Source organism: Calliphora vicina, chromosome 5, assembly GCF_958450345.1.
Source record: "Calliphora vicina chromosome 5, idCalVici1.1, whole genome shotgun sequence".
NCBI lineage: Eukaryota > Metazoa > Arthropoda > Insecta > Diptera > Calliphoridae > Calliphora > Calliphora vicina.
In genome coordinates this window covers 38,593,938-38,666,026 of record NC_088784.1, presented here as the reverse complement: position 1 = coordinate 38,666,026, position 72,089 = coordinate 38,593,938, and the positions used below count along the sequence as shown (strand labels likewise).

The 72,089-nt window shown below is 29.6% G+C and overlaps 2 protein-coding genes and 3 non-coding genes across 5 annotated transcripts; 2 read left to right on the top strand and 3 right to left on the bottom strand.

Moving 5' to 3' along the window:
* Nucleotides 1-23,567: 23,567 nt before the first annotated feature.
* Nucleotides 23,568-23,641, bottom strand: TRNAI-AAU (transfer RNA isoleucine (anticodon AAU)). Its single transcript has one exon. It is a non-coding gene; the product is annotated as a tRNA-Ile (tRNA).
* Nucleotides 23,642-29,316: 5,675 nt separating this feature from the next.
* On the bottom strand, nucleotides 29,317-29,390 carry TRNAI-AAU (transfer RNA isoleucine (anticodon AAU)). The gene has a single exon. It is a non-coding gene; the product is annotated as a tRNA-Ile (tRNA).
* An 806-nt stretch (nucleotides 29,391-30,196) lies between these two features.
* LOC135962252 (larval/pupal cuticle protein H1C-like) lies at nucleotides 30,197-30,763 on the bottom strand. The gene is made up of 2 exons (XM_065514075.1): nucleotides 30,649-30,763; nucleotides 30,197-30,577 (listed from the first exon to the last, which is right to left on the bottom strand). The coding sequence occupies exons 1-2, from the start codon at nucleotides 30,652-30,654 to the stop codon at nucleotides 30,215-30,217; spliced, it is 369 nt and encodes a 122-aa protein (XP_065370147.1). The 5' UTR covers nucleotides 30,655-30,763; the 3' UTR covers nucleotides 30,197-30,214.
* A 5,729-nt stretch (nucleotides 30,764-36,492) lies between these two features.
* Nucleotides 36,493-37,173, top strand: LOC135961915 (larval/pupal cuticle protein H1C-like). The gene is made up of 2 exons (XM_065513563.1): nucleotides 36,493-36,609; nucleotides 36,681-37,173. Exons 1-2 carry the CDS (start codon nucleotides 36,604-36,606, stop codon nucleotides 37,041-37,043), a joined length of 369 nt encoding a protein of 122 aa, XP_065369635.1. The 5' UTR covers nucleotides 36,493-36,603; the 3' UTR covers nucleotides 37,044-37,173.
* Nucleotides 37,174-40,920: 3,747 nt separating this feature from the next.
* On the top strand, nucleotides 40,921-40,993 carry TRNAV-AAC (transfer RNA valine (anticodon AAC)). The gene has a single exon. It is a non-coding gene; the product is annotated as a tRNA-Val (tRNA).
* Nucleotides 40,994-72,089: the final 31,096 nt, after the last annotated feature.

The following is a 72,089-nucleotide window of genomic DNA, read 5'->3' as shown; positions in this document are numbered from 1 at the left end:
TTCAATTATTCGGGTTTCTGGTTTAATCGGATAAATAAATTAAATATGTTAGTTGTTATACTCACTATACATAGCACTTGGGGTCCAAATGACCCTCAACTTTTAAAATCACGAAAAACACATTCATTTTGACCCCAAGTTCTCTTAAGGGTTAATTTCCATTTTTGTACTGTTATTGTGAATACTAGACTTCATTTTATATTTTTCTTAAGTTTCATCAAAACCGGCCCAAAAACATATAATATTTCGCTATCTTTCCATGAGAATTTCCAAATATTGAAAAAATTTACTTTTGACCTTCACGATTTAAGGGTTAAAGTTTTCCGATTTTAGTAAAACTTTCAGACTATATTTAAAATTACCTGGACTATATTATTCTGAATAGCTTTTACTTAAAAATCATTACAGTAATGAAATTCTGGTCATTCCCCAAAATATGGCCAAAAAATTAGTTTTTCTCGAAAATCGCAAAATTTATATCGCATGTACGGAAAAACTATAGGAGGTATTGACATACTTTTTTCACATTTTTATTCCCTATTATGTTGTCAATAAATCCCCATGTGATGATCAAAAAATTCTGAAAGTTGTTTAACAAAATTTTTAAAAATTTGAAATTGGAGTCTTGAAACTGCCGTTAAAAAAATTTAATTTTTTTGGTCATACCTGCGAATAGGTTAACGGTATCCTACGAGGACAAAAACTCATATACAAGTAAATATGGATATATTTTAAGTAAAAATAAGCTTTTATTTTAATATTTCTCAAAATATGTTAATTTTGTTCATAAATTTCTTGTTCTAGTGGCCTGAGACACGTTAATGGCCTGGCGATTTTTTAATAACTTTAAAATTTTTTCACCAATTTTTGTCTTTTATATCTTATTATAACGACAATTACGTACACATTTCGATTCTTTTAAATTCAATTGTAAAAGTCATTATTTAATGGCAACATTTTTACAAAAACTGAAAAAATTGCATATTTTCCCCCTTGTAAATGCACCTCAAAACTTCAGCGTCGTTGCGCCACCAGTTAACGTTATTCTATCATCCTAATATTTTACACAACGTGTTTCTACAATACATAGAACAATTCTAGAGGGGGGGACGGCCTGTACCTAGAAAGTTTTTTTCGTCCATACAATCTTGGAGCACTCTACTGCTCCATGTTCGAGTTATTTTATTGTAAGTTAACAATAGTTTTAACATCAACATATAAATGAATATGATATGAACAAAAAAATTAATGGCTTTGACAGGGGGCGAACCACTAACCTCACGTTTTCCAGTCAAACACACTAGATAGCTGTGCTAAATGCAAAAGTTCATTACCAGCCTGTATAAAAATAAGTACTTATTCTAGTAAATAAAATAATGTGCTGGGTAACCACCACTCCTTACAAAAGAATGCATGAAATAACTAGTTGTCATTACAAAAATTCACAAAATTTTTGCTGGGAGATGACAAGAAATTAGTATAAAGTGAAATCTGAAAAAGACACGAAACACTCAAATCGAGTGTGTACAAACAAAAAGAGACGTCGAAAAAGCAACTTTGTAAAAATCATCATGTAAACGCAATATTAAAGTGCAAAAAAAAGGAAATTTCGGTTAATCGGTTAATCGAGACAAATTAATCGGTTTATTTGTTATTTGAAAATCTTCAATTTTGAATTATTCGAACAGATAACCGGCCAAAATTAATACCCTAATGGGCATACAGGTGACTATGTTGATGATTACTCTACTACAACTTGTAAATTATGAAACTTAAGTACTTATATACGATATTTTAATATAACAATGTATCACATGTGAACAAAGCCCATATTAATAGTTACTGTATGGGTCGGATTATAATTGTTCTACCACTATATAATACCTTTTCCGAAATTCTTATTAACGATGAAATAAATCTTGAGCATTAAGTATCAAAATAAACCTCAACACAAATACATTTTTATTATAATTTCATTAAAAATTTAATTTAACAGTAGTATGTGGTAAATTGGTTTATTTTCCATTGGTTCTATTGTTCACTAAATTAAATTTCGCGCGACTTCTTTAAACATTAATAAAACATAAAATAAATAAACAGAAAGCAAAGAATTTTAATAGCTCCCCCAATTATCTAATAATGTATTGTTGTTTTTAATGAAAATTTACAAAAATATTCGCAAAATTTATTTGTTTTAATTTACGTGTTTTGCATATTTTATTATTTAAGCCTACTGAAATTTTAAATTATGGCCAAGTTTCAACTCTCTGCTCTACATAATTTTGTTTTTTGTTTTACTCACTTTTAGAATTTAACGCAAATAAATTTGTATGTATGGCTTGTGTGCGTGTGTGTGCGATCCGTGCAACATTTTGAATTTTTGAATTAAATAACAGCTGTTTTATTTGGTCGGTCATGCAAAAAACTGTTAATAACATCATGTTTTGGTTGGTTGTTGTGTTGTGTGTTTCTGTTTTTTAGTTAGTAAGTGCAATTTTTTAATTGTGTCACGTAAATCTTTAGTTTAGTTCTATTTTTATTTTGTTCTTGCCGTTCTTGTTGTTTTTCTATTCTATTATTTTGTATGCACTCATAACGTTGAAACGCATTCAATGAGTTCGTGAATAGTTTTTCTATACAATACATAACTACAAATAACAAAATACACGCACACTTACTCACTTATTAGACCCGCTCACGAAAAATGTTTAACCTGAAAATAATGTTTGGTTTCTTATAGGAAATCTCCATTTTTGAATAGCACCAAATTTTCAATAAACAAGCTGAATAACATTTTGAGAGAGTGACTGCAATTTTTATTTTATGAAGGTCGAGTGGATCTAATGTTTATATCAGCATGCACACATTCATAGTGTTAATATAAGTCCATACAAAATAAATAAATATTGTTCAATTAAAATTGGAAGGTACTAAGTATTAGGCCATTAAATCCGATCACAGAATCAATGAGTTTTTCTGCATAATTCAAATGTCATTCGTTAGTATTTGCAACAGTTGAGAAAGGCTGGGCCGATTTGGACAATTTTCTTTTAAATTGTTCGTCATACTCAAACTTAGATTTTTACGGAATTAAGAATTGACCACGCTCACTTTTTTCGATTTATCTAAAATCGGAAAACGGCTGCATCGTTTAAGTTTAAGTTTTTACTGAATGAAAAATTGTCTACGCACACTAATACGTCCACTTATATATACTCCCAATTTTATTAAATCGTCGGGTAATTTTATCGGTTATATGGTTCCGCATTCGCCACTACTCTCCAAAACATTCAAAGCCGTGAATTCGATCAAATACATCTGCAAATATGTGACCAAAGGCAGTGAAATGGCTGTGATTGGAGTTAGTGTGGGGAATTCCAACGATGAAGTCATGAAAGTGGTCGAAGAGTGTACTTTAATGAGAAGAATGTATTACAACGATTTGATCGACCGCCATGGCGCGCCATCTACAACATTGACCAGATATTTTAAATGTGCCGAAAGGATGAATTGGCCCAAACGCTGCTATATTCCGAAATGCAAAGATACTCAATGAAATATCAACGGCGGACATGTGCTTGATGATGTCGAATAAGGAATTATCTGAGTTAGGCATGACAGCACCCAATCGTCCAATGCACGACGCATTTAATCAAGAGTTGCGACTCGAAAAACAATATGATTGCGATGCCTTAAAGGAATCAGAAGTATTTTCCATTAAATTTTCCGTCGTTTTCTACCAGTTCACCGAATCAAAATCTGAACTCTCCCAAAAGGTGTTTCCAAACATTGCACAAAATTAAAAAAATCATGATTGATTGAGCGAACGTGCTACATTGGCTCCGAAAAATATTGATGTCGACGAATTGAATTTTAAGATTCACGTACATATCGGTGGATTCCGTTACTTCCCAAGCTTATATCGTCAACTATCCAATCGAGTTTTTAAACTCGCTGGAATTACCCCGATTACCGCCTCACAGTCTCCAAATGAAAGTCGGATCGGTAATCGCTACTTGTGGTAAAAAACCTGATAAATAACGTCATCGAAGCAACAATACTTAAAGGAAAGTACAAAGGAGAAGGCGCTTTGATGCCATGACCAACATGCCATTCGATTTTAAACGCTTGCAGTTTCCGGAACGGCTTACACTCGCAATGACAATTAACAAATCTCAACGGAAGTCATTGCATGTTGCGGTATTAACCTTGAAAATTCATGCTTCTCACATGGTCGTGTATCATAAAGAATATCAATGAACAAAATTATGATATCACAGCAAAGCAATCGAAAAAAGTATTTCTTTATTTTAATTGGTTACCTGAACATCGATCTTTCAATCATAATGTAACTAGAACACTATAAGATTCATTATGCATATTTTCAAATCAAATGTAAATCAACCATACCCCAAACCAACATACATATATGAATAAAAATTTTAATTCTCTTTTTAACTATTTTTACACATTCCAAACCATTTCTCAAAAATCGAACACAATTTTGTTTTCTAATTTGGACATAAGGATGAAGTTGGAGGGCTCTTCACGTCTTTCGAGATGTCAACATATCTATCTTAAGGGATGCCCAAAGGACACATCTCTACATGAGGATGTAATGACAATTGAGAGATCACTGGAATTTAAACAATATACGGGCTCTAGCCGATCTAAAATCGATCGTTCACAAACACTACATCGTCTTTCCTCATTCTCATAACCTATTTTCCTAGTTCCAGCATAAATGCTTTCCCCTGAGTGATGGTCCAAGAAAAAAATATATACTGACTAGTTTGGTATTACAGGTGCGTTACACACTAGTCCTTTCAAGGTTCTAAACACTATTCTGCACCTAAAAATCTGCCTCTGAATCTCCAGCTGAGAGATCTACTTTAGTTAGAAATTTTTATTGGTATAGCCATATAGGATCTTCCAATAGAGATTTCCGAACTTTGACAGATAATAGCGGCCATATTGTTGAAGCTACATCTGTCGAATTGGCTATCATTTATTCTGTTTGTTATGCCAAATCGCCATGGACGGTTATAGTGTTCAACAACATGCAAATTATAAAATTGTTTTATTGAAATTGGGGTTCTGTTCGGGCAATGTTCCGCGTCTCATTCTATGCGATTATGCCCATTTTTGGATGAATGTGTACGTAATGGACACGATATTAGATCCTAATGGTCCTGATTAATATTTGCTAATTTTTTTATTTTATTGTAACAAAGTAGCAGGTTAAATGCTAATATTGTACAAATCCCAAATATTACCAATATTAGATGAACAATGTTAATATTTAAATACGTTTGCATACTGTTTCAGAGTTGAGTATTCACTAGGGTGATCTATACGGTTTTTTGGACCGGTTAAATGCCGATTTATCGTATATCGAATACAGTGTTTTTTTGTTCAGTAAATCCAGTTTAGATAGATAAAATAAATTTAAATATTCTCTTCAGAATAAACGAAGAAATTTTCATATCGATGTCATCCAATCGGGATGAAATTTGCACTAAGATTAGTCCTATTATAGATAGTAATTAAGATTTTTTAACAAGATCGGTCAAGAACTCTCTGAGTTAGAGGGGGCCAAAATTCACATTTTGGCCAAACAGGGGTTTTTTTCATTCATGTAACTTCTTCTTAGCAAAATGTGTCCGGAATAGTTTAGATAGCTATTTCTTCAATCTTTCGAAAAATAAAAAAATTCTTTCTTTATTTTTTTTTTTAAATCGGCGTTTTTTTCTCAAAAGAAAGCTTTGGTCTTTCCTTTTAAAACGTTTTTGTCTCTGATTGGGATCTTCCTATGCCGAGAGCCGAAGTGTTTATCTCGTTGAATTCACCATTAGAAACTTCGCTTATTAACCAACATATCCCAAAGATCCAAGACAGCTCTGTGGTAAAGATTTCAAAGGAAGCAGACCTTTGAAGAGCCTGGATATACTAAGCATATCCCGTCTGGAAACAAAAACTGCATCACAATACAGAAAAAAGTTAGTATTCCTTTATTTTTTTGAAGAAGCTAAATGAGTTTTTAATTTCACCTATTAAATGAACAATTCCTAAACCGGGTTTTGGAAAAAATCGAACAATCCATCACCCTAGTGTTCACTCACTACATTTTTTTCTGTTTATAGTGAAAAATTCAAATGGCTTTTTTCCTCAGCATACATGTAGGCGTTCGTAGCTGTAAATATTTTTCCATGCAAAAAGGCCGACGACACCACCACTTTGTTGCTGGCGTTGCACGATGGGTTGATAGGCTGACAATGACAAATTAACTTTGGATTTTTTAAAATCTCCGGGTGCATTATTGTGTGATGTAGAACTCTCATGTTGAAAATTCGAGCCATACGCATTTGAGGTCAAAGTTTAAATTTAGGAAAATTCAATACAATAATATTTTTTTTGTGGAGTTTTAATTGAAAAACTTGATTTTCACAGAAATAGTTTCTGTATTGTTAATACTTTCATGGTAATACTGAAATATGTCTAAACAATTTTGATAAGATGATTGACCCTTTGTGTTTTAAGTAAAACTAGAGTTTTTCTATTTGTCTTCTTTTAAATCAGTCCCACTGTGTGATACTGTTCTTGCTGTTATTGTATGTATGTACGAATATTTGTTGTTATTTTTTATATTTTTATTGCAGTTGGTTGTTAAACTGTATGTTGTTGTACATGTACAACATTGTTGATATTGTTGTTGTTGTTTAATGTTGTTAGCAATTTAATTTTTAAAAAGCATACAAATGTTTTTGAAATGCATTTATATGCAGGGAAGCGCGATCAGAAGTTCTCTGTCCTCATTCCCCTCCATCATCTACATACATACATATGTGTAGTTATACATTCTCAAACGAAATATAAAAAATATTTAATTTAGCTGCAAAGTGCAGAACATAAATTTTAAACGAATTGAACAAAAAATATAAAAAATTCACACATACACAACATCGTATGTAAAAAAAAAATTAGTTTTTCATTTATATTATCTGAAGTTTTTAGTCGTATTTAAGCCTTTTAATATGTAAATTCCAAATTAATGTTAATTTGTTTGGATATTGGAAGGAATTAAATCAAATTCAAAGTATATAATGGACGTGCAAAGAATTTAGTCTGAATTTAATGTAAAAAATACCAACTGAAATATTGTAGTTAATGTGATTAATATTAGAAAGGCTCATATTTTAACAAGGAAACCTACGAGTTTTTGGTCGGTATTAGGAAAAACATAATATATATGATCTCATCATTTGATTGGAAATAAATTCTGTAGCCACAACAAATCTGTTTTATTTATGTAGTTTCTAAATTATGAATTAATTCTTTCAAAAAACCTAAAAACAACAATATTAAAAAAGAATTTGAAAAATTGTTAAAGAAAGTTAAACTTTTAATTACATTTTCTTTTCTTGTTTTTAGAGCTTAGAGTCCATTTATCGCCAACGTTGAAAAAATAAAGTTATAATTAAAATGTAATTTTCAATTATTGCAGTTGTTTTTTTTTTGCTCTGTGGGATTTTCTTGTCGCCAACTCGTTAATATCCTTGTTGTTATTATTTCTTTATTGTACATAGTTGTCTAATTACCCAGCAATTCTAGGAGACTGTCCTTAGCCTGAGCTGTCCTGAGCTATTTATGATTTGGGGTGAGCTATTTATCATTTGGAGTCACATAACTAGCTACGTGACTTGTTATTTTTACACGTGTATGTCCATGACCTTTTGGATTACAATGAGACCATCCGATAGCTGCTCCTAAGTAGTCAACGCATTGGATTCACATACTGGTTACATAGATACAATTACATTACTAGCTACCTAACTGGTTACTTTATCAGCTACATAACTAGTTATTTTAACATATACGGGTGCTAATTGATCTCAAGTAATCAGTTAAAAATACATCTCCTAGACAGTCCAATAACCGACTGCTTGTAAACAAATCTTCCTTCCATAACTCTCCAATAGATTAATTCTGGTGTGTAAAATAACTACTTTCTAAAATGCAGTACAAAATAAACGTTTAAAATTTAAAGTGACTACTCTCTAGATTACTTAGAGACACTTAAGCGACAATTGTATTCTAATGTAACCAAAATATATAAATTGGAGTCATCCAAGTGATCAGACAATTACCGTTTTTAAGGGATACATTGACTACTTGCTTAACTGTTGGGTATTCACCACATTTTGAAGTTCCAAACATACAATCACTTACACCCATTTACATAATACATAGATACACACACAGAGAAAACTGTTTTAGTTGCGATAACCGAATTTGTAGCTAATCGAAGCAGTCAGTCAAAATAACAGAATTTTTCGGTTGTGGCTGACAACTTTATTCCATTCCGAAATTTAACTCTTTTTCAACTGAATTTATTTAGCTAGAACCAAAATAAATCTCTGAATATAAATGAATCATTCGATTGGATACAAAAATAGAAAACAATTTCGTTGTGGCAATCGAATAATTCAGTCTTCATGACCGAATTTTCCATTTCTGCCTGCAAAATTTTATATTTTTATAATATTATAAGGAAAAAATTATTTCAAAATCGATACCAAGTCAAAAGTTATGTGCACTTAAATTAAAACATTTTGAAAAAGTAATTTTTTCCAAATTTTTTTTCGAAAAAAAGTACTTATATTAATCTTTAGTTATACAGAAAATAAAAACAAAATAAATAATGCGATTATATTTTTCTCAACGGTAAGATTTTGGGAAGTACTATAGAAGAAAATTATTTCAATATTTGTATAAGTGCGTGGTCAGAGCTATCCGATGTAGACCTATTTTTATACCCTTCACCTTCGTGAGAAGGGTATATATAAGTTTGTCATTCCGTTTGTAATTTCTACATTTTTCATTTCCGACCCTATAAAGTATATATATTCTGGATCCTTATATATAGCGGAGTCGATTAAGCCATGTCCGTCTGTCTGTCTGTCTGTTGAAATCAATTTTCTGAAGACCCCAGATATCTTCGGGATCCTCGATTTTTTACCTATTTTTGACCTATATCTGGATTACTAAGACATTAATATAGACAATATGGATATCTAATGATAGATATTTCAAAGACATTTGCAACGACGTATATAAGACCATTGTAAGTTGGACCTACAATGGGTCAAAATCGGAAAAAAAAATTTTCAACCCGATTTTTTTTTTTCACAAAAATAAAATTGAAAAAACAAAAAAAAAAAAATTTTTAAAATTTAAAAAACAAAAATTTTAAAATTTAAAAAAAAAAATTTAAATTTAAAAAAAAATTAAAAAATTTAAAATAACAATCGAAAATTTTTTTTCCAAAAAATTAAAAAAAAACAACGGAAAAAAAATTAAATTTTGTTTGCCTAAAAATATTTAAAATTTTGAAGTATAATTTGGTGAAGGGTATATAAGATTCGGCACAGCCGAATATATCACTCTTACTTGCTTTATTTAAATTTATGCCAAATTTATAAAATGTTAGTATATTTAAACAAAAATATAAAACACGAAAGGAAAATTTTCGCGTTAAAAATGGGAAGCTCGGTTTTGATTTTAGAGTCATGATTTCTTCGCCAAACATTCTTAGAATTCATCGTAGATTACGATTTTGATAACCGCTTGTTGCATTTTTTTGACTCCATACAAATTGACCCACTCTAATGAACACATACAACTGACAAAAAATTCGGTTGCCACAACAAATCTATTTTCTCTGTGTACACAAAAATTCGCATCGTTCACAAATATTTTCATTCGAATAAAATAAAAAAATAAACAAATTAACGAAACTGTTTTTGGTGTGTCACACACAAATATTTTAAATTGACCGACCTAAAAGATTTTTGTGAGAGCAACTTTTTAATCGTAACGAAACGATGTTTGTGGTTGTTGTTTTTATTAAATGATGACACAATCTAATTGACTATTTAAGTTATTAAAAGTCTTAAGTATGATTATTTAAACAAAGATAAAAATAAAATAAAAAATAACAGATTAATAAATAAGAAATATGTAGTATATTATGGCAAAAGAGTCTCATAGAAATTATACACAGAATGTTCTTTTGAAAGTAAAAGTCTCAAATATGACTGTGCCGAATGGTATACATTAAGGTGGCTCCGATTGTATGGAGGAAAAATAGGGTGTCGATGTTCCCAACTAAAATGAAAGTTTAGCTTGTTTGATTTTGAGAAATGGTCTTCATTTCTGTATCAAAGGAATAAAAGAACTTTTTAAGGCTTTTAAGATTATATTATCGTTTCTGCATAAAAAAAATTAATTTCATAAAATATAACTAAACATTCCTAAGCGCTAGAAATATCAAAATATATCTTACTCTCTGTTTAGCCTCTATTTCCACTACGACATATCAAAAAAAAAATTTTTGAGGCTCCCAAATTTCAGAAAAATCGAAAAAATTATATAATAAAAAACTTTAAAGTAAAAGGTAATATATAAAAAAAATTAAATCAGCCGATTTTTTTTATTACCTACTAAAAAAAATTTGGTCGCCTCGAAAAAGATTTTTTTGATATGTCGTAGAGGAAATTTGTTCCCTCGTGCCAAAAGCTATCGAAAAATCGATAGCTAAACACAATTTAAAAAAAAAAAAAATTTTAATTTTTTAACCCAAAAATTGTATGTCTTGAGTCATAGAGAACATCTTGAGTTACAAAATATTTATATTGACATATATGGCACTAGCATCCCACTAAGAGACCAAAAAACACTTAATCGAATAGACCTAAGCTTTCTTTTGAGCAAAAATAACAAAAAAAGGTTCATTTTGATAAAAAGGCAAAAAGGTTTTTGAATCAAAATATGTATGTCTTCAGTTACAAAACATTTATTTTGATAGATATCCCACTCGCATCCCAATAAGCGACCAAAAAGATATTCACTAGTTTTTGGTTTAATTTAGTATTAAAAAATTCCAGGGAATTCCCGGAATTGATAAGATTTTTTAATTTCCTCCCGGGAAAGGAAAAAGTCCGGGAAATTAAGAACCCTAATATGGAGGTAAAAATATATTTTGGGAATTAATAGGACAATAAATATACGCAATTGTTCTATTCCGATCAAAATAGTCCAACTTCAAGAGGTCGTACAAATTTAATTTGAACCAGCTTTCCAAAACTCGTTGGAGTTAATTAACTTTAAAATAGTATTGCTTAAATAAACTATGTATTAAGCTCTTGCATATGTATGTATTAGGGTGATCGGCCCGGTTTTTAATAACCTGTTTTTTTTGCTAAGGTCGCTTTCGGCTTTTTTGAAAAGCTCAAATTGAGAATATCGAAGAATATCGGGTTTTTCTCCTCGAATAGTCGGTCTTTTTTCTAAAAGTGTGTTTTTATGAGTTTTAGTGTATTAAAAGAAGAATTTAGAATATTTAGAAAATGTCACAAGTGATCTGGAAAGCCTGAAAACTTACTCAATACTTTGTTTTCTATATGTCCTACAAATACACCAAGTAAAAGATAATTTTCAATATCTAGTTTAATAAAAACAAAACAAGTCGATATACTCCAAAGCATTTAAACTGCATTTTACTTATTCCTAAGAGATTATATTATCTTCATAAGGTCTTCAAGTTTACTGACGTTAACGATCTTCGGGACAAATTTGACCCAAATAGAAAAAAGATTTTTTAAAAAACACCTAACGTAGTTGTTGACGTTTGAAATTAAATTAAAGTCATAAAATATCAAAAATATCAACCACTCATTTTTAGAAAAAATTCAATTTTAATTTCCAAATGGGTAACATTTCACCCGCAGACCTTATGAAAGATAAGAAAAACAGTAGTTCAGCAAGTATGATGAAAAGAGACAGATATATATTAAAGTTACCAAAGATATATTGTAGTGCTACCAAAGTTCTGAAAAAATGTAACTTAATTGTACGTAACAAAAGACCTTAAGTCCAAACAATTTTATAGATATTTTTTTTGCCAATTTGTTTTTCTAAAAACCTAACATAGTTGTTGACATTTGAATGAAATAAAAACTCACTTAAATATTAATTTCAAAATGGGTCAAATTTGAACCGAAGACCTTGTGAAGGATAAAAGAAGTAATCAAAATTGTTTTAATCACTATTATTTTAATAAATAAAACTTTTTTTCTTCTTATTTCTAGGCGTTTTAATATTTTTCCAAAGAACCGGTTATTACAAAAAACCGAAAATGAAACCGGTTTACATTAAATTGCAATTTTTCGAAGAAACCGAAAACCGGTTTCTAAAAAATGTCGATGAATCGATCACCCTAGTATGTATAGTACAAATATTCATGTAGAAAATAACACCAATCTTTATTAACTATGTAACATTGATACATTGCAATTTCACTGGGAGTTTTCAAAAGCAATATTTTTAACATTTCAAAAATTGTATATAAATAAGAATAATAAACATATTTGAAATAAACTCTAAAGATTTATATGCTTAATTAAGTCTAAGTAAAATATTTAAAAGAAAAATACATAGATATGTACATGCATTCATATGTATAATCCTGTAAAGTTGAACTTTTACAATCGCAAAGACACTAACAGGAGCACTATATATTCAATATTTTTTTCCAACAATTCGTATTGATTCATTGTTTTTATTTTTCGCAAAACCCATAAACAAGTTGTTCTGAAAGAACATAAAATCAACAGAGTAGATTGCAGCCAGGTAGGTACATGTAAAAGTAACTAATACACCTATCTATTTATATGTATTTTGTTTTTATTCGAATTCATTGTATGAAAAAAAGTACAAGCACTTGAGTTTATGAGGAACTTGATCATTAAATTATCAAATGTTCTGACGACATTTAAATAGTGCAAACGAATTGTTTAATTGTTAACTTCTGTTGGAATCAAAATACTACTCGCATATCCCAAACAACAAAGTTATACAACATGTCATTGAATTCAGCTTTCTCTAGTAAAATTTAGCCCCTATGAAAACGTTGAAAACGTGATTCGATTCATGTAATAAATAATTAAATGGATCTGAATAATACTGTTTAGATATTGAGTGGCGCAATTTGAAGATCATGTGTCATTGGTGTTCCCTTCTGTAATCGAAAACACACCCATACATGTTGCATACAACTTATTGACAGCAATATTTCTCTATTTTCATATTACAAGTCCTGCCAACCCTTAAAATATAGACAAATATTTATACTGGCAATATCGACAAAGGTTTATTAACACAAATAAAATAAAACAAAGTTTTTGCAATGGGATACTTTGCAAATAATTATAAAAAACAAACGTTAACCTTTTAAGGAACAATAACACCGTACGACAAATAGATATACGTCTGAAACTATAAATTTAATGGAGAAAAACTGTGTTTTCAGTTTTTCATTTCGTGATCCTGTGTCCTTTTTTAAGGACTTCAAAGTTTCAAAGAAGTACATTTTACAAAAAATATTTAAAAATACTCCTGCTATTCCAACAATGACAAATTGTATGTCAAGAGAACAAGAAGAGTTGTAAAATATTTTGTATTATCTTTATTTTATCCTGTAGGGATCAATAGATGTCAAAAATGTTTATACTTTAATATCCTTTAAGATTGCCAATAAATTCCTTTTAAAAACATAGTGCTTTAAAGACCCAAATATTCTATACAAAATGTCAAAATATCATCCTTTATATATATAAAGGTCAAATTAAAATATAAAAAAAAATTATTAGTAATGCTCAGGATCACTTTCTGAGTCGACTAAGCGATGTCCGTCTGTCTGTCCGTCCATCCATGTAAACCTTGTAATCAAACTACAGGTCGCAGGTTTAAAGATAATTCCCCTTTATATTGCCCCAAGGACAAAGGCTATTTAATTTGGTTAGAATCAGCCCATTATTTATCCTAGTCCCCATACAATTTAAAATAGTTAAGCTCTCACAAATATCTTAATTATAAACATATTCAAACCAAATTCAGCACAATTAAGTTTTATGTCAGCCGAACTCTCACGACCAAATTTCGTGACGATCGGTCAACAATATTCCATAGCTCCCATATAAGCAACATTCTCGAAAATGTCATTAATATACATAAATGTCTGAAATATGTCAGTATCCAAACAAAATTCAACACAAATATGTTTCATATATTCGCAATTCATCCCACCAAATTTTGTGACGATTGGTCCATAATTAGTTATAGCTCCCATATAAGGCCCACTACCGAAAATGTGTGTATTCAAATAAGATTCAACACAAATAAGTTTCATATCAAAAGAAAACTCTTTATAATCATATACCGGTGTAGGATATCATAAGGTCGGGCTTGCCCGACTATACCATTTTACTTGTTTATTAAAAAGTCTTCTTAGTTGCTTTTCACAACGGATTTTGTTATATTTTTTTCGAATGAAATATTAAAATAAAATATAAAAAATCAAATAATTCAAATTTAAAGTATTTTTTAACACTTAAGTAGTTAAGATAGAAGGATGAAATTTTGGCATGTGGTATTCAATGTTTGGATATTTAACTCACTATTTTTAAAAAAAAAAAATGATTGGAAATCTAAAAGGATATTCAAGGATAAAAATTTGAAAGGAAAGTTTTGACATCTTTTGAACCTTACAGGATAAAATAAAAATAATACGAAATATTTTACAACTCTTCTCGATCATTTGACACCAAATTTGACATAGTAGGATGATCGGAAGTATTTTAAAACATTTTTTTAAAAATGTACTCCTCTGAAAATTTTAAGTCCTTTTAAAAGGAAACAGGTTCACGAAATGAAAAACTGAAAACGCAGTTTTTCTCCATTTAATTTATTGTTTCAGACAAGTTCAGTAAAGAAAATAGCATAATTAGGTTAAAAAAGAAAAATATTCAATAAAAAAATAAGAACGAAAAAGGGATATTAGTAATTGGAAGTTACTCTTGATCAGGGTAAGTATTCTACGATTTTAGATATTTTAAATTAAAACTTGCATAATAGCCATATATTGCCTAATATTTTAAGATGAATCAACAATATCTGAAAATTAAAAACAACATAATAAAAAACATAATAAAATATAAATAAACATTAAGCAATCATCCCCTTAAAAAAATTTAATAATTTTCGCGCATATTGGCTCATTTTGTAGCTGAAAATCATAAAAATAAATAAAAAAATTTTCAAGGAAAATTTCAAACATTTTTCAACAACATACAAATATAAATGAAATTGAAATTATATTTTTCAAGCTTTCTAGATTTAATTTGAAAACACAAAATATGAACAAAATCTTAATATTTAAGAAATTATTTATAAATGTTATGAATTGAAATCAATGAAATCAAATCATAATATTTATGTTGAAACTTTTTTCTGTGTATAACTTTTTTTAATATTTTAAAAATTATATGGTTGTGTGAAGATTTTGAACTATTTTACAAAAATAGATTCATAAATCATGGGGAATAATAAATAAACAATAAAATTGTCAATCGTATAATATAAGTTTGGAGGGAATATTTTATATTTTTCTTAAAGAACTTTATCTATTTCTTATCACATTTTTTAGCAGTTTGAAAATCCCAAAGTTGCGATTCCCTGACAGATAAACGTTTAAGGTACTGCGATGTAATATATGTATAGAAGTAATATGATCGTTAGTTAAAATATCGGAATGAAATAATTTGCATTGGTAGGAGTAATTTATTATTATTTATATGACAAACAAATCTCACAATTCCCCAAAAAAATATCGAACAAAACACACGCAAGCCAGAGCTTACGAAGTTTTCATGCTACTCCCCCACTGACGATCCTGAGGGGTCTTTGGGTCCGCCGTCAAAACTTAAACTCGAACAAACTCAGTTTTAATTTCATGTCAGTAAAACATCCATCCCACAAAGGGATAATTAATAAATGAATAAAAATAGTCAAATGTGAAAAAAAGTCAAAGCCTTTTTCAGAGACAACAGCAAATAAATACATAAGCGACAGAAGAAAGGCATAAAAAGAACTTCGAAAGAGCTGTTATTTAATAATAATTGGATTCGTATTAATCCCATGACTAGCCTATAAAGGTAGTGGCTTTATGTTAATTAACTACCATAAATAAATATATTTTCCACTTTTGAAATGACACAGGAAAACCCCAAGCAACCCAAACTGAACTCTTGGTAGTAGAATCCAATAGTGAACTCCGTTTTAAAAGATATGGTCAAAATCAGGAGATATTGCATTTTTAAGTTGATTTGTTCATAGCGATTTTTAAACCCTAAACCAACATACAGTGGTTTAGAAACGTTTTTTTTTAGAAATAATTCGTTATCTCGGGAACTATTGGAGATATTGTTACGAAATTTCATTTGTACCTCAAAAAAATTTTAATTTAATTTTTTAAAGGGGACAAGGTTTGTGGAGCTTCTGAAGCGTAAATATAGGCTTTTTATATAAGTATTTGATAGTGGTGAAAACCTTGGGACTTGAAGATTACAATATGGTGATTTCTCAATGAAAACAAAAATATAAAATTTTAAATAATGTAAAATTTGAACGGTTAATTATATAATAACAAAATTTGGAAGTAATATAGATCCACACGTTCTTAAATTAATGCCATTATAATTTTTCACACTTCAAATATCGGAATTCATAAAACTCGGAATATGTTTTCCAAAAACTGAGTTTTTTTATAAAAGTTTCTGCTGTTGCATTACACGCTTATGCATTAAGTTCTCTTTCCGGATCATATAAAAACAAATTTTGAAGAATATTTTTTTTTTTACGAAAGAAAAAATATATGGGGCTTTATTGGGAAAAAACGTAAAAAATATGGCCCTTTACATGTTCCTACTTTGGATGCGGGACGAAATAATTGTTACCGAGTGTTTTTTGCTTTTTTTTGAATTTAATCGTTGGCCGTAGGCCCGCCATATCTAAAAAACCATAAAAGGATCGAGCAAAATTAAAAAAGGATTTTTATGCAGATATATTGTTACGTTTTTACCATCACTCTCTTTTAATACACACACTTTAAAAACACACTGGTAATACGGTTGATGTTAACTATAACTGTACTTACGATATGACTGCACAGCAAGCTGATCTTACTATTTATATACACAGTGCCATCTTCTAGTAGTTTCATGAATTATCTAACGGAAAAACTCGAAAGTTCTATTACCAAAATAAACACCTACATAAATGTTTTGCAGCTTCCTTGCAGTTAGTGTCATACTAATAAACAATGTTAATATGTAACAGCATTTTATCAACATTGTTGGTAAGTAGAAGTTTCTGCTGATGAAAATGTTTATATACATGATTAATGTTGCAAGCAACTGTTACAAACTGTTAAATTCAAATTGATAATGCAATTGCGTATTAATATTTTTTATTGTATACTAAGGGCCATTATTACAACTTGCCTTTATAGTTAAAGGTAACTTTAAGCAAATTAAAATGGTACCCTTAAAGTTAATTTTAACAATAACGGCAAGTTGTAATAATGGCCCTAAGACGTAAAATCTTTGCATAAATTTTAAAAAATAATAAAAGCAAAATACGCAACATCAAATCGTTACTAATTTGATTCGGAAAAATAATTGGTCAAATTAGATTTAGAGATACTGAATACAATCGCAGTCGTATTTATTAATTGGCAACCTCCAAGCAAAATATTTTCATTCATTTTTTTAAATTTGAACTTGTTTTATTTTATAATTTTGTGGCTTATCGATTTACTAGAGCTTGTGGATTCAATTGCATTTTGTGTTTTATAAAATAAATTTTTAAATTATGGTTCTAGGAAGTAATAAACTAATTATGTTAAAAAATATAAATTTCTACATAAAATAAATCGCTACATAATAAATTATTTAATTTAGATAAATCTATTACAAAACTATTGATTTTATTGTACTAAAAAACTTTTAATTACTAATAAATAGGCAAATGCTTCATTTTTATATGCATTTTTTTTAATTTCACTGGAAATATTTGTTTTCTTTTATAAAAATAAATATGCATATCTAATCAAATTTTATATTGTTCACACTGTTTATAGTTGTATAGGTTGTTTGCACAATTAGGCTGGTCCAAATTAGAAAAATCTGGTAGCTTTGGTCTTCATAAGGCTGTCCGTATTCCAATTGGAAAATAAAAACTTGTTTAAATTTTCAGGCTATAATTATAGCAGAGCTATGCGAAAAAGAGGCACCGTGTCTAGCTTATTAAGTAAGTCAAGATTTGATTTGTCAGCTATTTTTAAATTCTAAGATTCTGAATATATTCGATATAGATTTTACGATTTTTCTTCGTAGCTTAAGAAAAACACAAATATTTAGAAAATCTATATTTGTAAAATGTTAAGCATATAGCTATAGGTTCCCTTCTCCCTATGTAGATCCACTAAGAAGTGATTTTTGGTTCGAAAACCTTATATCTAACCTAATATAGGTACTAAAAACACGTAAAAGATTATATCGTATTATTAACTTGTCAAAAATACCAAATATAATTTTGGGGTAAAAACGGGAAAATACATTTTATTACAAACTAGATGACCGCCCGGTAGATGTTTACTAATGTTAGTTCTTAAAGTTTCTAAAAAAAAATGTCTCTTATTAAGAGAAGTGAAAAGAAGGCAATATATTAAAAATTACAATTTTTTAATTTTTTTTCTCTACAAAACATCTCCTGAATCGAATAAAAAAAAACAGCCAAATCGCTCCAGCTGTTCTCACGTGATGCCATTACATACATGGACCATTTAATTTTTATATATATAGATTATTAAGGCAAATTTAATAAAATTGTAAACATTTGTTCTTATAGTCAAACAAAAATTAACTAACATGGTTTTATTTGGAAGTCGAGTGCGAAGGTGTAGATTGCGCCAAATCTAGGTTTAGTACTTTTTTAAAACATATTACACATGAACACATATTTAAGTCATTTGAGACATATATTTGTTACAAAAAAATTTGCCAAAATGGAGTACTTTGACATTTTAAACTTGATGGATGTTCAAGAGGGCAAATTGGTACGTTTTCCCTTAATGGCACTTTTTAAACTATTTAACTTACTCTTAACTTATACATAATATTTGGACGATATGTTTCTGAATAAAGAATGAATAAAGGAAAGGGCTTAATAGTAGTAAGGTACGAAAAAGGGAGAACTAATAGTACTTTTCCGTTCTTTAAATGGTACTTTTTGATTTTTCTATAATAATAAAGCTAGAATCAGGAAATTAGACACACATGATCCTGACTGAGTTAAAATTTACAATGAAGGGACTTACAGGTACTTTTGGGATATTTTATAATAATGAACCTAAAAATATTAAAATTAGCATTTATGGTTCTGAGTGAACGAAAATTGGTACTTTTTGATTATTTTATAATAATGAACATGAAATTAAGCACACATTGCCCTAAATGAGTTTGAATCTATAAAATGTGACTTTAGTGATACCTTTCTACCTCTTAATATATGAAATTAAGCTTTCACAATGGTGATTTGTCTTTATTTTTATGATACAATTACAACGAGTAAATGAGTGAGAAGTCACTCTTCCTTCTAATTGGTGTTGTGAAGTGAATCAGGTCAGCTAGTAGTAAATAAATGTTGGTCACGTTATTAAAAAAGTCTGGTTTTCAGAAAAGTGCTTTAGTAAAATCCTAGCCAGCTTTAAATTTGCAAAATTGTTTTATTTTGGTTTATATATTGTATCAAATTCTGATTATTTGATAGTCTGAACCATTTCCTTTCCTTATCTTCTTATATATGACTTTAATACATATTTTGAAAGTGTATTTTTTCGAATTGCTGAAGGCTTAATCATAAATTTGCCTAAAAATGGGGTCCTCACAGAACGTAAAAAACTGGAGAGAGATTACACTTTTAAATATGATTAATAAGGTGATTGCACACATACTTAACAAAAGGCTATCGAATGCTCTTCTTTCTGAGCTTAGAAAGGAACAAGATGGTTTCCGCGCCCACAAATCCTGTGTCGACCATGTAAATAGCCTGAGATTGATAGTAGAGCAGTCTGTGGAATGGAGATCACCTCTGTACCTCACTTTCATAGACTTTTTATATAAGTATTTCATATTGTTGAAAACCTTAGGACTTGAAGATTGATAGTTTGGTAAAATTATATAATTTTATAAATTTTTTCATTTACATTAAAAACTTAAACAATTTTAAAAACTGTGATTTTCCATGAAGAAAATATAAAATTTGAATTAATGTAAACTTTTAACCCTCCGTTAGTCGCAATCATTTTCAATCGAGACTAGTCGCAATGTATCAAATTGATATCAACAAAAGAAAGGCGCGTTTGAAAATAATATCTTCGCTTTTTATTTCGAAATCATAAAAACAATATTAAATTCCAAATATTTAAAAGAATAATCTAAATAAAATTGCAGTAAAAATATATTTTTATCAAAAAATAGCTTAAAACTTAGGATGTTTAAAAAAATTTACAATAACAAATTGTTTGGCTGTATCAACCAGATCAGTTGCAACTAACGGAGGGTTAAAGGTTAAAGATATCTTGACAATAATATAGACTCAAATGTCCTTAAATTAACGACATTATAATTTTTGACATTTTTTTATTTCGAAATATCAAAATTCCTAAACCGCGGAAAATGTGTTCCTAAAACTGAGTTTTTTTTTAGGAAAGTGCCTGCTGTGATGTTATTTACCGTGTGATAGTAAAACAACTTTGTAGGTATTTTTTGAGGATCGGTGCTTTGCCTTTTTAGAATTTTTTACTCGAATTCTTCTTCGGATTAAATAAAAATTGTATATAGTTCCGAAGAAAATATTTTTCTACAAAATATATCGGCCTTTTTGGGAAAAAAATTAAAAATAATGCAATTTGTGTTTAATTTTTATAGGGACAATATAACTGTTAGCAGTTTTTTATTTTATTTAGAATTTTATCGCCAATGTGTATTAAAAAAACAAGAAAAAATTTTTTTTTTTTAAATTTAATTTTTTTTTTGGTTTTTTTAATATTTAGCAAAAAAAACTTTTGGTGAAAAAATAGCAACCGAGCCGGAAGAATTCCGGAGATATTGATGTATGTATCGTATATGTAAGTTATTTGGGGGCTTCGGAAAGTTGATTTCAACAGATAGACAGACGGACAGACAAACATACAGATATACGGACATGGCTTAATCGACTCCGCTATCTATAAGGATCCAGAATATATACTACTTTAAATGTAGAAATTACAAACGGAATGACAAATTTCGACCCACCGTAGGCCGCCACATCTAAAAAACCATAAAAATATCGATTAAATTAAAAAAAAAACATGTGAAATTTGGTAACAATATCTCCAATAGTTCCCGATGCACCGAATTATTTCCAAAAAAAACCTTTTCTAAACCACTGTGCTACGTTGGAATGAAATAAAACGTCGTGCATAGTGTTTATAAACCGGTTAACCGAAAAACCGGGTTTTCTTCGAAATCTCGGTTTTTTACGAACCGGTTAATTTAAAATGTTGATTTTCGGTTAACCGGTTTATCCGGTTTTTATCACTCGGTTAACCGGTTTTTAAAATTTGGGACTAAAATTGATAAATCTCACGTTTTTGTGCATTTTTAATATTCATTGTATACACATTATTGGTCTGATTTGAAACCAAAACTGCTGATTTACAATACAAACCTATTTAGATTGATATTTTTAAGAATTACAATGATTCTAAATAGTAGAGGACGATGAGTTTACTTGAAAACTTTTTCAGAATAAATTGCACATAATGAAACTATTAAAAATTAAATGCCGCATAATTCTAGAAGTTAAGCCAAATCTTAATAATGATGTAATAATAGTGATGATTTTACCAAACGTTAAGTTGAATTTGATGTGCATACCTTCTTTCAATCAATTTGAATTCATTAGTGTGTTTTGTTCTTAAAATTTTATTTTATTAATAATTTTGTTAGCTTAGTGTACAAAGTCCTTTTCAGAAGTATTACAGGAGAGACAAAAAACGTTTAAAATCCATAATTTTAAATATGAAATCTGATAATGGAGTTTTATTACTTACATATTTGGTACGATTTATAATGACAAATAAGCACAGCTGAGTAGAAGTGCGTTTGTATCTTATAGGTCCTTTTTTGGGACTTGTAACATTTTCTGTTTCATATCAGAAAGTCGAGGTGATAATAAATTTCAAAATGATCAAATATTTAATTAAAAATTGATTTACATTTTTTGGTTGAAATTTAATGAATAAATAAATCAAATATTCCATTTGATAATTTAGAAATTTTTACAAAATAAAATGCACTTTTGTATATTCATAGTTATTTAATATTAACCATTCCTGACTGCTAAAAACTACAGATTTTAAAACTGTATATACTTTATTGGACATTTTATGTTTTCTACATATATGTATATGATGGTTAACCGGTTTAACCGGTTTTTTCGATGTCGGTTAACCGAAAAACCGGTTTTTTAAAAAAGGCTAATTTTCGGTTAACCGACAAACCGGTTTTTTAAAAAGTCGGTTTTTTATAAACACTTGTCGTGCATCAGATCGATTATATTGGAGTTATCTTGTTACGACATTATACTCCTAGTAGGAGTTAAAAGGAAAAAGTATATATATTTCTTCGAAACATATATCCAAACACTATACTCGGTCCACGGTAGTTCGTTTTAACAAATTTGAATAAGTAGATTCTTCCCCATACAAACTGGGAGCAATCTAATGTGAAATTTAATGCACTTAAATTATCAATAGATAGATAGTTTATAATGTGTATTACAGATTGACTATATGACACAATTGAGATAATTGTGAGCGTTCGTGTATCTGTATCTGCATTGGGGGTTTGTGTGACTGTGTGTGTGTTTATTTTTTAATTCAGCGATATGGAATAGTTTATGTTTATAAACTGCAAGATTTATGAATGCAATTTGTTTAAAATGGAAGTTATTCTCAATGGTCGGAAACAAGTGATGAATTACCCGTTTGCTTGATTGTATGAATATATAAATATTGTATGTGTTTGAATATCTATGTATTGGATGAATGGATGCATAGATACATTAAATTCATAAAAAATAAATAAATTACATAAAACAAAAATAACAATGAAAATGAAAAAATGTTCATATGTATAAATATAAATTACAATAGTAATTATTTTAACTGATTGATTTGTAAAAGTTTTGTTGAGCATGTTGTTGTTATTGTTTTTGTTGTTCACATAAAATATTATATTTATTTTGTTGTTGTCTGAAATTAATTGAAAACAGTGTGATTTTTATCACATTTTTATTCAAACCATAAATTAAATGAAAATAATGGAAAAATTTGCGATGAAATTTTATTGCAGAGAAAACGAACCACAAATTAAAAGGTTAATGTAGGCTGTTATTACGAGTAATTTAATTGTAGGTCTTGGTTTAAAAATGCAATTAATGTCGTATGTAATAGTACGTACATTTAATCGATTTTCTATGCTAACAAAATTATATGATATGCAATTAAATAAAATAAATAAATAATTTCAAATATAATAAAATTATAAAAAAAATATACTTGGCCCATGGGGGGATCGAACCCGCGGCCTTCGCGTTATTAGCACGACGCTCTAACCAACTGAGCTAATGGGCCATATGTCTACTTTGTGGCAAAAAGTGTTTATTTACAAATTTTATGAAAAATATTTTATATATTTTCATAGAATGTTTTTAAAAGTGTGGTGAAAATAATGTTCACCACTTCCACTAAATGTTTGATAAAGAGGTTTTACACTACAATACTTTGTATTAACACAAATCAATATTTCAAAAACTATTGTAGTGTAAATCCAAAAATTGTCAAGTATGTATTTAAATGTTCATGCAAAAATACGTTGGTACAATCAATTTGATTTTGTATTATAGACAAACAGTGATAATAATACAAATTACAGTAAAACCTTGATAATCCGGATAATCAAATTATCTGGACTACCGAATAAAAATTTAAAAACCACTCTTAATACAATCAGATTTTTTGTTCAGAAGATATAGCCCTCCAAAGTTGACTGATTTTCAGTTTTCAAAAAAACAGACCATTTTTTCATGTTTGCCATATTTTCAAAATAAGTTCTTTAATTAACAGTTGAACAATTAATTTTGAATAAATAAATTTTAGTATAATTTTTATTCAGATGAATAAAATCTGCTCCACTGTTTTTGAGCGGACAGTTAATAGAAGAATATCTATACCAATGCAATATTTATTACAATTTGTAAAGACATTTTAAAAACATATATACAAAATTAACGACTTATATTATTATTAAGTAAATGCAACGGATACAATCCATGGAGATGTGTTCATTGGCTCTATAAGTTAGGACATACTACAAGTACAAAATATAACTGCAGGTTTATGTGTCTTTATTTCGAATACATTTTCTGGCCTTTCTTTTTATGCCTCCTATTAATAGCTGCACAACTTTACTTCCCACTTCTACCGTTATTCCAGCATATTTATTTTATCTGGTTATTTACTGTACCTGCACTCTTTTTCAATATACGTTTAACAATTCTCCAATATATCTCGATTGGACGAAGATTTGGGCAATTTGTTTAATTGATGTGTTTTGCTATAACATCAATATTATTCTCATTATACCATATTATTTTCATTATACCATCATAGTTGTATTTGAGTAATGACAACTTGACTAAAACTTTGTATCAGATGTGTGATGTCTTATAAATGACAACAATCGCTTTTCCAAACTATCTTTTTATATCTTGAGTCTTCTAACAGCAGCTGCGGATTGCCTGCCAAATTAATATTTTTGTTCAATTTTACGTATTCATATTTAAAGACCACACAACCTCGAGCTGCCGAGATGTAAAATTTCAGATTTTGGGTTTCTTTTAACACGACTAAGTCGGATTTTCTAGATATTTATGCTCAATTTTATCACTATATTCTTTTTCCATTGTGTCTACACTTTTTAAAACTAAACATAATGTCCAAAAAGCCGTAAAATTTAAAAAACCGGTCTACGGTTTAACCAAAAAAGTGTGTTTTTGAAAAAACCGGCTTTGATTATTGTCTTTTAAAAAATTCGGTTAAACGGTTTCGGTTTTTGTCTTCAAAAAAACCGGTTAACTGGTTTATATTAAATTTTTATTTAATATGAAAAAGGTCTCTTTAAATTTATTTATATTTGTGGACGCTAATAGGAAATGTGTACTAATCTTCGGAAATTTAACATTTTTGAATTCTTAATGCTCTATCTTTGTCATTTATTTTACGAAATATTGTCAAATGCTATAATTTTCTATAAAATTAATCAATATTTATAAAGATATTAGCAAAGTTTTTCATAAAAATGTTTAAATGAGCTTTAGAAAATATATATTTCATTAAAACCGGTTAACCGTCTTACAAAAATCGGTTTGTCAAAAAACCGAAAAGTTAAAAAAACCGAAACCGGTGAAGTTTACAAATATGAAAAAACCGGTTGACCAGTTTTCGGTTTTGGATACTCTAGTACAATAGTAACATGATAACACATGCTAAGTATTGAATATTAAACTATTATAGTTCATCATTATTCTGCCACATTGTTTACTTTATATGGGTGGGGTCACGCCAACTGTTTTATTTTTTTCGTCAAAAAACGGATATTGGCAACAATTTAAACAAAGTTGGAAAATTCTGATTCAAATAGTTTCCAAAATATTCTTCAATGAATATTAGCTTTGTTTGTGAGCGATCATGCATGTTGTTATACAGGATAATAAATATTTACTATGGGCGGGACCAAGCTCACTATCACTATGACGGTGTCGCAGAAGCAGACACCGGCATCACACAAATTAAGATATTCTAAAATAACTAATTAATTATTATGGGAGGTGCCACACCCACTGTTCTGATCCCACCCATTTTGATTTAACATATGTACAATGATAACAAAATAACTTATGCCAAGTTTAGAGGCTTGAAGTGTATTAGTTCTCCAAATATTCAATAATAACTACTCAATGTTTAACTTAGCAAGGCTTAAGGTATATGGAATATAACACGCCCCTCCTAATCAGACGTAGTTTGATTGATGACTTTCGTGATTATAGTCCTATGGATATTCGAAAATAACTATTTACAGTGAGACCTCGATTATCCGTAATGGTCGGGACCGGGAGAATTCTGGATAATCAATTTTCTCGGTTAATTGAGTACCAATTTTAAGTAGTTTTTTAATACATACAGTTTTTCGATAATGACATTTACGGCTCTATATTGCACCCTGATCCATCAGTTGGATCAATATCGTCCAATTTGGTGGACAAACATTCACAATAACGTTTTCAGCATTAAGGCAAACTGCTCTCAGGTAAACAATTTCAAAAAATGTCTGTTTAATCTCCATTATCTCATTGGTGAGTTTTTTCATTGATATGAATTCATTTAATTTTTCCACGAACATTGTAGCAGCTATATAATCAGCTACATATTTTTCTCCTGCTGCAAGTTTGTGAACACAATGTCGCTTTTTTATTTAATTTTGAGTGAGGCCTCACTGTACTTTGTATGGGAGAGGATTTTCCCCTTGTGACGATTTCGCCCAGTGAAATTAAATTGATTTGTGCAATGTTTAAAGTTAAATTATAGTTATCCAAATATTAGAGAATAACTATTAACTATGTATGGGTGGTGACTGTCCCACTAATCCAATACCAATTGTAACAAAATAAATCGTTTACAGTTTTAAAGTACTCACTATTACAGTTCGCAAGATATTCGATAATAACTTTTTATTTTGTATTCATTATTGCTAGTTTTCCCATTTTTTTTGCTAATGTTCATATGGATAGCACAGTAATTCTTACAAAGTTTCAATCACGCCCAATATTGCTTGTTCGTTTTTCGTCTAAAGATTTATATTTAAATGTTTGCAGGCTCAGGATATCATAGTTTTAAGGAAGTTACCACTACCACCAATTTTAGCATAAATGCCAACATGTATAACAATCGTACAAAGTTTAAAGATTCTTGATGTTATAATTTTCAGGTATACGAATTTTTATATTTACTTTATGTGGAAGGTGCTATAGAATTTTTTTATAGTAATAAAATATACCGTTACCTTAATATAGAAAGGCCCTAACTCGTGTTTTTTTTAAGTTAGCTAAATATAATATATGAGCAGACCATTTATCGAAATAAACTAAAATCTGGGCTTACAAAAAAAAAAAAAACGAGTTAAGTTTTTTCTCTATTAAGGTAACGATATATGTATTCTGTAAATATATGTATGTATACAAAATCTACAAAACGAATAAATAATATATTTTATATAAATACATTAATATAGTAAAATTTAAGTGTTTCAAATCATCTTGAGAAAAGTTTCAAGAGTTTTTATTTTTTCAGTCGTGGTTGACATATTCTTGGAATTGCCCATATGTAGATTATCCAAGTTTTTAATAAAAATACGGTTCAGTTTAGCAATACAAAATCATATTTTTAACAAAGATTATTGAAACACCTTATAAATGCAACTTAAAATCTTTTGGAAAAAATTGATTGTATTCTAAAGACTAAACTTATGTTTGCGTTTGATAATTCCACCTTCAAATCATTGATCTTTAAAGAATATTGTTGTGTTATTCCATTTCACAAATGAAATTAGTTAGGGGGCGGATTTATATGCAAATGTATGTTTTTTATCGAACGTCCAAATACATTGTTGACTAATTATATATCCGAATCACGTATTTTGGTGTATATTTTGTTGATAATGCATATTTTCTTATATTTTACTTGAAAACGCATATTTATATGCATATTATCCCAATTTTTTAATAAAAATATTATTTTTTGTCGTCAATGGGCAATAAATTGTTTCGACATGAAGTTTTTTGTTGAATTTCTCATAGAAATATCACCAAACTTTGTCGACTAACTTCTTTCGACATCGAGAAACTAACTGTATGTCTTTTTAACTTCTCTATCAGCAATTGAAAATTACAATTTCAAAATATTTAGCTTAAAAGTTAAGAGTTTTTTAAAATACCAAAAATTCATTAAATTTATCAAAAAAAATCATATATGTTATCATTGCAATTTCGAGTTATAAGAGATTTCGTTAACGAAAGATCCTCCAAACATAATTAAATTAAGTCACAGTCATTATCACATGCCATAAATGACTGCGACTTCATTTAATTAAGTTTTTTGATGATTTTAAAAGGCAAGTCACATGATTCCGGCTTTAAAGACAATGGCCCATAATCATAGTCAGAAATAAAGTATATTTTAATAGAAATAAAGTCGTCTTTACTTAAGAGTGGACTTTAGGTCTACCATAGACAAGTTAAAGTTTATTTTTGACGTTAAAGTCGACTGTAAATATAAAACAAGCTGAAGCTGTTATTAACTCATTTACATAACAACAGCATCAGCTGTTCTTCGCCATGTAAAACAGTTTAGTTACAAGAAAAAAATTAAGTTACAAGAATTTGGCAGAGATTTTGCAATTATTGAACAGTTATCAATAAAATTAGTACCAAAATATTCTAAATATGATATTATTATTATATGATATCTTTTCCATTTTTCCACCACAAAAAACTTTTTTTCTTTAGTTGTCCCTATTACTTTTATTGTTTACCTTTTTTGGTTTTTGTTTTAATTTTCTATGTCAGCTGTTCAGCGGTGCCACTTGTCTGTATTTTGTTGTATATTGTATGGAAACATTTTCTACATTTGAGGTGGCACCCAGTTAAAGTCGGTTCAATTTAAAACATACTTTAATTTTGACTATAGTTGGGAAATAATATAAAGCGGGTTTTTAATTTAAAGTTGTTATTAAAAAGAACCGACTTTAGTGTTTGACTATGATTATGGGCCAATGGTTTTAAAATAGTATTCATCCCATGATATTAGAATTAATATACCCATCGTTATCTCATAAGAACCATTCTAATTTTAAAACATTAACTATTTAATTTTTGTATAATTTAAAGAGTCCTAACGACTGGGACCTCTGATGAGTATTTTTTGGACATTGCGCGATCCATAGTTAATTATTTTATGTTTCTGCATGAAAATATAAGATCATATTTTTTAATTTTTTAGGTCATATTTTGAATTTTTGAAGCGCATATTTTTCAATAATAAATGCATAAAAACCCGCCCCTAGTAATTAGTATGAAGACCCTACATTAAGATAATGATACAGAAAGCGTTTGGCATTATTAACACATGTTAAAAAATTATTAGATAGGAACATTTGAAACACTCTTTCAAACTTTAATATTAAAAAAAAAACTTGGCCCATGAGGGGATCGAACCCGCGACCTTCGCGTTATTAGCACGACGCTCTAACCAACTGAGCTAATGGGCCACATGAACAAATTTCAGAATTATTTTCCGAATGCCAACAGCTAGAATTTTGGTTCCCTTGTTTTAGTTATCTATCATTTCTAATAAATCTAATAACAGAACAAAATTTGAATTTTAGAATTTGTCATATAAATTAAAAAATGGTAATCAAATTTATATGCGAAATTGCTTTAAAAAATTGTATTCTCGACACCAGGTCAAAATATGTATGATTAAATCAATTTTTTATGTATAATATTTTTAAGTGTTTTTGTAGTCTAACAGATTTAGCCCCAGATAATAAAAGCGTTAACAGAGTCCACGATTTATGAAATTAATACTTAAAATAGCATCAATTTCACTATTTCGAATTGATGTCCACGCAAAATAGGTAAAACCGTAAAAATTTGTATTTTTAATTCTCAATTTTTGTTTTAATATCTTTTAAAAAATGTTGTGAAAAAAATTTGGGATTTGCTAAATATTATGATTTTTTTTTAATCAAATTATAAAAGATTCAGACAATTTTTATATTTAATACGAAAACTATTTTTTATTGGAATTTTTCTAATTTTTAAAAAAATATTGGTATTTTAACAAAAAACTCAAACAAATTCAGTATTTGAATTTAAACCTAGCACTAAAAATCGAAAAAGCCCAATTATGTACATATTTCAGGAAAGAACTATAAAATTGTCAGATTCCCAAGAATCAAAAAATTCAGAAATTTTAAAATCCAAACTGTAATTTAATGCAGAGTTTATTTTTTCTTAAAATGTTTTCGGTTAAATCAAATTTAAAAATTGTAACAATTTATTGGTCATTCATATTTCAATTTCAAAGAGCTTATTTCTTCTTCAACAATGTAGAGTAGACGGTGGCGGGAGCAGCATAAGCAGCAACTGGGCTAGCACTATACACAGCAGGGGCGGCCACATATGAAGCTGGAGCGCTATAAACAGAGGATGTATAGGCTGGTGCAGCAGCAGCATAGGTGGTGTATGCGGGAGCGGCAGCGGAGTAGCTAGTATAGGCAGGGACAACAGCTGCGTGAGTGGTGTATGCGGGAGCGGCAGCGGAGTAGGTAGTATAAGCAGGAGCAGCAGCTGCGTAGGTGGTATAAGCTGGAGCAGCAGCAGTGTAAGTGGCAACTGGAGCTAAAACATGGGCTGAAGCAGCGGCAATGAAAAGAGTCAAGCAGATGATGAACTGAAAAGGATGATTATTTTAATTATTTAATTAGTTTTATTGGAATTCCTTTAATAGTTTAGCAAACTTACTTTCATTTTGAGTTTTGTTTGTTGTAGAAGACTGTTCTTTGCAATGGAGCTGAATGAACTGATATCGCTTACAATTTTCTACATTTCTTTTATAGTGACAAAATATTGGTCAAACATTTTGTTTGTTTCAATAATTCTTGTTAGTTTCTGTTGCCCTTGTTTGTTGGTTATTTCTTTTTTCGTCAATTAAAATACATTTGTTTGTGTATTTAATAATACAAGTAAATATAATGAATGACATTTATTTTTAACACTTTTGTTTGTTTGCTAATATTGGAGATCTTTACCTCCGAAATGTGTACAAAATATATTTATTTAAATTATAACAAGTTTTATAGATTAATTGTTTAAGTACTTCTACATATTACGCAGATCATGTAGAAATGATATCAATGTATCCGGATATTTGCGCTGTTTTCCTTTCCATTATATTCGTTGTAATCCGATCAAATAATTGTTTCGTTACTTCCAATTTAATTTGAACTTGTTTGTAGAATTAGCGAGTTTCTTTAAAGTTTGTTTAAAATTCTATAAAAAAATGTTTAAGAAGTGGTTAAACATTTTTGCCAGATTTGTCATTTTGAAGATTTTAAGGATCCAAAATGGACCATTAAAATTTTTAGTTTACATTTGACGATTTCTTTAATAAGCAATTCTGTACTGATTTACAATTATTTATTCATTATTATTTTTCTTTAGCTATAACTAAGCTCTCTAACAAGGTATCACTGAAGCGTTTCAACGGCCTGAGATAGAGGCAATTATATGGGAATCATATAATAAAAATTACAGCATTCTAAAAGTCCCCCATATAAAATATAATTTCAAAGACCCTGACATATAAGTACATGAGATGTACTTATGTAAGTATACTTATTTATAATTTCAAATAAACTATTAAACATTATTTGAAAAATTTTTTTTTTTTTAAAAATTGTATTTAAATTTCATTTACAAGAACTTAATAAAACATTTCATTCAATATAACTTATTTAGAGACAATTTTGATAAATTAAATTGGTAAATTCATGCGCTGTTCGTATGTTTTTTATGTGCAACTTATTTCGAATTTATGGTCTGTTCCACAATCCCGATCGAAAAGAAAGTCGAAATGGATTGAAATTGGATTCCTTTAAATCGAAAACATTTTTATAACCACCACCAAATAGATGGGGGGTATATTGAGTATTTTGAGTCCTTTTACAATTCTAATACGATGTAGCTATGTCCGTCGGTCTATTGTTGGCACAATAGGACCCACAGGAAATTCCATAATTGGTCGTAGCTCCCATATAAGAACCACTTCCGAAAAACACTTAAATACGCATAAATCTCTTATAAATATATATATGGGGATTTCATGTCAAGTGAACCAACTTTTGAAATCGATGTCTTCCGATCGTCAAAAAAAGTTTTTGATTTTGGAAAAAAAATATCAAATTTTTTTTATTTTTTTTTCGTAAGATTGCAGAAATAGCTATCTAAAATATTTGGGACACATTTGGCTAAGAACAATAAGTAATAAATTACATGGATGAGAAAAAGCATCTGCTTGGCCAAAATATACAATTTTGACCCCTTCTAACTCAGAGTTGTTAAAAAATTATATCTGAATTACTATGCAATAGAATTAACCTTTGTGCAAATTTCATCCCGATCGGAAAACATCGATTTCAAAAGTTGGTTCACTTGACATGAAATCCCCCATATATATATATAGAAATCGCCGTACCAAATGTTGTGAAGATCGATCCATAATTGGTAATAGCTCACATTTAAGGACAACTTTCGAAAAACATATTATCCTACATAAATATCTTACAAATATCGATTTCGAACCAAAATATTACAGAAATAAGTATATTGATAACAAATTTAAAGTTCATTACCAGGGCAAGGATTTCTATGCAAATGCACGTTTGTAGTCAGTAACTCAAAATCACTTTTGACAATTTATCTTTCCGAATCGAAGAATTTGCAACAAAATGGCATCGATTTGTTGTTGCATATTTTTGTATATTTTGTTATAAACGCATATTTTGCATATTTTTCTTTTAAATGCATATATTCAGCATATTTTTTCATTTTATTGCATATTTAATTTTCTTTTGGATATATTTTTATACCAGCTAACAGTCTAAAGGTATTTTATTCAAAACTTATTCATGTAGCATGTTTAGCACATTGTTACATCGAAGAAATTAGATCTCAATTTGAAGATATAGATTTATTAATTTCGAATGGAAGTGTTTTTAAATTTAAAGAAAAGTATCCAGTACAATGACGTACACATTTCGATTCTTTTGAATTCAATTGCAAAAGTATTTAGTTAGGAGCAAAAATTTTACAAAAACTGAAAAATTTGCATTAATATAAATAGATCTACATATATCTGGAAAACAATGCAGAAAATCAACAAGTTTCACCTATTTATTTCACACAAATAGTAAAATTTTGCATATACAGTGGTGGCCACCAATTTAAGACAAATACCTGCATTTTTTTCATCAACTGAATTTTAAGTGCAATAGAGCCAAAATAAAAGGAACTCTAAGGGTATGAAATTTATTATTAATGTTTCTAGTTTCTGAAAAATGTTTGAAAAAATCGGTAAAACATATATGGACAAAGATATGTGGATATACGTTGACCCACCAAAGCGAACATCCGCTGTTAATAACATGATATGACCGAAACTAATGGAACTAAAAATACGAAATTTGGTCCGAATATTTTATAATAATAAAAATATAATGATATAAATGTGAGAAAATATGTTTATTTAAAAAAAAAATGTTTTGGTCAAGTTGTAGAAAAAGTTTATGTGTTCGTGGTGAATATGTATTAATTGACACAGTCGAATAAAACACACTTGTGTGTTAAAACAGTCCTCATGCATACATATTTGTGGAAATATTTAAAAAAATAATTGACAATTACATGGAATTTAGCAAACAATTTTTGTCTTAAATTCATGGCCACCACTGTATCTTTGAAATCTAAAAAAATCGATTCTGAATCGGATTTTTGCACCTATCAGGAAATTTAACAGCTTTATGTCGCTGAGTGTGATTCATGAAAAAAAATGGAAACATAAAATTGTCCTATCCATTTTTTGCGCAATTATTAAAGGGGTTAAACTATTCCATATTTAAACCTAGGAAAAAATTAATTCCTCAACTAAAGACGAGTGCTGCATTTTATAAAACTACATAATTTCACAATATACAATATTTTAACACACGAATTGGACAATTATGTTTGGGATGAAACAAATGGATGTCTAGGATCTTCCGTTTTTGCGAAGTGTGTTATTAAACACTTGTGGAAGATCTAAGATCTACCAAAACCGCAATTTAATATTCTCTAATGCATTGTTGGCTTTTAGTATGGAAACTCAAATAACGGTTGAACAAAAATTTTTAATAAGTTGACATACTCAACTGGAATGTGACTCAAGCCATTCCCTTATAGAAAGAAAAATGAAAAATAAGCAAATAAATTTGCCATCGCAGTTTGTGCAATTAATAAATGAGGCACGAAAAGTTCCAGCACCCCTACAAGCTCACCATTTGCACAACGACTATTTTCTAAATTTTGAAAACATGCGTAAACGAAACTCTTCGATTCGTCCTGGTAAAAATATAGCTTACTATAAAAGTTCATGAAATGTATGTACTCAAACCTCAATTTTAAAATTTAAGCAGATGTATTGGTGATGTTACTGTAAATATTCTACGAGCCTTGGCGTATGATTCATCAGGATCAATATATTTCAAAAAAGGCTTAACTGACAGTCACGAATCTCTCCCACATAGATCAAATTCGGTGATTAAAGATATCCCCCTGATTCACTTTATATGCAGTAAATAGCAATCCCAAAAAAAACAAGATACATGATTTGAAACGTTTTTACCTGCATATTGCCATCTTTTTTGATAACTGGTTTAATAAGAAATAATTTTTCACAGTTCACTTCTGATTTAATCCTCTTAATTTCATGAATTATTTCCTTTTATTATTTAAACCTGAATTATTATAATAATATTATTTTTCAAAATTATATTTTCAGCTCAAATTTTCAGGTTTAAAAAAGCCCTAACTTATTATACCCTTCAGCTTCGTGAGAAGGGTATATATAAGTTTGTCATTCCGTTTGTAATTTCTACATTTTTCATTTCCGACCCTATAAAGTATATATATTCTGGATCCTTATAGATAGCGGAGTCGATTAAGCCATGTCCGTCTGTCTGTCTGTCTGTCTGTCTGTCTGTCTGTCTGTCTGTCTGTCTGTCTGTCTGTCTGTCTGTCTGTCTGTCTGTCTGTCTGTCTGTCTGTCTGTCTGTCTGTCTGTCTGTCTGTCTGTCTGTCTGTCTGTCTGTCTGTCTGTCTGTCTGTCCGTCTGTCTGTCTGTTGAAATCAATTTTCTGAAGGCCCCAGATATCTCCGGGATCCAAATCTTCAACAATTCTGTCAGACATACTATCGAGAATTTTGCTATTTAAAATCAGCAAAATCCGTCCATAAATAACGGAGATATGAGCAAAAATCCGAGACAACCTCTGAAAATTTCATCAAAAAACACAATGTATTGCATGCTTTGACAAAAAAGCAACAAAACGTATGTTTTTGGATGTGCATGCTTTGCGTATTTTGTTTTTTCTGTGTTTTGTTTCTTTTGACGTTGTTCTTGTTTTTTATACAACTAAACGTTTGTTTGGTTGTGTGTTGGTTTTTTTGACAAAAAAGCAACAAAACGTATGTTTTTGGATGTGCATGCTTTGCGTATTTTGTTTTTCTTTTGTGTTTTGTTTCTTTTGGCGTTGTTGTTTTTTAAACAATTAAACGTATGTTTTAATGTGTGTTGGTTTCATTGGCTTGCGTATTTTGTTTTTGTTTTTTCTTTTGGTGTTTTGTTTCGTTTGGCGTTGTTGTTTTTTTTTGTTCTTGATAAATTTAGGATGCTGTACGCTGAAAGTGGGCAATGTGCATACATTTATACTAATTATAAAAAATAATAATGCATCCACAACAAAGGTGAAGGGTATATAAGATTCGGCATAGCCGAATATAGCACTCTTACTTGTTTTTTTTTCATAAATATCAATGAAAAAAGGGCCTATATTAGATAACTTCATTAAAATAAAAAAAATTAATTTTAAATGAGAAATAAAATGTGTTGCCTCTTTTTATAAAAAAAATTTTATGGATTTTATTAAATTTTTTCCTTCTCCTGTAAAGTAACAAAAAATCGAGTTACGCCTTTTTTATATTAAGCCAAAAACACTATTTGATTATTATAAGTAAATTGGATTTATTTATTTCCAAAATACTTTGATTGTGCCCCACTGTGCAGTGTATTAAATTTGGAGAAATGCTTTCCTAGTATTTCCTTTTTATATTCATTATGCAGTAACTGCAATCTAACTTATTCAATCTAATTTCCTTATAATAATGTACGAGTGTTAAAGTCCTTAAACAATTTTTTATAAATTTCAAAAGAAACTGCAAATTAAATTAGTAATAACGAAATAACAGCATAAATATTCGGATAAATCGATAGCATCTTTACATGATCTGTGTGAAATACAATATTTAGTTTGCGATAAGAAAAACTCGTTATAATTTAAAAAAAATATATATTTTTCATTTGCGGAGCTAAAGACCTCTAACATAAGCAGACAAACAAAGGTGTTAAAAATGAATGTCATGATATGTATTTGTATTTTAAAATATACACACATACATCATAATATACAAATGTACATAAGTATTTATGTGATGAAGTAATTTTAATAAATTTAAAAAGAAATAACAAGAGCAAGAATTATTGAAACAAACTAAATATTTGACCAATATTTTGTCACTATAAAAGAAATGTAGAAAATTGTAAACGATATCAGTTCATTCAGCTCCATTGCAAAGAACAGTCTTCTACAACAAACAAAACTCAAAATGAAAGTAAGTTTGCTACAATATTAAAGGAATTGCAATAAAACTAATTAAACAATTAAAATAATCATCCTTTTCAGTTCATCATCTGCTTGGCTCTTTTCATTGCTGCTGCTTCAGCTCATGTTTTAGCTCCAGTTGCCACTTACACTGCTGCTGCTCCAGCTTATACCACCTACGCAGCTGCTGCTCCTGCTTATACTACCTACTCCGCTGCCGCTCCCGCATACACCACTCACGCAGCTGTTGCCCCTGCCTATACCAGCTACTCAGCTGCTGCTCCCGCATACACAACCTATGCTGCTGCTGCACCAGCCTATACCTCCTCTGTTTACAGCGCTCCAGCTTCATATGTGGCCGCCCCTGCTGTGTATAGTGCTAGCCCAGTTGCTGCTTATGCTGCTCCCGCCACCGTCTACTCTACATTGTTGAAGAAGAAATAAGCTCTTTGAAATTGGAATATGAATATTGATGACTTGTTGCATTTTTAAAATTTGATTTAACTGAAAACATTTTAAGAAAAAATAAACTCGAAAATAAAAGTTATAAAAAAGCTTTTTATGCATTAAATTATAGTTTGGATTTTAAAATTTCTGAACTTTTTGATTCTTGGGAATCTGATAATCCCTAGATTTAAATTTTTTTTTGGAGTTTCTGGTCAAAATAAAATTGTTTGTTCTATTGCATTAAATATCAATAGTGGATTTCAAGGAGATTTAGGCTACTAATAAGTATTAATTTCATATTTCATGGACTTTGTTAACCCTTTTATCTAGGGTAAAATTGTATTTCATTAAGATATGATATCTACAAATATATATTTTGACCTGATGACGAAAGTAAAGTTTTTTAAAGCTATTTCGCATATAAATTTTGCCATAATTTGTTCATTTATATGAAAAATTCTGAAATTCAAATTCCTTTCTATTATTCAATTTAGAGCAATACTTATTTTTTTAGAAATAACAACGAAACAAGAGGTCCAAACTAATTCCTGTTAATAAAAAAAACCATAAAATTTCTCAAAAAGCAAATTTTATATTTCTAAAATTCTGTTTTGGGTCAAAAATTTTTTAAATTTATTTTTCAAAAGAGCATTTCAAAAGAAATGTTTCATCAACATTTTTTTTAACCTGCCTTAACACTGTTGTCTTAGTATGTATGTAAAAAATCGCTACGGAAATTTCTAAGAAAATACGCAATTTAATAAAGTCGACATTTGGAAAATTTAAGAAAATTAATTTTTTGTCGAAAACCCTAAACTCTTTCACCCATGACAGACATTTTAAAGTTAATTTTTGTTAAAGTCGAGTTTATTTTAAAATATGTAGAACTTTTGTTTTTTTTGAATATACAATTTTCGTTATTGGTTGAATTTCAAATACAAAAATTATTGAATAGATAGTAATTGAAAACACAAAAAATAACAAAAATGTGTTTTCAATTACGAAAATAATCTATTCAATAATTTTTGTATTTAAAGTTCAACCAATAACGAAAATTGTCAAAATTATCAAATTCAAAACTCAAAATTCAATAGAAAATATCAGAAAGTTTTGTTTTTGAGCACATGAATACTTGATTCAATTATGAAATAATTGAAACCAGTTCAACATGTGATAAATATTTGAATTGAAACGGTTTAAGAAATAGTTTTTTCTGTGTAAAAAAAGAAATTTCAAAAAATTAAAAAAACTAAATGGTTATAAAAGTTCAAAACAAAAAGCTTTTTTTGAAATAATAAAACAACATTTTAAATTATATTTGAAATTTGTTTCATGGTACGAAATTTAAAATAATAGTAAATTTTATGGACTTAAAATCAACTTTAAGGCTTTTGTAGTTAGGCTGTTTGCTGTTTAAAAAAAGTTGCTTAAGGAACTTATAATGTTTTTATATTTTTTGAAAGGTATTTTAACAAGACAAACTTTAAAGTAGAAACCATAGAGAATTATACATAGAGACGAGACACTCCGATTTGTCAAACTAATATGGGTTGCCCCCAAAATAAAAATTTTAATAGCCTAACCCCCATTAACACGAAGTCTGGTTAGCTGCTAACTAATAGTTATACTGTAGTTTAACAGTATTTTGTATGAAAACTGTCAGTATATCTATTAGTTAACACATAACCAGAGTTCGTGTTACTGAGGGTAAGTATTCTAAAATCTTAAAGCTGAGATTAAAAAATGTTCAACAGTTTTAGATACTAGGATGATTAAAAATCATTCATAATATTATTTTACCTGTCACGGAACAAATGTATATGGGCAAAATTCCAAAAACAAACAAAATTTGGTATTTTATTTTTTCAATTATGCCATAACAAACTCATACAATATTTTTATTATTTTATTTAAAATATTATTACAGAGATTATTTCAACATAAGCAAGTAAGAGTTTTATATTCGGCTGTGTCGAATCTTGTATACCCACCATCGATATGTGACAATAAAATATTTCTATGATCTAGCGGTTATATGCACGCAGTTGGGCATGGTTACTGTAACCATTTCAATATTGTTACAAGTTTTTTAACTATATTATAGTCACAGTAACCATTTATATGATTGTTGTAACCATAATATGGTTAATTTACGATTCACATGATTGTATCCACCATATATATGGTTACAGTATACAAATATATGTTTGTGACAACCATTCATATGATGAAGGACTTATATTATGGTGCTCTCGGCTTAAGGCTTATCATAATCTGAGAACAACATATTATGATAAAATTATTCATCATAAATATGGTTGCCACAAACATATATTTGTTTACTGTAACCATATATATGGTTGATACAATTATGTGAATCATAAATTAACCATATTATGGTTACCACAATTATGTAAATTGTTACTGTGACTATAATATTGTTGAAAATCTTGTAACACTATTTAAATTGTTACAGTAACCATGCCCAATTATAGTTTTTCTCTGCGTGTGGGGAGTACGATCCTCACAAAAGTTGGTAGAATGATTAAGGTTCATATATAATTTGTTTATGTCCCATTTCATTACGATATTAATTATTATAAGACAGTTATAAATCTTCAAGTCATATTTTGAGGGGGGCCTTTTATGGGGAATAGATAGAAATGTTGCCCGATTTTCGCCATATTTTACAGTATAATTGCAGAGAACTTATGACTAATTTGAGCAAAATTTTATCAGCATATCAACATATTTATAAAAAAAAACTTTTTTCCGAGGGACATTTGAATGGGGGTTAGATGAAATCATGACTCGATATTGCTCATTTTCAATACCATTTCGTTTGCGCCCTATCATATTTCCAACAGACCTACAGATGGACGGACATAGCTTAGAATTTCGTCTTAGAATTTCATAAGGCCCCAGAATATACATATATACTTTTGTGGGTCTGCGATGAATATTTCGATGTGATACAAACGTAATGACAAAATCAATATAAAAACGTGTGCAATTTTTATACTTTGAAACCAAAGTAATTCTTGTCAAGTTATTTAATTTTTTATTTGATCGCCAATGGCAAGATATTGTTAGAAGTATCAACATTATTAATTCACTACATAGTTTTGAATTCGCCGTGAAATCTTGCAATATAGTGCAATAATTTAATACTGACTAATAATTGCCAAATTAAAAGGTTAAAGAAAATTGTACAATCATATCAATTTCAATGAACAAATTAATTATTTATTAACACTGATTTACAAAGATTTCCATATTTTGAAGTACCTACATACACGCATCCACAAGACAAATTAAAACCAAAAATGTATTGGTTTTCGTAATTATGTATTAACATTTTAATTAAAATGTTTGTAAACCTAAACATCTTTAATAAATCAACGTATTGTATTTTTAATTTAATGTATATATTAATATATATTAAATTACATCAACGCAGCAACGATAACAAAAATTTAAAACATAATTATAATATGTATTAAATAAAAAACAAATAAACCAACAACAATTAAAGCAACAGCAGCAATTAAACATTCTGGGTATATGTATTTCAATAAACCACATAAAATGTTAAAATAATTGTTAATTTTAGCCAGAAGACTACAACAACAACAACAAATCGATTAGAGAACAATGAAGAAAAAAAGAAAACCACAGCAACAAATACAAAAAAAAATTATACATATGTATGTGAATTTAATAAAAATAATCCGTTTATCTGTGTTGCGGCTAATCATTTTTGATTGTGCATCTATTACATATTTACTTTTGAAAACTATTAGATACATTAGTTTTCAATGTAAATATAAACGGTTTAGCACAAATCAAAACTTTCCTTGCCGTTATTCCATGTGTTTCCGTGGTGTAGTGGTTATCACATCCGCCTAACACGCGGAAGGCCCCCGGTTCGATCCCGGGCGGAAACAAGATACTTTTTTTTAAATTATATTTTAATTAAATTATTTTGTTCATTTATTACCACCTTATTATACATAGTTATGCAAATAAATTGTTTATTGTCTATTAACTAATGAAAACTAGAGTAATAATATAAATATGTATTATAAAATATCATATAAATATTTATACCGTATATACATTGCGAACAAATAGGGCCTATAGGAAAGGGATTAATATTGCACAGTGGGGGAAATGAAAAAAGTGGAATTAAATCTATAAATTCTAAACGGATAGTCCGAATTTAATAAAATTTCCTCCGACTATAGAGAAATTGTAGCTGAGTTTAAGTATTGAGTCAGAGCCTTAATGCTCCAAAGTGTTGTATCTCGGGTATATGAATAATTAAAAACGATGCCAACTGTTTGTTCTCGATCCGATTTGTATATAGAAGAAGTGCTATATCTATATTTTATCTCTTATATTTTAATAGATATTCGCATTTGAAAATTAAAATTCTACTTTTTTACCTACCGTAGTCTGGATTTTTGCTAATAGCGGTTCCAAATATGTCCCGATATCTTTGAAATATATACTTCAAAATCAGTCAGAAGGTATGTGGATTTAAATTAAAGAAAATTAAAAATGTAGTTTTTTGCGATTTTTTTTTTTGGAAAAAGTATTTACATTAATGTTTAGTTACACAGAAAATACAAACAAAAAACAAGTAAGAAAGTATGGTCGATCAAACCCGACCCTACACTAAGTAAATGAGCAAAAATATTTTTCTTTTAAAATTTCAGTAATTTATTTTCGTGAATGATTTTCGGAAGGTGGCTTTATATGGGAGCTATGACTAATTATGGCCCGATCGACATGAAATTAGATCTTGTGATTTATGTCTATATGAAAGTGACTTTTGTTGAGTTTTATGTGTATAACAACATTTCTATGAGATTTATGCTCGTTAAAATGATTATCGGAAGAAGGACTTATATGAGAGCTATGGACTGATCATAATAAAATTTGGTGACATGAATTCCGTATATATAAAAGTTATTTGGAGCAAAATTTGTGCAGATATCTATATAAATTAAACACTTATCTTTATATATATAATTATTCTGTACTTGTGTTAGTAACTGAACTCCTCCTTAACGGCTGGGCCGATGTCGATGAAATTTGTTGTGTGTGTTTGAGTGGGTCTCTGGATGGTTTAGATTTACAATTTACCTATGTAAAAACAATGGGCATGGTACCTCCCATACAAAGTTAAAATTTATTACTGCATATCTGGAGTACTATTATAGTGGGAGTCTTCAAAATTTGTGTGAGCTATGACAGAACAACGTTTGCCGGGACAGCTAGTGACCTATAAAGTCCAATTTCGGGAGGACATTTGTATAGGGTCTAGGTAAAATAATGGACCAATTTCAGTGAGTTTCAATAGGCTTCGTCCTTGTACCAAATTTTATCGAAATATCTTCAAAATTGAGACATATTTTGCGCGAACATCGATTAATCGATTCAGAATCACGTTACAATCATCTGCACAAACCCAAAAATGTCTTTATATTTTTCACAAAGGCAACAATTTACGAAGTCCTATAGAAGAAAAATAATTTCAAAATTGAACCCAGAGACTTTCGAAGTAGATTTATGTAAATTTTAATTTATGCAAAATTTTCTCTAATCTCAACACTGCTTTTAAATGCCCCAAAATGTTTTTAATTACTTTGGGAATTGTGGCATTCTTAATAAAAAATCAGAAATTAATTTTTCACTTTTGCATTTTGATCAAAAATATATGTTTGGTTTTCAATTAAAAAAAATATTAAAAAAAAATAAGTAGCAATGTTTTGTTGCCGATTTAATATACACCTTAAATGCAAATTGACGTAAATACACTTTTATTTTTTTTTTTACATGAGAAACAAAAAACGTATAAAATTAATAATAATAAAGTATTCTTGGCAATTCTTTTTTTTAAATTGTTCGAATAATTATTCGTAAGAAATTATTTGATTAATCGAACGATTATTACTCGAATGAATACCCTATTGAATACCTACTTAAAACCAATTATTTGTTTTTATTGTTTTATTAAAAAAATGGTTTCATATTATGACGGATTTTTAAACATTATGTTGTGAGGGTGACAATTTTCGGAATTTTTTTTGTTTCATTCGTCAAAATTATCAGTTTTAAAATCATTATTTTGGTACACATTTTAGTTTGAGTGTAGAATGTTCTTATTGAAATTTTTTGTAAATTTTAATAATGTTGGCTTTGGAATTTTGTTAAAATGAAATTGTCAAAAATAAAATTTTCATAATTTTTCATCAAAAGAAAATTACATTCAAGTAGGAAGGTTGCATAAACGGATAAATTTGTTTTTAAATAAATTTTGAGACGGATTCTAAGGAAAACATTACTTTTTGGAAGGAATTTTAATTACAATTCGGAAGGCTGAATTTGTTTCATTTTTGGTAAGGAATTAATAGAGGTTTTTGTTCGAAATTCTAAATTTATTGACAGAAAATTTGTTTATTAGGATTTCGAATATTGTCTTTATCCTTCTATAAAATTCGTAATTGCCTTTTTGGAGAATACCCTGTGGGACGTAGTTGAAGACTCAACTTCAAATTCACTTACCGGAGAAAAGTCTACAGGTCTTAAGCCTTCATCTTGTGTATTGGTAACTTTGGGAGTCCCATCCCTGTCGACTACTTTTTCTTCAAATTTGGAATTGGTCAATTATATATATCATCGTATCCTGTTTATAACAAGAATTTTGATATCCTGATTCATCTCTCACCTGATTTGTACTTCATCTCAACGTGAATTTATAATTATTCTCAAACCTGAAATTATCGTTATTACCCTTGATCATAATATCGTCACAGCTATTGATTTTTTTTATCTGAGGTGACCAGGTGTAAATTATAAACAACTTGTTCGTAAATTAGTTTTTTTTTTATAAATTTACCCGACTTCTGAATGTAAATAGCTACATTATATGATTTAATTTGATTTATTCTTCGATTCTGATTGTTTATAACGTAATTTGATTATTAACTTAGTTTTCGTGTTTAATTTTTTTACTTAATTGTAACTTTTTTTTTAAATTTCATTTAATCTAAAAGTATGGTCACCTAATTGATTTTCAGATGTAGAAATAATATATGTTGACAAGTTTATCTCATTACATACATATTATACTCTAATTCTCTCCCACATCTATATATTAACATTTATACACGGACACCCTACATTCAGACACTTATACTCAAATAACCCAACAAACAAATACATTTTAAACATTTAAACTTTTACTTTATACTAAATTATCTAAATATTTATATGGTTGAGTAATTATAATTAACGTTCCACTGTCATCCGGCGCCTGCTGACTACGTTGAAAAAAAAATGTAAGTTTTGACAATTTTTTATTTATATTTTACCAGCCATTTTTTTATATAAAAAATACACTATAATTATATTATATATACGTAATATTAATGTAAAGTTAATTTAGATATCATTTTTTTTAAAAAAGAAACTTTGAGTAATAACAAAAGCTGCATTTATTAGTATTAAATTCTTTTATCAAATTTAAATTAAACTGACCATATTAATATTGCGTATATAAATAAACACACCCAACAAACATTTCAATATCACCTTGTTTCATATTAAAATTTCCTATTACATATGTATATATGATAAACTTGTAAAAATCCATCTTCATTTCAAATTTTCTACTAATTGAATTATTAATGGTGATCAAATTTTAATAAATGGATTTTAGTTTAAAATCTTTTTAATTTATTATTTAAAATCTTTTGAATATTACCTTTTTTTATATATTATAAATAAAAACTATACTTTTGTTGTGGTTTCTAACATGAAATTTTGAATTATAATTATTTTTATTACGAAAGGTGAAGTATAGGTATGTGTCAATTAGGGTAGTTTATTATTTTTATAGTTTATTTTTGGGCTGACAGTCGAATCTAAATGTTGTCAGCATGGAGGGAGGGCTATGGAACAGTGTAGCGAATTCCAGCTAAAGCTACACATCAACCTTATACCGCTTCTCCTTCTCTACTTTGTTAATTATTTATTTAATTAGCTACCTAAAGTAAAGTCAATGTAACGGATTCAAATATATTAGTTTTTTTTATTTAATATGGGAACACACCTCACCTCCCCACCGACGAGCACGGCCGTATTAATAGGTAGCACCGTTCCTATAAACAAACCACCTCATGAAAGAATCGTTACAATGTTTTATTAATATTAACAACTGGGGGATTCAAACGGTCTCCTATTAGGTCGTATTGTCATAATGTCATACAATATTTTTTTAGTTTAAACAAATTTTTGTTGGGTTTCAAACAAAAATGTTATAAACTAATAAGACTTTTTGAACCATGTTTATTGGTTTGTCATAAAATAACACTTTTTTGTTTGCAGCACAACAACAATTTGTTTAAACTAAACAAAATTGTACGACATTATGACAATACGACATAATAGCAGACCGTTTGAATCCCTCAAATATTTTAATAAGAAAAAATATGTTTTTAAGTAGATAGCAAAAACAAAATTTCAAACACTTTAAATTTTTTTTGTTTTTCATATCAAATTACACTGTCCAACACCATTTTTGGAACAGACTAGCTACCCTATAATTCTGAAAGGGCATGTTGAGTAGATCATTTTTGTAGAATAAACTTATAGTCCAGCTGGTCTGATTTTTTTTTACAGTGGATCAAAGTTTTGTGTCTTTGGTGACCCCCAATGAAATTTTACGGCAAAAAATTTCGTGGAATATTTTAATCCTTAAATTTCCTTTTTGAAAGGATTTTTTTTGATTTTCTCAAAAAAGGGGTCAATTTGACCCCTAAAGATAGGAGATAGGGGAATAAGATCTTCCACAAAAATGATGCCCATAAAATTCCACAATATAACTCTGACAATAAGAATTCTCCCAGATATTAACTTATAACATTTTTTTCAGTTAGTATAATGCTACCTTCGATCAAAAAATTAAAACTTTGACCCACTGTAAAAAAAAATTCAGACCAGGTGGACTATAAGTTTATTCTACAAAAATGATCTACTCAACATGCCCTTTCAGAATTATAAGGTCGCTGATCTGTTCCAATCAAAATGTCTCAATTTGTTGGACAGTGTTATTAAAGGCAAACAAATGCTTGAATTTTGATGCGGTTGTTCGGTTTAGAATTTTTATATAAAACAAAAACATATTTTTAAAATGTTTGTTTTTGCTATCCACATAAATATCACTTTGGTGACGTTATTTACAAAATTAGGGCCATGTAGTGTTTGATTTTGTGATAGGTCCTATTTCTGTAAAATATTTATTTGACTTTATGATTGGATAAGAAATTTATTTTTTTTGTAAAAGTGAAAATATCTCGAAAACTCCATATTTGTATTTAGCGTGCTAATGTTTTGCACGAGAACCAATCCAATTTTGGATGTCGAGTAGTGTTAATCTTAAAACATCCATTAAATGATAAAGTTCTACAGTTTTTGTGAGAGTATTTCGTTGGTTAATATAGCTGGAGTTTTATTTCCAAATTTTACAAGTAAATAGTTTTTATTAATATGAATATCAAGTAAATTATTAAAAATTTCATCAGACAAACAAATATCACCTTGGACATTATTTGTAATTGCTGTGAGCTGATGAAATGTTCCTTCAATATCGAAAACGTGATAAACGAACATCATGATGCCGATAAACTTGTATATTTTTCTTTTGTCATTTTCCGCTCACTTACATTTTTATTGTTGTTGGCTGGGGATTTTCCAACTTTCTGCCATAGAAGTTGAGAACATAAGAAAGAGGTTCTAAGAAACAATGTGACATTGTCGACTTGTTAAATGAACGATGGTTGCTGTGAACACAAGATGGAAAATAAACAGTCCCAGTTTTGTATATATTTTTTTTCTTCATACATATATCATGAGTTTGTTGTTTTTTGCTTTCGCATCAAATCATTACGAAACAAGTGACAACGACTTTGGCATGCGGCATGCAACACGAACTGAACTCTTTCTTTCATTATTGTTTTTTTTTATTCATTCATTTTGTTTCTGAATGAAACTGAAGAGCAAAGTAACAATAAACCTCATCTTTGATTTTTTTTTGCAGCTGCTTTTATTTCAGTTGTCGCTAATTGTTTGCAATTTTCATGCATTTTTTTAGTTTTTGTTTCTTTTTTTTCATTTGTAGAACACAACTTTTATGAAAATGGGGAAAAAACGAACAAACTAGAATGTATAATTTTTATTTTTTCCCTAAAGTGTCGTAACATTTTAACATTCTTTTTACCAAGCGACGAACACTGTTTTAAGTGTCATTTGAGGAAGAATCCTTTTAATATATTATAACAGGAGACTAGCTTTTAAAATTTCGGTGTAAAAGTTGAGGATATTATACCATTTTTAGAAACTCTAGCTAGTCCTTCTTTGAGGACAGGAATTGTATCACAATGCCCTTATATGTCTAAGATATCGTGTTTAGTTGCTAAATTCCTAAATTAGGGCAAGATGCGGATTCAGCTCAATAATTTAATGTCACAAATTGCGATCACTTTATTGATGGCAAATTCTTTTGCACTTATGGCGCTATCAAAATAATCAGTTGACAACTGTTAGTGATATAACTTTTAAAGGACCACTTCCCTTTATTATTGTACAGTGTAATTATGTATTCCTTTTATTTTTATTAATTTTTTTAGTTTTCTTTTTCTTGCTCATAAAACTTTTGTATTTTTAATTGTTAGCTAATGATAAAGTTGCTCCTGCACAACAACTTGAGATACAAATTTAAATTTGTTTTATTTATTTGATAAAGAACTAAATAAAGTTTTAATAGTTTAACAGTGTTCTCTACTTTCTTTCATGTTTTTGATTTAATTTTTTCAAATATTTAAGAAACAAACAAATTTCACAGGACATACACAAATTATCACACATTGACATACACTCATGTATATGTATTTAAACAATAAATAAGGCTTTATGAACTATAAAGAAAAAGTTATAGAAGCATTTCCTTTTTATACCCTACACCATAGTGGTATCTCTCCCATGAGTATATTTTTTGAAATGCACAATACTATCACTCTCACGCACTACAAAAATTATACCAATCGACGACTGAATCACTTCCTGAATCGATTAAGTGATGTCCATTTATCTGTTTTACCATGTTTCATGAAATTTGGCACATGAACGAAATCAATTGAAACATGAAATAATCGATTCATGATTTCCCATATAAATATCATTCAAAAAGATCAGTTATAATTGATTATAGCTCCCAAATGATCTGCACATCCGAAAATAATGTTAGCGCGAATAAATCTCAAGTTAATACAGAAATCAAATTCAGCACAATTAAGTTTCAGATAAACAGAAGACTATCTATATTTTTTCGATCTGACCGTATTTGACCATAACTAAGACAACTTTGGTAAAAAGCCACACGACTTCATGATATCGATAATCTAAATCAAGACTAGATGCTAATAAAATGAAGTATATATACAATCTATCGCATTCTAGTATTCAATAAGTTCACCTCATATAAATCGTCCAAAATATGTTCGTTCAGAAATGTATGGCTTAAGAAATGAAGTCTCAGACATTCATGGAAAAGATGGAAAACTTTTTCCTCCTTTTAGCTGTCCCGCTGTCGCCGCCGCGACTGTCGCCGCTTGGACAGTAAATGTTAAAAGTATGCTCAGGTCTTGCGTTCTTACTGATCACCCAGCAAACTGTTAACACTATCCAATTTCGGTTTTGGTAGTCTCAAGGTGTATTGCGAAAGATACTGCATCTGTTCATACATTCTGGACTCCAGCATAATTAAGTGTAATTTAGTGTTCAGAGCCTCTGAAGGATTAGTGAGCAGTGCAAGTAGATCTGTGAACCGTGTATACAAAGTATTTCCTTAACATTGCGGCGAGATCCATAAGTCATGCATCTCAAGCCCTAGTTTTCAAAATCGGGCTACAGATATAGTAAACAACTGTAGCCTCTTAACACTGTGTTCAGTTTTCATCACCATTTCTTGTCCAGAATAATATATAGACATTTCGTACTGCCTGATATGACAAGTTCACAGTTCCGTAACAGTGTTAGTCTGATGCTTGTAAACAGAAATAGTTCTGTTTTGCTCGGTTTATCTCTTAGCCCAATCTTTGTGGGAAATGTGTTGATCATGGTATCTTGTTGATTTGGACGATCATGGAATTAGTGTCGATTATTGTCCAAATCAACAAAAATCGAGTTTATAGCGATCAGCCATAGTAGAATGAAGATCACACCACAGCACAGTGTTCGATTTTCAAATTTAGGTGGCCAAAATTAATTACTCAAAAACTAACAATCGTAAAAAAGTGATTTTTGGCATAGTGATTCTTACATACTGTTGGAGAAAAAAATTAGACAAATCCGCCCACCGGCCTCCTATTAATTACCCAATAATGAGAAATAAAGAAAAGCTCTAAAAATTTACATATATTTATTTTGGGAATTTTATTTCATTTTAATTAAATTCATTAACAACATTAACAACAAAATATAAATTATAAAATTCAATTTAAAGAAAATAATAAAAAAAGTTAAGCAAAAAAAAAAAATCATGAAGAATTTGCACCAATATCACTATCATTTTCACTATCAGACTATTATAATATATAGTTACTTTTTAGTAGTTTTAATATATCTGGCGTTAAATTTTGTTTATTAACTAGGGGAGTTTTCCTCAAACTGCAAATCCGCATTAGTTTCTTCCCGTGAAGTTTTCCGTGTGAACTGCAGTCTATAACGTCAATTGTCTTTATTCCTCGATTCTTGAGCTTCTTCAGATAATTGGCCAATAGGAAGGATGTAATGTTCAATTATAGCTTTGCCATGCCAAAGAACTTTGTGCACACTGACAGGCATGTAATACCAGGGATAGAGATTTAAATAAAGATTTCTTGTTTCTAATGTATAATTTTCGAATTCTTCTACATTTATAGTATATCCAGATGCTAAACATTCTAATATCACATGAAAACGTTTAATAAGTTCTAAGCTTAAACCAGTTATCTGAGCAGATAATTCCGCATTCCTGAAAAATCTTCTGGCTGTATTTCCGTCATTTGTATTTCCGGATGTCTGCTTAGGCATGTATATCAATAATCCCATTTTGGATGTAAATTCATTTTGAATAACAATTTTTCTTTGTAGAACTTTTGTTTTGTTATCTTCACCTCTAACTTGCCACATTCTTATTTCTATCCTGTAAGCTATGTGTAATAAACATTCCATGAATCTTATCCAGGAACGTAGAGGTGACAAGCCAAATTCAAAAACTTTAGGATCTAAGGTTTTTTGTATCAAAAAGCTGAAGAATTATTCATTTCGGAAGGCTTAGCTCCGCAAACATAACATATTTGTGACGAATTGTAATTTAATAAAGCTGAACAAACTTTTCCATCAATCAAACATAATATTAATTTCGGTTTTATATTAACTATTTGGTCCTTAATACATTGTACTTCGCATTGTATCAAATTGTTTCTTTTGCATAGATTAATTTAATTATTTTTATTAAAAAAAAAAGAATTTTTTAAAAATATAACACAGACAATTTTTTATTCATGTTCAAAGTTCAACTAATTTTCGAGCGAAATTAATTATTTCCCTTTAGTATATTTTACCCATCTTTCATGTTACCGTTACAAGCTTACAATGTAAGATTTCAAATAAAATGAGTAAAGAAATATCTTAACTGGATAGTCTATTTTAAAACCTGAATGGAATTTTTTTCCATTTTTAAAGTTAATTTTTGGGGTTTTGGCCAGCTAGATTTGAAAATCGAACACTGTGCACAGTGGAATTTTCTCTGCAAAAATTATGATAGCACTTGATTTCAACATGGTCACTATCTAGCTGCTGATATATATCTGAACACTAGATCCCATAAAAAGATATATTTTCTTTTTAATCTAATTTAGATAGGCATATCTAATGTTCAAGAGCACTCCATATTATGCCTTATATACATGTTGTTAAGCCTTAAAAGTAAACTTTACCATTCTACAGTCAAACAATATAGTTGAGATAGGCAGATAAATCTCTTTGCACTCTGCATCGTCAATAGCCCATTAAATTATGTACTGGGAGATTAAGATTCAATTGATTTCGAAATGTCAACAATTAATGATAGTCGGAGAATCTGGGAAATTAGAATATTAATGATCTTATCAAAATCACCAGGCATGTCTTAACATGACTTCTATTTAGCGTATGTTTCAGGAACATATATCTTGGACGTAAACCAGTGAGTTCGTCTTGGGTCCTGAAGAATGGGCTTGTTTCGTGGTGCAGTTCTACTTTAAAATGTATGGTCTGAAAAAGACCTCTTAACAGATAGACTTCACTTAAGGAACGACATGATCTCAATCTACACTTATGGATCAAAGACAGATAGAGAGGCACGGGCTCGGGAATTTCCTCAGATCGTCTTGACCTTTTTTTGTCTCTTCGATTACCCGATATCTGAACGGAGAGCCAGGAAGAGATCTATGACATCGATAAAGCCGCGAGAAGAATTCGGGAACTGAATCTCGAAAATTCGTCTATACATATCTACTTGGACAGCCTTGCATCAATCAAAGCTCTTTACTCTAACGTTCTTAGGTCGAAACGTCTTCCCAATTGTATCCAATCACTGGCACAACTGACACAATATCACGTGGAGTTGATATGGGTTCCAGGACATGAGGGAATCGGGGGAAATGAAGTATATGATGAATGCGCAACCAACGGAACTCAGGTGGTCAAATATCATCACTTCTAGAATATCCAGAATGCTCTGGCCCATTCTGACAGAGGATAGGACTAGGACTCTTTTGTCTCTTAGTACGAATTTGATTAGGCTTCTTACGGGTATAATCACTGGTCACCCACGTTATAGCTATTGTAGAAGTTGTTTGGATGAAGCGGAGGAGGAATCGGTACAACACCTTCTATGTGACTGCCCAATCCAATAAGAGCATAGACTACTATATATTGGTAGAGCTCTTTTCCATGATCTGGACTGTCTCAGAGATGTGTCACTAGTAAATATGATTATTAGAAGTACCGGATGGTACTTCCACAGGAAACAAATAGTCAACGAAATTAGGGAGGGAAACTATTCTCCCTTTATGTACGAATTCTCAGCATAATATTTTTAAGGGTACCACAATGGGTCACAAGGCCTCCGAGTGAACCGAGCAACCCACGTAACCTAACCTAACCTATACTTCACTTATCGACTGTTTTATCTAGATTTTATATTTTCAAGTGAAATATCCAGAGACGTAAATATGACTCCCGACTGGAGGCAAGATGGTCGCCTTTTATTTTGTTATTTAAAATTTTTTGAATCCATGTATTTGGTCCCACGAGTATGCAAGTAATAGGATTAACCATCCCAAAAGCAACTGCGTACGAGACTAACAAACAACATTACAATCGTGTTCTGGCTTTAAGTACTCACTTGCCACTCAGGTTCTCGGAATTGGTACCAACTAAAATTAGAGAAACCTTTTTTCTTCATTTTTAATCGATGGTAGGGAAGTGTTAACCTTATTTTAATTTGTTTTATATTTGTATTTTTTGTTAGCACATCAATATTCATATTCGTTCCTTTGAACAATCAATTGGCAAACGGGTCAAGTTATCGACCAAGACCGACTAGATTTTGTGTGTTCACACTTGTGCTGAATAAATTTTGATAAATTTTAGCTGGCTATTTATTGGTGTGAGCAGAATTAAATCTTGATTTTTATTTTCTATTTGGCAAACAAAAATCAAGGCTGGCACTTTATTGTTTGTAAGTCAGTTGTTCACGAAGGATCCATCGAAAGAGGATTCTTATTCACATGCATCATTCACACAAAAACAATTTGTAGTTGTTGTTTATTATTTTAAATTTTAGTTTTTGGTTTTCTTTTTTTACATTTTTTTTTGGAAAAAGACAAACATCATTGTTTGTCTCCCATGAATTATGACAGTTCACTGGCATTTATAATAGTAAAAGCTTAGCTTATGACCCAAAAAACATTTTGGGTGAAAGAAGAAAAAAATCAGCAGAAATTAAAAAAGAAAAAAGGCTAAAAAGCTATTCTACTTACAAATAGTTGTTTGAGTTTTCTAACTTTTGGAGCACCATTTCCAAAGGAAACAAAACTTAAGTGTCCTTTAAAAATATTTAATTTTTTGTATTAAGCCACTAAATTTATTAGTTGAAATTTTATACAGAGAATTACTATTTCTTCGCAATTCTTTTCAGGTTAATCACTTCGGTTATCAGTTGAATATGAACACATTTAGTTCTTTCGATACTGCTTAAATAAAATATTTAGAAAACAAAAACCCAAAACTATATTGTAATTCTAGTGTAGCTACAGAAGCTTAAAAACTGTGCAAATATACTGGAGGCACACAAGTGCATTTGCAACTACGTTTTGCAATACAGCCAGCAACAAGCCTCATGCAACTAATACTCGTTCTTCATATGGTTTTGTTGGTAGAACTTGATTGTATGTTTTTGTAACTTGCCATTATTGCTGCACTTTTTTTGTCTAAAAGATTAAAATACATACATATGTATATGCATCTATGTATGAAATAGACATTCATTCATATATACATACATATATTTATTTATTTACTGCACACAAACATACATAAATATTATGAATTTTTGTTGGGATCCCATAAATATACATAAATATTGTAAACATTTATTGCCAGCAACAGCCAACACAAATTTTATTCTATTGGCAAATTTGCAAGTTGTTGTCTCTGTTCTCGTAGTCGTATCGTATTGGGTAGTTCTTCTTTGTTTTATTTATGGCCATCTCTATTGTTTTCATAAAATTTTTATTTCCATTTTTTTTTTAAGTTATGGGGTTCAGGAGTTCGTATGCGAAAATTATGGCAATAGAGTTTTAACATATTCCTATTTTACTCTTAAATAGTTAAATGTTCTTTCAATCGTATTTCTTTTTTCAAATAAAAGAGTTTTGATTAGCTAAAATAAAGCTTTTAAAATCACTCACAAAATTATTAATGATCTAAATAAAATTACATATTTTTCAGTTAATATACATTCACATTGCATAGTGGGCAGAATCAACATTTTTTGGAAATAAATCTGGCATTTTTAAACGGCTGGTCCGATTGGTATAAAAATTTACGTGCTTATTTTTGAATCTACTTGAGATATTAACTTGAATTTTTTTTGTAAGACCAACAATTCAATTTCTTAAAATGGGAGCGGAAATCCCAAAAATTGTATTTTTTACAATTTTGGGATCTCATCAAGGTTTCAAAAGCTGCTTTCCATTTTCTGATTCCAGTTTTGGGATTTTAGAACATATGGCCCAAATTTGAAATTTTGATAAAAAATAGATAGAATTCCGTAGAATGGGCGTAGGGGCGACATATTCGAAAAATAGAACATGTTTTTTATACCAAAATGTTCTCTGTAAAGATGCCTTAAAGAAAAACATAAAATTATTATTTATTCTTAAAGAAAGTTTTTTTTTAATAAAAAAAGAGTGATGTCAGCTTTTCGCCCAAAAAACAGCAAAAACACTGCGGAACAGTGAATTTGGTGCCCGAGATTTGAACTACGTTTTTTACAAGTTGATGAACCCTCATACTTGATATACTTGTTTTTTTTCCAGTCAGCTCACGTTTTCGTAATATCGCGGTTTTTATATTTTCATTGAATACCCTACTTTTTTGTGTTTTTCGTCAAAATTTTGGTTAATGCAGCTAAGAATGTGAAATTTTTTTAGCATGAGACTGGTCTACGTAAACATATGCTTCTTCTGAGTATAATAACTCTAAAGGATGTTTTGGCATATTTGTCTGATCTTTCAGGTAATTAGCTTTATCCTTAATAAAATTATGCATTATGAAAATTTTAAATAAAAATTTAGCATAGCACATTCAAGGCATTATAGAGAACATAGTTTTTAATTAAAATGAAAAATCAGTTAAAAATTTAATGAAATATTTAGCTACTATCCCAAAATTTTACATCCTAAAAAACTATTTTTTTTCTAAATTAGACTTATTTCTTAATACACATTTAAATCTAACTACAGCAATATACATACTTCATTTGACTTTTTTGAAATATTTCGAATTTTGTATTGACGTGATTTACAGCGTTTTTGGTGAAAATATCTTAAAATTTTTATTAAAAACACTACCAAAGTAAGCAAAATACAATTGGAGAACAGTGTATGTAACTGATTTTCGCTGATTTTTTAACATATATTCGCCAAAAATGTAATAAAACATATTAGGATCTTTAACACGGCATCTCATCTTACTAGCCATAATGAAATAATATAACAAGAGAAATTATATAAAAAAAACGGGAAATTAAAGCAAATTAAACATTCAAGTTGCAAATAATCGCAACTTGATCGATTCAAAAATATTTTCCTTTTTATTTTTTTATTTTTGAAGAAAATTCTCATATTCCAACAGGGTGGTCACAAATTTAATTTTCTTAAAGCCTATGTCCTCTTTGCGATTGACTCCACTGCCCGATGCAATATTCCAAAGAACAAAAATAACAATTGTAATAAATACCAGCCAAAATACTAAGGGCAATTCTTTGGTGCAAATATGCATAATCAAATGGAATACAACAAGAAACATGTATGTTGCAACAATATACGGAATACGGCAGCAACAAAACGCCATCAGAGTATAGTTATACAAGTTTGTTTTCAAAAAATTTGTAATACTTTTACTACGTAGTACATACTCTTGAGTGCTACTGCGTGCAACAACTAACTAGATAGAATTGATGCATAATTGCCATTGTTGCCACAATGATATTCGCGTATTGGTGGAAACGCACAATTTAAACCAAACTAAAACAAGTAAGAAAGTATTGTCCGACCAAGACCGACCATATAATACCATACACTTAGTATACGTGCAAATATATTTTTCTTTAAAATAATTTTATTTCGAGAATGATTTTCTGTGGGGTGGCCCTTAATTTACGAAATTTGCATTTTTGCAGTTGGTAAAAAATATCATCCTGAACAAATTTTAGGTAAATCGAAGTTTTGATTTGATGGGAAAAAAATGCAATTTTTTTAGTTTTTGTAAAAATTCCCCAGGACATTAACGTGCCTCAGGCCACTAGAACAAGAAATGTAGGAACAAAATTTACATATTTTGAGAAATATTAAAATAAAAGGTAATTTTTACTTAAAATATATCCATATTTACTTGTATATGAGTTTTTGTCTTCGTAGGATACCGTTAACCCATTCGCAGGTATGACGAATTAAATTTTTTAAAAATTTTTTTAAGAAAATTACAGAATTTTTTGATCATCTTATTGGGATTTATTGAGAATATAATAGGGAATAAAAATATTAAAAAAGTATGACAATACCTCCTAAATTTTTTCGGTACCTGCGATTTAAATTTTACGATTTTCGAGAAAACTATTTTTTTGGCCATATTTTAGCAAATGAGCCCAATTTCCTAACTGTTATGCATTTTAAGTAAAACCTATTCAGAAAATTCTAGTCCAGATAATTCTAAATATACTCTGAAAGCTTTACTAAAATTGGAAAACGTTAAACCTTAAATCGTGGAAGTCAAATGTAAAATTTTTCAATATATGGAATTTCTACTTTAAAGATAGCTAAATGTTATTTACTTTTGGGCCGATTTTGATGAAACTTAAGAAAAATATAACTAAGTCTAGTGTTGTTTTTTATGTCTCATTAGAACGACAATTACATACACATTTCTATTCTTTTAAATTAAATTGCAAAAATAATTTTTTAATGGCAAAATTTTTACAAAAACTGAAAAAATTGCATTTCTTCCCCATGTAAATGCATCTCAAAACTTGAGGGCTTGCGTCTTAACCCCAACCAATTTAATTAAAATTTTCTCAGAATGATTTTTTTTAACAATGTTCACCAAACTGCATGACTTAAAAATGCACAATTTTTTAAAATGTTTAGCTTTTATTTTGAAACATTTGTACATTGTTAGCTATGATCTTCTCCAATCTTTCTGGCAACATATGGATTCCGAGCCAAGAGAACTGCTCATCTTTTGAGGCCAAGGACGAATCAAGTCAATATCGGATACTATGTACCAAAGTGAAGCGTATCTCAGAGAGAGCGTTCTGCTTCGATTGAAACAAAAAATAGTCGGACGTGGCAATGTCTAGAGTATAAAGCGGTTGATGCAAAACTTCCCAATCACTTCATTCTAAATAGTTTTTAACAGGTATTGCAACATGTGGCCATCATTACTTCGCTTCAAAAGAATCAGTTGCATTCGGTACAAGTTCCCTGTGATGGTCTGTTCAGATTTCAACAGCTCCCACCAAATACAGATAATTACCTTAGCGCCATGGATATTTGGCTTTGGTGTTATGCATGGAATATATATTTGAACAAATTTTTGAAAGGGGCATGGTTTGTGGAGCTTCTGGACAGTAAATATAAACTTTCTATATAAGTATTTAGTGTTGGTGAAAATCTAAGGACTTGAAGATTTACATTTTAGTAATATTAAATAATTTTATACATTTTGCGGACTTTATTTACCTTAAAAACTATAAAATTGATTGTATGGAGATTTTAAATGAAGAAAAATATAAAATTTGAATTAATGTAAACTTTTAACGGTTACAGGTATCATAACAAAATTTGGAACTAATATAGATCCACATGTCTTTAAATTAATGCCATTATAATTTTTATTCTTCTAATTCGCTATAATTTCCAATGCATTTTATAAAAAGTTAGAAGACTCTACCTATAACAGTTGTCAAGATATTCGAAAAGAACTATTTACTTAACATGATCTGATACCACCCATTTGCAATACGTCAAGGTACCAAAATAACTCATGCCATGTATTAAGAATTACATTATTAGAGTTCTCCAGATATTCGATAATAAATATTTAATTTGTATGGGAGGGGGCAAGTCCCTTGAAGCATTACATTACATACAATTATAACTATTTTTTTATATGGAAGAAGTCATTCCCATTAAGCCGATACCACCAAAAATAAAAGAAACTGATTCAGACAAAGCTAAAAGACTCTCGAAATTAAATTATTTTTCTAATGTAGGTCCTAAACCCTCTGTCCGATTTCGACCAAACTTGCTAAACATCGTACAGTGGTACTAAACTTAGAGACTTTCACAATTATTGTTCTCCAAATATTCGAAAATAACTAATACAAGCCAGCACATTTTCAGTCAACTATGTAACTATGGGAACGAAATGAATCCTTCAAAGTTTTACGACTTTCTCTAATACAGTTCATGATATATTCGATAATATGTCCAGTTCCATGTCAACTATTAATAACCCGCACGTTTTCATACACATTACGTAAAATTATAAAAAGATGTTTCGGACAAAGTTTGAAGAATCTTGCATCGTACTTTGTACGATAGGGCCCATACCCACTGTTCCTATCCCAGCCATTATTAGCTAAACTCCGTACAGTGATGAGAAATTAATTCATACAAAGTTTAAGTACTTTTACGGTTACAGTTCTCCAAATATACAAAATTATTTATTTACTTTCAAATGGTAGAATTCGGACAAAGTTTAATGAATATTGTAATTATGGTTCTCGAGTTTTTTTTTTCATTTTCATTTATTTATTGTATCTTCATTATTTAATGAACTAACAATAAGCGGTTCAAATCTTATATCTAATAATTATTATTTAATAGGTCCATAAAGTTTGAAGACTCACAGTTATAGTTCTGCAGATATTCGAAAATACTTTGCATGGGAGGCGCCTCAGCCACTAAACTAAGTTTGAAGTATATCTTAATTATCGTTCTCAAAATATTTAGAAATAACTATTTACTTTGTATTGGAGGTGACTCACCCCCTGTTCCGATACCCCCACAATTATAGTTCTGCTGATATTCAAAAATAACTATTTACTTTGTATGGGTGGTGCCACGCCCAGATATTTCATAATAACTATTAACTTTGTATGGGAAGTGCCACGCCCACTTAAAATTTCAAAATAAAAAAATAGTCTATTGATCGTTTCAAATATATAAGAATATAAAAATTTCAAGAGGATCGGACCAGTGATTTAGCCTACTATTAGATGCAAACAAATAGACAGACATAAAAATTACTAATTTTTCTGGTACAAGTATTAAAAAACGAAATTATTATTGACGCTTCCAAGTAAGGATCTATCTACGTTCCAAATTTCAATAAAATCGCTCCAGCCGTTTACGCCTGATGCTCAAATAAACCAACAAACAAACTTACAAAGACATTTATATATTTATGTGGATATGGATTGCAACCTGTACTTTGCTCTCTGGGTTTATATGGATAGACGGACTGACTGAAGGATGAACATCGTTAAATCGACTCAATGTTAGATTAATATATTTGAGCGTTACAAACATCTGTACTAACGCATAATATCCTCCCCACTATGGTGGTGTAGGGTATAATGAACAAATATCGTTGAAACACTGCCGCTAAGAAGCACAAAAAGGACGAAAATTGTGGGTTTCATTTTAATTTTTCCTTCATTATTATCAATGATGTGAATGTGGCATGAATGGAATGACACTAGATCGAAAAAACATTCATAAGTAGTCGCACTGTGTCAGGGGGCAACCGAAATAAAGAATTGATTTTTTAATTACCACACAACCAAGTATTTAGCATGAGACCTAATGAGATGTGGAGCAGGAATGGGTAAAATAATAGTTCAAAAACATAGCTTTGACTAATATTGAAACCTCAATTTATCCCGGTTAATCATCTGGACAACCAAGATCGAATGGGATTTAATGGGATATCAGAATTTAATGGGATATCAGAAATGAATTGAAATATTGGAAACTACATCTCAAGCAGTGTTATCGCATTACTAACAACACAGATATATTTTTGAAGGATAAATTCGATGAAATATATTAGGATAAGCAGATCGCAGTTTGCGAGTGCATTTACATCATGTAAGTTACATGAAAATAAGTTTCTTGATTTTGAACTATTCAAAGATATCAAAGGCTATAGATATAAATTCATTTCAATAAATCGTTCCTGGAGTGATCGATACTCTTGTAATATATTAATTCTAGTATAATTTGGAACAGTACTGTCTGCGTTATACGTAGCACTAGCATTTCCATACACTCGTGGACACATGGACACAATCATGCCAAGTGTGTTTGTATGTGAAAGCAGTGTTAATCCCTTTAGTTTATCAAAAACAATGATTGTAACAATTCAATTGAATTAATTGATACTTTGGCAGTTACTTGTAACTGGAATGACAATGAGACACACAAAAATTTCAATGACACTGATGGGACTCACCAACCACACACACTCCAGTTTTTGAATTCATTGTTTCTGCTTCACGTAAATTTGTTCGTATTTGTTTGAGTGTTTTTTGTTGCCTGACTCTTGCAATACAATATTCTGTGGCATACTTTTGTGCGCATCAGTATGCCAGCCTTAAGTTATGCCATGAAGTGGATTTTGGTGTTGCCGTTATTATTGTTTATTTGTGTGTTTTTTTCATTTTGTTTTTTTTTTTCATTCATTTCCGTTTCTTTACATTCGAATATTTAACTCTTCTGCCAGTAAAACAGCAGCGTGAGCAAATTTGTTAAATGGAAAATTGTATTTACTTCACTGTAAAAGACTGCTAAGAGTAATGCGGACAGTTCATTGTTGTTGTTGATGTTATTTCTGTTAATGTTTTTAATTACATTTAATTTTCATTGCTGTTGTTGCCGATGTGAAGTGTGTGTGTTTCAAATGTACATGCGTGTATGGATCTCACCTGAAGTGTCAGTTTGTTTTATTTAAAATTATGGTGGCAGGCACATCTTTTTGTGTGATTTTTTTCCCATTAAAAGTAACAAATGTAAAGCAGATTGAATTTTAAATTTTTGTTTTTCTTTCGCCTACAATTTTATCATTGTTTACGTAAGATTCCCAGAATATACATATAGTAAAATATACAATGGAGTAAAATTATAAATTAATTGCAAAAAGTAAAAGTATTTTTATGATTGCTTGCCATTCCGACCTGGAAACTGTCACTGAAAATAGCATGAAGAATTAATAATTATGAAAAGTCAATGACTGAATCATTTTCCACATTAAGGTATTTTCCTAAGCAAGAAAACACCGGAAAATTTCCAAAAATTATTAGGAGCTACGAATAATTATGGACCGATCATCCTAAAATTAGGTGACATGAATTCCATATAAATAAAACTTATTTTTACCGAAATTTGTGTACGAAACATGTGTCCCAAAAAAAGTATTTTTTTCTTATTTTCATGGGTGCTCAAGCATAATTTGAAAGCTTATAGGGGAGAGTATTTTTGAGATTTTTTTCAGATTTTTCGGAAGTGTTTTAGAGGTCGCTCAAATCGAGTTTTTGCCAAAAATCGGGTTTGTCGGCCTTTTTTTGAGTTTTATTCATAACTTTGTCAAGATCCACAATTTTCATTACTATTGAGGACACAGTTTAAAAGAAAAATTAAGGTGCCCTACATACAATTTTTCGACATTTTTCCATAAATAATGTAAATAAGGCTTTATAACTTTTAACATTTTTATGAAAATGAAAAAAACAAAAAATGCAGTTTGAAAGATCAATTAATTCTTATGACCGGTTAGTCCGATATTACTGAAGTAAACTTAAAAATGTTAAAATTTACATAACCTCTAATCTGAGAAAACTTGTTCAGGTTTATTACTTTGTCGTAAAGCCGCATATAATAGCAACAAAAAAATCGATTGATTCTTTTCGAATTTATTCACATTAAGTGAATTCGCTCATTTTCACAAAATTTAACTTTTTTGTTTGATATACATAAAATTGAGTAGTTAATGTACTTCTTTCGATTGATAATCGGCTCAGTAGTTTCGGAGTTATAATAACAAATTGAAGCAAAAAATATATTTTTTACGTGAAAATAGCAAATTTTTGTGTTTTAAAAAACTCATGAAAAATCAAAAACGGCAGAAATTGTTTAGATTAATTAATTTATCGCAAAGCCACATGTAATAGGAACAAAATGAGATATCCTTCATAAAAATCGAAAATTGTGTGTGCGTACAAGCGTGTACTTTGCGTGTATATTGTACATGTGTTTTGTTTTTGTTAAAATTTTTGTTACAATAACAAAACACATGTAAAATTTAATTGAAAATTGTTTATTTTTGGATCCGTAATTGACATTGGTCTGAAATCTTTTGTATATTATTGGTAATTTGTTGTCTAACGAACAAAAAAAAAAACAAAAAAAAATAAAAAAACGGACCAATTATATGAGATAAATAGCACACGCTGAACGCTTTCAAAAAATATAAAAATCTGTGAAATCGGAACCGGGTGAGGTTTTCGTAATCTTTCCGGCATCTTTCAACACCAGTAACTTTCAAACTGATAAATATGCAAAGACTCTGCCGCTGTGGAACTTGGGTACCCGGAGATTATGAAACAGAGCTTGGCCGGTGTTTATCGGTGTTTATTGTCGCTTCAATAGGGTATAGAGGCAGATTTGAATTTTTTATTATTCACTACTTAATTTTTTGCTCTGCTAATTTTTTTTTGTTTAATTTACCATTTAAACAATGTTCACTGTAATCAGTTGAAACATTGATTATTATGATCTAATGACCAGTTTGCAAAGCATATTAATTGTTGATTCAAACTCCTTTCAAAAATGCTAGTATTTAATTAATTAAAAGCTTAAACTAATTTCAATTACATGCAACCACCCACAGCTCACATAGACACATAATTATACATTGTATTAGCACCTCTGATTATTAACGAATTTAGTTGTAGTTGTTAATAAAACCATACATGGACTAAATACAATTCAAAACTGAATACAATGCGATATAATGCAATAAAATACTAGATGTACGAATGGTTACAAGGTGTGAATTGTGCATAAAACAACTTAATTTTAAATCAACAAATAAACAAAAATAACAAAAAATTTTAACAAAACGTAAATTAAATTTAAAATAAATAAACAAAACATTGACAATGAAATACATACATACCAGTTTTCTCTCTCTGTCAAACATATCCACAATTGTTCTTGAAATAAATACGTGGGTATAATTGTACTTTTGTACTTTTTATTGGTATAATTCGAATTCGAAATGGACAGTGGTCCACCATTGTCTGTCTGTTGCTAGCAGTATAGGGTCTCGAGGAAATGACGTAGGGGAATGAAATTTCGAAATTTCCAAAATATTCTTTGTTGAAATGTTTGGTATTGTAAATGGGCAAAATCAGTCAAGTAGATACCGAATTATTGACAAAAATTGAGTTACAAAACATTTATTTTGATATACAGTGGTGGCCAGGTAATTAAGACAAAAATTGTTTGCTAAATTCCATGTGATTCTCAATTATTTTTTCAAATATTTCCACAAATGTGTATGCATGAAGACTGTTTTAACACAAAAGTGTGTTTTATTAAACTGTGTCAATTCATACATATTCAGCATGAATACATACGATTTATCTACAACTTTACCAAAAATTTTTTTTGATAATTATTTTAAAAAAGCGGACCAACTATGAGAAAATTTTAAAATTTAAATTTTGCAATGCCTATAACTCGGAAATTATAAGAGATAAATAGCACACGCCTAACGCTTTCCAAAAATATAAAAATCTTCGAAATCGGATGCGAAACAAACAAATTGCATGTGTTTAAAAATTGTACATGTCGAAGGTACCCTACTTTGAGAACCCATAGCGCTGCCCCTGGATCAGTTGTAGGGCCCATTTAAATAACTTAAACTCGAATACTCCTTGGCTATGCTCACGTCAAATTTTATCCATCGCACCAGCCGTTTAGAAATGCCAGATTTATTTCCAAAAAATGTTGATTCTGCACCACTGTGCCTTGGTGCTGATGTAACCATTTTTAATGGCTTACATCCGCAGGCCTTCAATTAGGCTCCTTTGTAGACATTCTGTGAGTCATTACGTAGAAGGTCTACTTACAGACCTTCAACGGTAGACCTATGTAGGCTTTCTATCACCACTGTAACAAAAGCGTGTATGCAAGGCCTTGGTTCGCAATGACACGCTGTGTAAAATTTAAAAGATTTTGAAAAAGAAGGCCTATGGAAATGGCAACACACATTTTTCCCAATAATAATTCTTGATCAAAATATGACAGATTAGTAGATTTTTTAATCACAACGGAGTAAATGAAGATAAATGCATAAAACTTATTTAAAGCTATTTAAAATCACCTGAATTGAACTTGAAATTCCACTGAGGATGTATATGACCAGAAATTTTGTATCCAAAGTTGTTACAAAGTTTATAAGGATCTAAAAGTGATTAACCTAATTTGTATATGCAATAAATCTAGCAATTTCTGAACGAAATTACTATTAACGAAATAATATTTAAACTTAGCATAAAACATTTAGATAAAGTTCTCATCTCAAACTTCCAAACATTGAACGTTGAACATTCATTGCTGGGTCAATACTGGTTCATGGAATAGTGTCAATATTCAACTATTTATGAATTTATCAAATGTTACCTTTTGTATCGATGCTCCCCTTAAATAAATAAATTAATCAAAATAAATAATAAAGTGTATAAATAAATTAAGCAAATAAATAGATACATACTCACAAAAACATGAATGATGATAAATTAATTATGCACATACAAGTTCAACAATTAATTTTTGTATGAACACGAGAGCAGAGCACAGCACTGTATCATGAAAACGACAGTGCAGTTTTGCTAGCAGTCATAATTAAATTTAGCGTTCATTGAACGCAATGAAATTTTATGGAGATTTAAATATAAACAAGAAATGTTTTAATCAAATGATCAAAAACAAACAAACAAACAAAAAATAGTAATAAAATAAATCCACAAATGCAAAACTGCATGAGCTATAGTAAGTATCTACATAGTTAATTGTATCTATGTTTGCAAAATGACTATGAAATACTTATGTATCTTTGAGTGTGTGATATGTTCAATTATATATTAAGTTGTTAATCAAACTATTGTATGTGAAGATTTATATAAAAAAAACTGTCTAAAATGAGTCACGAAATTATATAAACAATTTTTCTTAATACTTTTAATTAATGGAAATGTAACAATATTTGAACACATTACATACATATTAACTTTATTAAAATGAAACTTGTAAACATTGTGTTATAATTGTATTTAGTTTTCCATTAATTTACAATATTTTTAATGCTGAATAACAATGAAACAATTTTGTATATAATTTTTCTGAATACAGATAATAAACTTTAAACAGATTTATCAATAGTGAACGGAACCAATGCTACTTACTCGTATATTCAGTGTATACAAAAAACAATGCAAAATTTATCTTTAACATGCATGGGCTAACAAAGGCACTAGACTGAGCTCCCATATAAGACACGCTTCCGAAAATCACTTTAAAGTGCATAAATCTGTAAAAAATTATGGTAGAGTAAGTTCGGGTAATGTGGTATAGGCGGGTAATGTGGTATAGCTGCTTTTCTCGAAAACTAAGAGCATAGGAGTAGCGGTACCAAGCTTAAGAGTTTTATGATCTCAAAAAATTAACATTGGGTGAGTTTACTTCATTTTTGCAGGTCATGGAAATAGTCAGTTGGAAAAAATCAGCATTATCTTGTGGTAGACTTTATTTTGCGATCTGTTAAAAATTAATTTTTTTCTAAAATCACGTGTTTTAAACTTCATTAATTTAATTTTAAAGTCAAATAGGAATATTTTGCTATTGAAGAACATATGTAACAATATAGCATATTTAGTGTATATGTTTAATTTTATAATAATTTCAATAAACCACGTGGTCGGCTAATGTGGTATAGCTAAGCAATTTCAAGCAAAGAATAGGCCAAAGAAATGTGAAGTATGAAAATGGGCAGCGGAAGATTTGAAGAACGCTATCTGAGCTATTAAAAACAACAAATGGAAATTTTTTTCGCATCAGTCATTCAATGTCTCCTATGAAGCGAAGAATGTATCGAGGAGCTTCTGGTAAGCTTGGTCAGCAGCCAACTTTAACCGAACCCATTGAAGATGATTTAAATAAAACGCAACTCATTTACAAATTAAAATACTATGCATCGGTTATGTGGTTTAGCATACAATATCAACAGAACATAGTATACCACATTACCCGCCAATTATTTCAATGGCTTGTTTATGGGCTTTTTCACTTTTTCCCAAATTTCTCTAAAACTTGAACTTAAAAGACTTTTTTACTTTCATGGATGTAAACCTAACACTTGTAGTAGAACTCCAGCTGAGAACTGTTCCAATCGAATTAAGATTTTAAAAATTAGAGTCAAATAAAAAATAGGTATACCACATTACCCGAACTTACTCTATACATACAAAATTCATGATAAATAACTTTTATATAGACACAAATCACACGACCTAATTCATGGTGATCGGTGGATTTGTAATCAGTTATTGAGCAAAAAAGGTGAAAAATTGGTAAAAAATTTAAAAAAATAGGCATTTTTGCGATTTTTAAGGCACTTTTTTTCTACTATTCAATATCTACAACTTTCCTTCAGCCACAAAAGAGATATTCCCTACGGTATACGAGATATAACCGTGCTAAAATATAGAAAAAGTGATAAAAGTCCACCTTGAGGAAAAAAAATTCGTATGGCCATTAAATTATTACGGCAGCCAACTTGACAAAACTAATGATGCAGAAGTTCTTATTTTTGGGGCTACTATCACGTGCAATTGTCAGAATTGAGTCCCAAAATCATATGCTGTACTGTGTAATGAAATAATAATAAAATCAATAAATAAACTTTTTCTTTTTAATTCCTTCCATCTATAATTTCTTTTCTATCATAAAAACGAAAGTTAAATAATGTGTTTACATTTACCATTTTCGATGTCCAACAGTTGTTTTGAGAATGTTTCGGCAGAAGAGTCTTGCAGCAAATTCATACGCATGTTAGTCGATAGCGTGATTCAGAGCGCCTCAAGAGCGAAGAAGAATCAGAGTGCCTCACATATTGTTTTTGCTTGTTCACATCGAAGTGCTGTTCTCGCACTAGGTTTCTGTCTTGAAAACGGTTTATGTCCCATATTGAAACCGGCATTCCTAGGTCAGTAAAGACTACATATGTGGTTAATGAATATGCTATGGGGACTCAAAGTAGGGTACCTTCGATTTTTAAACACGTGCAATTTTTTTCCCATCCGATTTCAAAGATTTTTATATTTTTGGAAAGCGCTCTAGGCTAGGTCTTCAAAAAACATGCTTTCGTGTACTAATTATATCTTATAATTTCCGAGTTATAAGCATTTCAAAATCTAAATTTTAAACTTTTGTGATAACTTGGTCCGCTTTTTTAAAAATATAGGGCGTACTTTTGGACCGAATGGAGTCGAATTTGTTTAATAGTTAGGCAACTAAATTACCAATAATATACAAAAGATTTCAGAGCAATATTGATTATGAATCCATAAATAAACGATTTTCAATTTAAAAATTAAAAAAATTGTAGGGGTTTGGGTATAACTAGGGTACACATCAAGGTTTCCAAAGCTGCTTTCCGTTTTCTGATCACAGCTTTGGGATTTTAGAACATGTGGCCAATATTGAAATTTTGATAAAAAAATAGGCCAATTTCCGAAGGGCATATTTGAACATATTTGTATACCAAAATGTTCTCCGTAAAGATACCTTACAGAAAAACATTATATGTTCTTAAAGAATTTTTTTCTTTTAATAATAAAATAGTTAAGTCACCTTTTCGTCCAAAAAACAGCAAAAATCTACTATTTTTTTAATTTTTAAACATAAAATCGTTTATTTTTGGATCCACAATTGATATTGCTCTGAAATCTTTTGTATATTACTGGTAATTTATTTGTCTAACGAATAAAAAAATTCGAAAATTACGACCTATATTTTTAGCAAGTAAGAGAGCTATATTCGGCTGTGCATAATCTTATATACCCTTCAAAAAATTATACTTCAAAATACAAATTTTAAATATTTTTAGGTAAACAAAATTTATTTTTTTTTCATTTTTTTGGACATTTTTTTTTCGATTTTTTTTTTCTAAATTTTAATTTTTAAATTAAAAATTTTTTTTTTACAAAAAAAAAATTCTTTGAAATATCTATCATTAGATATCCATATTGTCTATATTAATGACTTAGTAATCCATATATAGGTCAAAAATCGAGGTTGTCCTGGTGTTTTCCTCATATCTCAGCCATTTGTGGACCTATTTTACTGATTTTAAATAGGAAACTTCTCGAAAGCATGTCTGACAGAATTATGGAAAATTTGGATCCCGAAGATATCTGGGGTCTTCAGAAAATTGATTTCAACAGACAGACAGGCGGATAGACAGACGGACATGGCTTAATCGACTCCGCTATCTATAAGGATCAAGAATATATATACTTTATAGGGTCGGAAAATTATATTGTGGAAATTACAAACGGAATGACAAACTTATATATACCCTTCGTACGAAGGGTATTAAAAAGCGGACCAAGGTATGACATTCGAAATTCTCGTAAGAAATTTGAAATTCACTTTTTTCCAATTTCTCCTCAAGTCGCCTGCTATCAGTGGCTGTTAAACACAAACTAAATAACGCAACCTGTTCAAATTTTGACAGGAGTCAACTAAAATATTCCTGTTGACAGAAACAGTATTGCCCTTTCAGTTAAGAGCCTGGAAGGCTCGTGAACTTATTGACCCACCCTTGCAAATTTAAGCATTTGGGTAAATGTAATAAAAAACAATTTTTATTTAGATTTTTTTCAATATTTATGTTTTTTTAAAATCAAAGTAGCATGGTTTATTTAGAATTTGGGAGCATTGAAAGTGCATACGCGAATTGCGAGCGACCAATGCAAACAAACCTAACCTGTCCAAATGGAAAGTTAGGTTTGTAAACACAAACCTCATAATGACTACAAAATTATGTCGGTAGCACTGGAAAAATTAAGTATTGCCAGCTCTGCCTTATTATTGTTCAAGTGTATGAATCTGAATTTATTATAGGACACACGCTGTCTCCCTCTTCATTACTTCCCATTACTAAGTCCGGCCAATAGTTCCATATCTCGAAAGTGTTGTTTCTAGTTTAATTTTATTCTTTTCAAATGTCACGAACTCAACTTGATTATTGGCAGTGATGAATGAAAGCACAATTTTATTTTCTTTTAAATACTTGTACAATAATTTTCTTCATTCTTATTTTATCAAGTTTATTTATTTATAATAAAGAAAATAATTTAACAAATTAATTTTGTTTTTATTTGCAAATAAAATCGTATTTGTGATTTTAGTAAAATGAATCACTTAAATGAAACACAACTAAAGAAAAAGTACGCAATAAGCGGAAGTAAAATTTAGTAGCAGTAAGAGGCGTTCAGTCGGACATTTATTTCGTTGTTGTCACTATTATTTCACTAATTGGTTTCTATAAATATAATTTTATTGCATTAATTGTGCAGCACTAGTGCAGTTGGCCCTGATCTTGACATCTTAAAAAATCATTTCATTTCTAATGTTTAGTATTGTAATTCTACATTTTGTTGTTCTTTATAATTTTGTTTATCGAAATTTTTACTGTAAAACATTTTAATTAAGAACGTGACTTTGTGTCCAATACAACAATGAAAACTTAGTTTTGAGTACGAGATCAAAAAGGGAAAGGGAAATAATTGCTGTGATTGAATGAAATTATTTAACAATTACAAATTTAATAATTTTGTTTTGGTTTCTGTAGCTTTTGCTATTGTTTCAAGTTGTTGTATTGTGCAAGGTTGCTTTGTTTTAATAATCTTCCAAGAACTTACAATTCACTTAATTTTTGTGTTATTTTTTTTTTGTTCGTATTTCATTAATTTAATTATGGAGGTTTTTGTTTTTTTTTTAATATTTCCAATGAAGTTTCTCAAACACACCCTGGTTGAAACTTTTGTATTTTTTAAAATGTTGCATGTGAAATTGAAATGCATAAAGAAACGTACGCGTATAGTACGGTAGCAATTTCTTATCGCTGTTATGCATAATATAGGTGTATCGTTTTTCAATTTCCTGGTGCAACAACACACCTTCTTTAAGGCACAAATGAGAGCTCTAATCGGATGTTGTCCTTTATTGAAAAAATAAATAAATTCTAATAGAATTGGCCACAGGGAATTTATAGATGTGAAATATATATACATACGAGGGTGGGCCAATAAGTCTGTGACTTTTTGAATATTCCGCTTCTTAACTAAAAGGGCATCACTGCTCATGTCTATATATATATTTGATATATTTGAACAAGTTGCGTCATTTAGTTTATGTATGACAGAGAAAATGGAAAAAACTGAATTTCGTCTGTTCATTAATCAATATGCACGGAATAAAATCATCACTCATAAATAAGATATGCTGAATAACTACTATGGGAACTCCTCACCATCAATTTCAATGGTCAAAAATTGGTTTACTGAATTTCGTTATGGCCGTAGAAGCATGGAAGATACCGAACGATAGGGGAAAGTGCGAGAGATTGTAGAAGTCCTGGATATCTCAACCGGATCAATGGTTTCAATTTTTAATGGTCACTTGGGTATGTGCCGCCTTTGCTCACAATCGACAATAAACGCAATTGTATGACAACTTCTTGGTAGTGTTTGGTGTTGTTCAACTGAAATATGGACAAGTCGCCATGACTATTTTTGCCAATAATAGCCATGGCGACTGTTTTGTGGGATTCACATTCAAAAGGGTAAAACAATCAATGGCGAATATTATGTTAACTTATTGGCTTAATTTATTGCCGATTTTACAAAAAATTACCTCATTTGGCAAAAAAAGTTATTTTTACCAGGACAATGAAAAGGTGCACGCAGGTGCAGTTACGAATTGATTTATGTTTCTTCAGCTTCTTTGCGCTAATGGGGGCCAGTGCATAGCCCCTCAAAATTGGTTACCTCGGGACTCCAATTTTTTAAAAAAATCGCCAAAAATCCATTTATAATCCGAATGAGCTGAAATTTCCGTGTAATATATGAAAGAACTTACAAATTTGTCAAAAGGGGCAAGGTTTGTGGATCTTCTGAAGAGTAAGTATTTGATATTGGTGAAAACCTTAGGACGTCAAGGTATCGTGAAATAACTCCCAAATGAAATAACTCCCAATGAAATAACTCCCATCATAATGAAATAATTCCCAAACTTGAAAAATGAAATAACTACGAAAGGGTAAAATAAAATTACTCCCAATAATCGGCGGTATCATTATTTTAAAAATATTAGTCCCAAAAAAGCGAAATAATTCCCAATGAAATTTTTCTGTGGATTTTATTTCATTTTATTTTGCGAATTAGGAGTTATTTCAATGTATTGGGAGTTATTTCATTTTTGTTGGATTCTACTTTTGGTTGTTCTCCTTTAAAGAGTATTAAAAAGCGACTTCACAAACTATAAACTTTTTGCGTTGCACTCCAGAGGAGAAAACCTTAGCGTCCGGCCGAAGGCCGTCAATGTAAAAATATTTTCTGAGCGATGCCAGTTTTTGATACACGCCAGAGGAGAAAATCTTTGAGCCCATCCGAAGACCGGCAATGCAAAGAGTTTTTAGTATGCGAAACCGTTTTTTTTTTCATTTTGGTTTGTGGCTTAGTTCCTTTTTTTGGTGATTTATTTCATTTGGAAATTTTGGGTTTTAAGTGTGCCAAATTTTGCTTTACACGCTTCTGCATTAAATTATCTTTCCGGATCATATACAAATTATATATAGTCCTGAAGAAAATTTTTTTCTACAAAAGAAAAAAATATATGGGCTTTTTTGGGAAAAAAAACGTAAAAAATACGGTTCTTTTTACAAGTTACAAATTTGGATGCGTATAACATTTTATAGGGACAAGATAACTGATAACAAGTTTTATTGTATTTCATTTAGAATTTTGTTGCC